Raw genomic sequence first — 72,089 nt, 5'->3', positions numbered from 1 at the left:
CTTTTCCCTTTGCCTGTGTTTGCCTACGTGGCCATTGCTAGCATTATGAATGTTTGCCGATAACCTTTAGGAATCCCTGAACAGTGTAAGCTACAAATTCCCTCTCATTATGTTGGAAAAAGAGGGACTCAATTTATAGCCATGCGGACACCTTCAGCACATGGAGAGGCAGTCTGTTTCATACAGCTCTCGCACATCATTTGAATATCTAGTCTGATGTACATGGTGTATAACGAAGCAGTGTCTACAAGGGATGGTAAGCCCATTCATGTCATCTAGGATATTTATGGAAATTTCAGATTTTTGATGTGGTGGCTAGAGTGAAATATTAATGGACATCTTTCTTTGGGATATGAGGGTTTACGCTGCGATGATGGTAATTGTTATTGGTGAGTAATACCTATAACAGCCTCATAACAGTATGGAACACTTGCCATGCACGCTGAAGTGAAAGATATTAGCCTCACAATTCACAAGGTTTTAAGGTATTGAACAGAACAAAAACAAATTTTCATGTTTGAATAAAGCTCTTTCTGATTTTACACTATTATCACAAAACTTTAATTAAATAGCAATAATGTAACATTACAGAATGGCTTTACTGTTTCAGAGGCAAAGGAAACAATAAATGCAAAGAAATTAATCAATGAAACAGAATAAACAGGAATAGTATACAGGTCTTATAACTGTACAAAGCTCCAAACCTGTGTGATGTATTGTCAGTATTGTCATGTTTGATTGTAAACCCTCAAAAATTAATTGAGTCTACCTCTTTGCAATAGTTCACTAATTATCTGAGGAGTACTCTTGTTTCACTTCATTTTATGTTTGTGTTCCCAATATTTTATATGACATTTGTGGTTTTTGCAACAGCTAAGTGTGACATGGTAATAACCCAAGTACGCCAAAAACCTGAAAATATTTCAGAATGTAATTAAACTGACAATTAAAATTCATCCTTACTAATACCCACTCGCTTCCAGTGAAAGAAACAAAGTCTCCTCCATCTTAGTTCATTTTGTCGGCTTGATTTTTGATTAAGCCTAAAATTTTCTATGGTAATCATCACAGTCTGGTATTAAGCAGTATATTACAGTTCTCTAACGCTTGTGTTAGACATCATATTCTTTTGGGCAGAGGAGCTGACTTGACCAATGACTAAAGCAATTAACAAATACATGGCAGTTTACCACTCCTTATTGATTCCTGCTACATTCCTCTAAACGCAATATACTTGTAGATATCCCTTTGCTTGAAATATTGGTCACAGAGTGTGAGCAATAAGTAATGAAGAAGACTAGAAGACCCACATCTCATTTGATTTGCCTGCTTGCATTGCTGAACAGTAAAATTAATAAATGATGTCTGACACCTAGAGCACTGGGTCTATTTTACATCTATTATACAATGTAAACATTGTTTCCCCAACAGGCTCCTAGTTATAATCATTATGTGAGCATTGTAATAAGTCTTATTTTGTTGAACTGAGAGGAATTGTATTAATCATGGCTGCATGTGCATTTCTGTAGACTTCATTTGATTGCTGCCCTATCACTGTGACAGTTCTTCAAATTCTTGCGTACCCGAATGTGTTTGTGTGAGCAAATATTATTGGTGTATTTCTCTCTTTGACAAGTTCAAACAAATTCAAATGAATTTTTCTTCAATGTATTTCCATTTCCTTTCTGAAGTTGTCTTCTCTTCTGACTGTTTCTGGACAATATATTATAAAAATGGAGGAAGCTGTGAGGGCAACCAGACATTTTTGAAAAGCTTCATTTTGTCAACCATGAATCCTGTAGTTCATTAGTGAGAACTAATGGTTACCAATAATCTCCTTGCCGTAAAAATGAGCAAAAACGAAGTTGTTTATCAGTTGACAAGCTGGCTCTTCTTCAGTTGTTTCAAAGGAAAACCTCATTCACTCCAACCAGGCTATGAGATTTTATGAGCTTTATTACATTGATTTTACAAACCACTGTAGATCATTTAGTATGAGCTACTAACAGAAAAGCAAATTAGAAGAATACCTTGTTCTAATCAGTCCTCAGAGTGTTATTAAAAAGCAACATTGGCTGTGCCATCTGAAAACCACAGTGGTGTTTGTTGCTTTATCACCAATAAGCTGTTTCCCAACAGGGTTGAATGTTGCTTATATCATGTTCATTATGGAATGTGTCTGAATATGAGAATATCATAAAGATAATCACTGGCAGTCCTCTTGGTAAATGGCAGTTTAATCACAATTAGTAACGCAGGAGAAATATTCACATCCTGAACATATGCTTCGCATGGTTTGGGATTGTTTCACTGATATGTGTAGTGACATGTACAAAAGCTGTATGTCAGTAAAGTAAAAATAACACATAAATGGGCCACATTCATCTCTGGAAAGCACTGCTATGCACCACACATACATTGTATATACAGTATATTCCATTAGTCATGTGACTGCTTGCCAATGGATCACTGTGAGTTCTCATTTCTATTTGAGCATTTGCATGAGATGTTGAGGCAGTTCAAGGGTGAAACTGGCTTTTCCCCTGAGAACTGAGGTAATTGTCTTGAGACACTTACAGAAGCCAGAGGGACTCACTTTGATGGTATTGTGTTTGTGAGCAAAGTAGGTTAAGGAGACACAAGTCGTGCAACTAACTTTGATTGCAAAAGTTGGGTCTACTGCTCCCTCTGCTTGGCACAAAATTTATATCATGATATTCATTCTCTGACCTCAAGTGTAAAGTTTTTTTGTAACTTTTTCACCCTGGAGAAATCTTTCCTAACTAAAAATGTGTTACTGAATAATGCTGACTGGGAAAAACGCCATTTATATATAAAAAACGAACTAGCTGTAGCATTCTCAAGAGTGTTTGCAGTCAGTGGTTTAAAGCACAGTAGTTTTTCAGTAATTAATTAGCAATTAGACCCGAGGGTGTGATATACATAACACATGTGCCTCATTTCTTATCCACCTAAAGGGGCACCAAACTCCAAAAGAGTCTTCCCTAAAAGTATATCATTTATCAAATATTCAGAGTTGACATATGGAAATCAGATAGATCTGCATAAGCAGGAGCATTTTGGAGATTAGACTTGAGGCCAGACAAAGAAATGGGATTACAGTCATTTGGCTAAGTGCAAGTGATGTCATTTATTGTAGTATATTCATTTTGTTAATCTCATTAAGAGAGTGATGGGATAGAAAGTTCTTATTTTTCTACATAATCTGGAAACAGTTTCAGGTCACCTGCCAAATGCAGATGGATGGCACTCTGGGATTAGCCTGGCAGTAAACCATGCATAGCTGCAGTAAGTCCATTGTCAGTCCTCCATAGCAAGATTGGTTCAGCACTGTTCCTTAGTGTGTACATATTGTATGTATGTGTTTGTGTGTGTGTGTGTGTGTGTGTGTGTGTACTGCTACCTTTGGACATCACAGATTTGTCAATCAAAGCAAAAAAGGAAAGCGTAACATCTATTTTTTCCTAAAGCAAGTTTCAAAAACTTTGATTTGTGAACAGCTTGTGGCATAAGCTTGTGATATTTATTTTAATGAGAACATAATTTCAGCTTGCTCAGAGATGTGTCAAATCGTACAGAAAAGGCTCTGAGGTTCGATGCTTTGTTTAAAGTCTTCCCTTTGGAAACCATCTACCAGCTGTCCAAGAGCATCTCCAGCAGAGCTGTTTGGCTGAGAAGAAAACACAGTAGAGCCAAAGGAATTTATTAAAAATGACCTTTGGCAAGGACTAGTCTTACTTTACAACCTTAAGCAATTTATTCACAGAGAGAAATCACCCCATGCGGAGAAAGGGTCATATTTTTTTAAATCACAGTGTGTGAAAACTGCTGCTTTACAGTGACCATTTCAGTTCATTTTGTACTCACTGTGTTTCTTTGAATGTGCTTTCTATGAGTCAGCTTCATCAAAGAAAGCGTGTATTTATTCTCTGGTTTTGCTCCTACTTTATTTACTAAGTAACTAAGAAACTAACTAACTAACTAACTAAATTAACTGATTAATAATAAAACTAGATGTGAATTCTTAGTCTTCGCTTTATATTCATTCTCTATACATCAGTTGTCCCAACTAACTCTTGAAATGGGATGGAACAAGCTTGTTTTGTCAACAGATATGAATGCAGTATATTACCGAATTCGAGTGGATTAATACAGAATTACTCATTCACACCAACAGAAAACCTAATAATTAGCCCAACATGTAATGTCACATTTAAAGCAGCAATGATTTTGGCGTCATGTGGAGCCTTTGAAAAGCTGTCAGCTTCTGTCACATACACGAACACCTAACATTTACAACTTCTATTGGGTGGGGAAAAAAAAACAAGTCAAAGTGACATTTGTGTTCAGGAAATTTCCTGAATGAAAAGGTTTTAGACTTGAATGGTGTGGTTGGTTCTTCAAGCAGTTTTATTGTATTTTAGGTAAGCTTTTGTAAACTGTGAATGTTGACGTATGCTAATATTAGGAGAACCTTTTGACCTTGATTTTGAAGGTTCAAAGAATGTTTGTCTCTGTGTTATAATTGATATTTTTCATAAGCTGACAGACAGGTATTTTGATTTTCTTTATCCCTGGTTGTGCATCTGTGTATTTAGAGGGAGATAAACACTAGGCAATACGTACTGATGGTCCAGATTATTACATCATGCTAGTCAATGTTGATAACATCACTGATATCACAATGCCAATTATTGGGCACCTGTATTATTTTTGTCTTCTTAGTCAGGTGTGTTGTGATAGAGAAATCCTATTAAGTATGTATCAACACAGTCTTGACCCAAGCTGCAGCTTACTGACAAATCCACTTTAATAGTCCTCCCTGATAGAAGCTCCCTGAAAGCTTCTGTCTTCTGACCATGCCTTTTGTTATAACAAAAGATTATAGTATATTAATGTATATGTGTGCATTCTGGTGTATTGCTTGTGTATGCTGATAACAGAGGTCATGATATCGTGAGCAGTCCTCTTCTTCCTTATCACCATGTAATATGGTACTACATTTCTGCACAGTTATGGCATTTAGTGAAAACTTCTCTTCTAAGGATACTGCATTGGTCCTCAAGGGATGACACTTTGTAAAGCAGTATATTTTAGAGGGTAAGTGGGAGGATGAAACAGATTCAGGAGCTGATTTGGAATTAAATTTCAGTAGGAACTTTAAGACTTGTCATGTCCGTTACAAACTTTGCTTGGGGTGCTGTGAACCCCAGTACAGAGAGGATGTCAGAAATTCAAATACAGTGATATGAATCTCTTCCTCACAAAGACATGACACCATGTTGTACTTTTCAAATTTTTTTTATCAATGCATTTTTGTATTAAATTGTGCTGATATCATCAAAACATTGTGGATTTAATGCTTATGAGCATCTTAGATGCAATGGAAACACACTCCTCTGGGATTTATTACTGATTTTGTCAGGGCATCATGAAAGTCATTCATATTTTCATGAGACATTATAAGCAGTATGCAATGGGAAAATAATACGATTTTGATAGATATCCATTCCAAGCACATAATGTATGATCTCTCAACAACAATGGGTTTGGATACACCGTCAACTTGGCAATGACAATATCTATATAAATGTACATTAATTTACATTTTTCATTTCCTTTTTCAAAAAAAAAAGCCGTCAGGTATTTTTCAGTATTAAACCCTAAACAAATATGTGATTATATGTGAATATAAATATATTTTTAAAACATTGTGGATATTTGAACAAGGAAAACCACAGCCTGACTTTGGCCATGTTCATCAGTCCCATGCCATTATCAGAGTAAATAGGCATGAATCTCTGAAAACTGCAATGAAAATCAATTTCTCTTTCTCTCTCTCTCTCTCTCTCTCTCTCTCTCTCTCTCTCTCTCTCTCTGTCTCTCTCTCTCTAATACACACACACACACACACACACACACCACCTCTTACAAGAAAAACTAAAGAAAGCAGTGAACTCTGAAAACCGGCTTGAGTTCAAAAACAGGTGGTATGACAAGTTTAATGTTTGTTCTTTTAAAAATGAAATTTGATCGATAAGAGCCCATAGTTATTCATTCCAGTTGAGAGGACTGAAGGCTGCCACATCATTCAAACAATCTATGTTGCCACATTGTCATACTGTCACATCCTATTCAAACAGACACACAAAACCTATCTGGTGCCCTCACATTTAATTTGAAAACAGGACTTGCCTGACTGATTTTTATTGTATGTCCTTAGTGTGAAATAGTCAGCTATAGTATCCCATCTTGGAAACATTTTTGAAAATCTTCCCTCTGTACTAAATCTATTGTACATTTAGGCTTCAATTTAAGCACTGTCCATCCTAGCATTATACACTTCCAATAGTCAACAGCATTGAAATTACTAACTGGAACCAGTATGTTTCATTAGCATTTTTATTCCTGTTTGCGGATCTAAAGACTGCTAGAAATGTCAGTCAAATGGCTGAAGAGGAAGTAGAATGCATTTTTGATTCAAAGCTATGTTTGATAATAAACATTTACGTCTTGAAGCCGTGCTTCATTTTTTGAAGATCTTTGGACCAAGTTTATCATTCCTCAGTTGCCTCAGTCTTATTACTGCAGGAGTGGAGCTCCACACCAGGACCTGATCCGAATCCCAGATAGGAAAGACATGAATGTTGACTAACAACTGAAAGACTGAAGGCAGGTGCTTCTAATATCTCTGCCCTTCCTCTGTCTGCAGCTGTTCTTTTTCTGAGTACAGTCTTCAACCTTCGAGTCTTGTACCAGAGCAGCCTTATCTTTCCATCCCCTATTCCCATCACCTTAGTCTGGTGGCCTAGAAAAAGGTCAAATGTGTTCACTGGCCCAACTGTGATAAAATAAAACAAAACTTTGAATATTCATCTCACAAAGGCAGTTTGTTTACATATCAAAATAATCCAGACATGTTATAAGTAAGAAAGTGCAAACAGTGCTTGTAAGAGATATACCAATTTTATCTGTCACCCAGTCCAAGCTCTTAATCAAAGTAAAATAATAAAATTCAATGACTACCTAGCTACTGTCATGGGTACATATATGTCTAATAAAATAACCGTTTTAATATATGCCGTTTAATAACATAATGGGATTTTTTTACACAGAGATAAAACTACCATGTACAGTCTCTCCAGTGGATTACTGACATAGTCATGTCCATGGGCTAGATTTAACTAGTAGTAGGTTACTACGCTGATACATCACTACCTGTTAAATGAAATGCAGTTTTGGATTATAGAGGTAGCCTGAGTAAAAAAAAAAAAAAAGAAACTATCCATAAGGAAGACAGTCAGGAAACATTATTACTGGACTGTGCTGACTTTTTCACTCAAGTTTTCTGTCTGACTATGTAGCTAATTTCAAAATACTGCATCATAGCATACGCTTTGTGCTAACTCCATTCTAACACAGCTGAATCTGATAGCCAGAAGGGCTTTGATTTGCTGAATAAAATGTGTAGAGTTGTATATAGTATGACCCATAAGGAATGAGCCCGCCCAATGCTGCTCAAGTTATTATTTTCCCTCCTCTTGAACTCTCTGGAAGTCTCAATGTTGCTCATATATGAACTTATGTCATATACTTAGCACTGACCTTAAAGGACAAAATTGAAGATGGTGGCACAGATGTTTTAACATTGTCCTCATTTCTGTGTCTTACAATTTTGTTTAATCTATGTTTTGAAAATGGCTTCTCCACCAAAATTTGTTCAGTGCTACTAGCAACTGGCAGATGATAGCCTGATGAAATACAGTATTAGCAAAAAACTGATTTACATTGGATTACAGAGGGGCATCTTACTGGGCTGTATGAGTGAGAAGGCCTGCACCTTATCACATACAGCGGCGGACAGGGATGGTGAGTTTGTCCAAGTTTGTCTTGTCGGTTGCTTGCAGACACAGATGGCAAAATGGGCCAGCAAAGAAAGTCTGGATGATTCTCCTGCTTCTTCTATCAGGTAACATCTACCCCAACCCAGACCCTGAGCTGACACAGCTTGAAAATCCGGACGACCTCAAGAACAGCAATGGATTAGGTCTTATTCACTTATGTACTCAATTTAATAAACACAATAGACACAATTCCTCTCTGGGCAAAGTTAACTGACTGCAACATTATTGTTCTGTCAGAAACGTGCCTAAACTTACAAGCAATATGATGCACATTGATGGATACAATGTCTACAGGTCAGATCGTGTAAACAAAGGAGGGGGGGTTGCCATTTTACAGACGAGGTCCAAGTCACTAAGGCATTAAGAAACAAATGCACTAAATTGACAAAACATGCAAAAAGTGACTACTGCCTTAACTTAATAAATGAGAACCTTAATGATCCCAGTAAATTTTAAAAATTAGTTAAATCATCATCAGGGTCTATGACAGCCTCAACTCTTCCTGATCTTTCAAAGGTAAACCAAAGTGAAATTGAGGGTAAACATATCATAGCAGATGCTTTTAATAAGCATTTTATCAATGCAGGTTTAACCACTCTCTCTCTAGTCTCTCTGTAGATATTAAAGACAGTGTAGCCACCACCTGCAAAGTTGCCCTGGATATAGTTTTAATTTTTTCTCCATTTCTCCCACTTAAGTTTACAAAGCTCTATCAAGTCTCGACTGCAAAAAGTCTGCTGGTGCTGACCAAGCTGAGCCTTATTTTTTAAAAACAGCTTCAGATCTGATTGTGAGACCCATTGCCTCCATTTTTAATCTCAGTCGAAGCTTTGGCTTGATCCCCAGCTCTTTGACGTCAGTGTTTGTCCTTCCTTTATTAAAAGTTAGGGATCTCTCTGTTCTGGATAATTATTGCCCTATTTCCAGACTGTCCATTACAGCTAAAGTGTTTGAATCTCTTGTAAACGAACAGCTAAATCACTTTTTGTCTGATAATAATATTTTAGATCAAACTCCATCAGGTTGTAGACAAGAACATAGTACAATAACTGCAGCCATATCAGTCTCAAATTATATTATTACTGCTCTGGATGATAAAAAATCATGTGCTGCACTTTTTACTCAGTTTTTGATTCAGTGGGCCATGGTCTTCCCCTGTAAAGACTCAAACATATAGGCTAGGCTTTAGGGACCCTGTGCTGAATTGGTTTTCAAACTATTTGAGTGGGAGAACTCAGTGTGTGTCCATTAACAATTATAACTCTGCTCCTCTAATAGTAAAGACGGGGGTTCCTCAAGGATGTATCTTGGGACCAATTTATATAAATGATGGTCTTGGTGTAGGGTTAAATCTAGCAAAGGTACACCACTATGCAGATGACACTATCATTTATACCGTGGCACCATCTTTAAAAGATGTCTCTTGTTCAATTAAAATTGTTATTAAACTAAAAAAAGACCATATTTATGACTTTTACGTGTTCCCATTCATCACCCACTGACTGTACGGCCCTAACACTAGATGGCACTCATCCAAGGAGGCTTGCCTCTTATAAATATCTTGGCATCTGGCTTGATGACAAGTAGACCTTTGGTGTCCATATTGATAGTCTCCTAAAAAAACTCAGACCAAGGTTAGATTTTTGTTTTTGTTTAACAAAATGTTTCCCTTTTCACTGGGTGAAAAGTGATGTATCTGGAAATATCTGGACAAGGTAAACTTCCGCCAAACCTGCTGAACTTTGTTATGAAGACCTACAAACTCCTGCAAATGTCTGAGTGCAGCTGTTAGACAGAGGTTTTCAGGAATCCACCTGACCACAGTCATTTGCTGATGGCTTGGCCTTTCAAATGCTAATGACAGTCCATGGTCCGGGTGGGGCTGGGTACTGTAGCCTGCCCCCCTTCCTCGCTGTAATTTTCTATCAGATAGCCTATATGTAATATATAGCCTATATCTTGATAACCACACAAACTTGTTAGTTGTTGCACGGCGTATAATACGACAGTGGTAGGCCCATAGCCTAAAATGTCATTGCACTATCGTACAACTAAATTAAGATGGACTCTTCAAATGGAGCATACAAAAATCCATAGGCTTGAAAACATAATAAAAGAAAGTCTAAATGAAAGGCTCATTAATTACATATTTGATGGTTATGCAACTGTCCTTTACTTGGGTTCAAAATATGGGGTGACCAGATGCAAAAAGGTCAAATGTGGGACAAGGAGTAAGTTTGTGTGGGACAATGTGGGACATGTTACCAACACTACAAAAAGATTAGTACAAAGTACCTTTTTGTCAGTACTAGACTATAGTGATGAAATTTACATGCATGCATCTTCATCTCTTTTGAAAAAAACTGGATGTAGTCTATCATGATGCTTTGCGGTTTGTAGCTGGCACAAGCGGCCGTACACATCATTGAACTTATATAAATGGTTCAATGGACTTCACTGTGTCTAAGGAGAAAAACCCATGTGTTAATTTTTATTGCAAAAGCTTTACTGGGTAAATTACCACAGTACATATCTATTTTGCTGATATATTGCCGCAGTAGCTGTAACACTAGATCATCAGAGAACATTCTCCTCATGGTCCCAACCACCCGAACAGAGCTGGGTAAATCTGCCTTTTCCTTTCATGCGCTGCAAGCTTGGAATGAGCAGTAAGGCATACTTAACTTGGAATCTTTAACCTCTCTTGACATGCTTAAAAATATTTTAACATCAGTTTTCACAGGTCAGTGTCATTCCTTTTAACATGTGCCATTATTTTCCATGATTCCTTTTAGGCCCGATCGCTGTATGTTTTGTGTCTGTTTGTTGTGTTTTTGATATGTTTTTGTGGTGCTATCTGTCCCCATTTGTACCTTTATTTGTAACCTTTTTTTCTCTCATTTTGCTGCCCATCTTGACCAGAACTCCCTGGCAGAAGAGATAATGTATCTCAATGGGACGTTCCTGGTTAAATAAAGGATAAATAATATAAAATAAAAAACCCCAAATGAACTTTTTTATTGTGCAATTACATTGAGTATTGGGACCTATGTTAATCTGATCATATGTTATTCTCACTGTTCAGGATGTCACTGTTTGTCATCATTGTCATTTTCCAAAAAGGCAGTCTTCTGATCTCTGTCCACAAACAAATTTCGTAGTATTTACTTGTCCTGGTATGTCTGAACAAGAATGTTTATTTTTGGGTAAAACACTTATTACGGAGACTCAGTGTGTTACAGTCATTCATAAGTAATGTTAGAATAAGGATGTAAAAATGATGCATAATTCAGATGTGAGAGGGCAATTTGGCTGGTCGGTAGGTGGTTTTGAGTTCAAGGGAGGCTTAATGAAGAGTTCATATCATGTTAGACACTCTTATTAAATATTGATGCCCAGTGTAAAAATTGCGATGAGCTTACGCTTTGTATTGACATAAATGTGATGGTGCATCACAGCATGGAGGTCTTAATGGAACGTATAGAATATAAAAGTCATGTATCAGACTTTCTCGTGCTGCGTGATGAGTGGAGGCAGGTGATAATGCTCACACACTTGGAGGTTAGAGTTGACCTTTCTGCACCGTAGAGGCCTGGTGCTTGACACCTCCGTGCATAACCTCGTGTCAGTAGGCGTTTTGGTAAAGTGTCAAACGAGGGTGGTGGAGACACTATGTCACGGTAGGGTTTGAATTTCAAATGACTGGCACGCAGAATCGCTACGGCAGCTTGGTATATGTTCTTCAAACAGTGACTCTTCTGGAGGTTATAGCGTGTGAATCGAATAGGTCTAACCCCCAGGGAAAGCAAAAACAAACATGTTAGTCTGTCAGTCAGTGACAGCTTTCGGGGGGAGTGGTGGGGGTTCCTAGATGGTAAACTGGGAGGTTTGGATTTGTTCTTTAGGTGTGAGATAAAATAGGGTCACATGCCTCAGGCACTGAAGGGTGTTTGCCTCTCTCATCTTTTTAGCAGCACACATGCTTTCTCTTTGGGATATCGGTGAATGATAGTGAAAAGGGTGAGTAGTATTTTTTGAAGATGAGGAAGTTAGAAAAAATATGCGTGACAATGTCTGAGGTAGGTAGATTTTATTCAGATTTACATTTTTGCTGTAGACACAAGCAGATGAACATTCAAAAGAAGCATAACCTTACATTATTTATCTCGGACAATTATATGGGAATTTTTTATTTTGCATTTCTTTGTATGTATCACCAGAGACATTTTTCAAATAATCAATTTTGCATTTCAGCATATTTAAATAATTAAAATGTAAACACAACTCTACAATGTTGCTTTTACCTCAAAGGTCTGGATTTGGATATGCATATACATGAAAAAAACAGAAAGTTTCCATACACATGAATACTATTTCTACACTGCAATAAAAAGAGTAAATAAGAGTTGGCATGTGGTTTTGTTTATCTTCTAAAGTGAAGAATTGGGAGCCTGGCAAGACAATTCCTCTATTTAATCTTTACTCCACTGATAGAACGCATATTGTGATGTTGAACTGAAAAAAAAACAAAAACAAAAAAAACATTGTGCTAGTACAATAATATTAGTGACTGAATACTGATATTATTGAATACTGAATACTAACATGACTATAATTGAATACTGGTGCTGCTGCCTTTCATTCTCAGGAATCTTTATGAGTGGTTGTTATAACATTTCCCAATAAAACCAACAATGACTCTTGGCACATGCCTATCCTATCAAATTCAGTTTTCTCTGTGAGAAGTCTTGACATGAGAAAAGGCAAGGCTCCTCACTGTGCACTTTGATGGAAGCCCCATCAAATATTCATTTCAGCACAGCTGTCTGGGCCGTGTCGTTATTTGACGTGCTCGTGCAGTTGTCGTTCTTTTAATAATCTCCCCGTGTTTTGTCTCATTTGTGTGTCTCCCTTCGAGGTGTCTTTGATCTCTTTCATTATTAATCTGTCTGAGCAGAAATGTCACTGTGCCAGCCTTTCCTCGTGAGTTTCATTTGCTTCTTGTTTACAGCTAGTTCTCTGTGGATTCCAGTAAAGTCATAGTCTGGATTCTCCCCAAAGACTCCTGCTTTCCTGCCATCACCCTGCAAAGCCTTAGCATAGAAATCCCGTACCTCCCACGTTTCAGATCAGTGAAGTGATGGGATGGATCAAAAACAACTACAGTTTGTTTGGTGTGTTTATTTCTGAGAGTGCAACACCTCCATTGTTGTATAAATGTAGGGCAACCCCCACAACTTCACACACAGGTTGATAGCAAATACTCTCCCAACAGCTCTCATCTCTCCTCTTTGACATGCCAGCAGCATCATCCTCCCCCCCCTGAACCCCCCCCCCCCCCCCCCAGGTCTACACAGATCCTTTGGACCAGGTCCTTTTTCGACATGCGCCCCCCCCCCCCCCCCCGCACACACACACACACACACACACACACACACACACACACACACACACACTTTGTCTAGTTTTGAACATGCGCCCCTCCCCCCTCCTTTTTCATTGTACTTGCCAGTTTGCACCTAAAAATCTCCTAATCTTGTGCCCCCTTGACAGGTGCTCACCCCCCACCCTCCGGTGGGACGGGCCCCAAAGGTTGAAAACCCTGTTTTCGACCACATGTGGATGTAAATAGAATAAACCAGCTAATTGATATTGGGCACGTACTCATATGGGTTTCAAGGCAGGACATATGGGTATTTAAATAGTTGTGGAAATGTGTGTCCTACCTCTGGGTAAATGAAAGTGTTGTGTTCCGAGGTTAGGTTTATAAGTCAGCAAGTGTTACATCATTATGCAAATGCAGCATTAGTAAGGAGTGAGTCATCTTAACGCTGATATTCACTTTGGGCTCTTGGATTAAGGCTTTGAAAGAGCAAAATTCTATGTCCTCACTGGGAAAGAAAAAACTTTTTGCTTGAGGGTTTATAAACCAAATTCAGTCACAGAATGCAGACAACATTCATAGGATAAACGCAACTTTCTTTATAGAATCCCAGTATTCACAGCAGTGCCTATATTCTATAGGAGCTCTTCACTCTCTCTGTGCACTTAAACCCCCCAGCCATTAACTCTCACAGGCAGCTGTGAGACATATAGATATTGATTAACAAATGTGGTTTCATTCAAAACCAAAGAGTATAAGCACATCTAAGCTCGATGTGTCAACAATGATACCAAATGACAATGGAAAACACCATGTAAGTAGTGATGAGGGACAGGATTCTCCCTGCACTGAAATGTATGTTTAAGTGATGCATTGGCAGTGGCATTACAATATGAAAGTTCCATCACAACACCATTATCCCATTAACAACCCCATTGAACTGGGTTTGCTAGCTGCAAATGAAAGAGAAATATTCAAAAAAACCTTGCAAATGCATCTGCCAGCACTTTAAGTGACTGCCATCCAACTGAGGGTACATCTCTAAATGAAGAATAAGGTAGAACAATGAGACATGGCGAATAATGAATCTATTCAGAGCCTGACAAGACGTGTTATCATCTGCAGTCAGTGGAGGAACCCTGAGCAGGAGTGTGAGAAGCACTCGTCTGTGATACCAATGCTTTGACTTATTTAATCCAAATTGAAATGAGAAGAAAAGGCTTTCACATTTGTCAACAATGGATCACCTCTTTTTTCATGGTTATTTGAGAGAATTCTTTATTTTAAAAGGCAGAAGAATGAAAAAGAATGTATTTAAATTCATCTTCAGTGAACTATTGCCCTTCACTAGAAATAGCACTTATTGCAAAACATTGAAGTCTTCAGAAGTTTTTCTGGTAAAAATCTATAAAGAGTGAATCAAAGTTAAGTTGGTCTTTCTTGTATTTTGACATGTTTCCTGGATTATTAATCTAGCTGTTATTCATCAACTCAAGATATCAAACAACCTTAAAGCAAGAATGATGGTTCACTTTGCCTAAATGCAAACATCACAACAAATTTGCTCTGGAGTGACTGTAGATAGAAGCTTGGGTAACATCCAGCTTGACAATCATTCAGTCTGAGTATTTTTTTTTTCCTGAGACTGGACCCAGAGGAGGTTTCGTAAAGCATCCACTCCTGGATGAGTTTGAGTTTGATTGAAATTTTTCATTCACATGGCACAAAGCCTTCAAGTAAGGGCCCAATGTTGATATTGCTGAAGCTCACACACAGATGGCCCGGTGCTCTCAAATCTCTTTGAAGCCACAGAGGAAAAAAAAACAAAAAAAAAACAAGACCTGCAGCAAATGAAAATGAATGGCCGGCTCTGCTTGCCTTGATTGATCTACTGCGCTTTCATCAATAGCGCAAACACGAGAGCCCAAAAGCTGACGTGAAAGGCCTTCATTAGGCTTTATTGCCCAACAGGACTTTATGAGGAATCCAAACATAAACTGACTCAATGATCACCCTCAGACCTGCAGTCATTCCTGATTCAGAGCTGCTACTGGAAATCTTTATGAGTGATAAGTCACCTTAATGAAACAACAATACAATTCACATACTGACACAACTGGAAATGAAACATTTCTCTAATATATATGTGTGCTCATTGATGTGAATCCCTTTATTTGTCACTGTTCGGTTGAAACCTTGGAAATACATGAACGAATGATATATGAAACACAATAATGAAGAGTAAACGTTATTTTAGTATTAGTGTAGCTCTGCTAAGTGCAGTTTGACAGCTGTCTGCTTTTTGCAAAATAACTGAAATTGAAAATTGGAGTGATGGGAGATAAATATGAGAACATCATGTTACCCTCTCAGCTGAAAGACTCTGAAAGAATCTGAATTCATAACAGCATTTAATACACACCTGTTTTAGAGCTTTTCACTGTTCTGTAATATTGCTTCTGTCTGGAAGCAAGGGGTAGCAGATGCTAACAATGTTGTGCTGTGATTCATCCTAATTTTGAGAAATGAATAAGACTTCAATGAATCTTACTTAGAGGGGCCACTTGAAAACAAAGCAATGAGTCATTCACTCACTCAGTCACTCACTTCAAATTAATCAATATGAGATTTACAGAGAGAGGAGGAGCATGAGTCACCATGAATACATTTCATACTACATTACAAGGTTGTATGTGCAGTGCACTTGGTCATTTTTGTTCATTAAATGGTCATTTCAACTGATCTCTCAATGCAAAGTGAAATATAGGAAGAATTTAGAGGTGGCCATTATATTATCATTAGAGATAGTATTACTGGGAGGCTATTTCACTGTGCTGAAGGCATTCCTTCATACAGAAGAAACGGCACTGCACTGGAGTTTGTGGCAGGTTCAGTAATTCCGATTTTTTCAGTGGTACTGAATTATGATGTGTGTGTTTACTTGACAACAGTCTTTGAGTAGGAGTCTTGTTGGGGTTGATTCCTAAAACTACTCGATGCAAATCACAGCATTGACAACCTCATATGAGAAGGAAGACTGTGGAAAGGCAATGGAGGAGAAACATAGTGAAGTTTTGCAAAGATCAGTCTATCTATCTATCTATCTATCTATCTATCTATCTATCTATCTATCTATCTATCTATCTATCTATCTATCTATCTATCTATTTTATCTGAAAGCAGTTTTGTTTGCTCTTTCAAGCACCAGGGCAAATTTTAGTTTTCTCATATCTGAGTCTATTTGTAATATGTCCGCTGCTCACTGGTACACATTCTCATGTATGTTTTCATGAAAGAACGAGCATTACTATTAATAGCCTGACAAAAAAAGACAACCCACCACAGAAAGACTTGGACCCACATTCTAGTCCCAGTTTAAATGTACAATCTAAATGCAAATGTCACATTATCATCAATTCTTGTTCTTCTACTTTGCTTGGACCCCATTGCTTTAGCATAATAGGGTGCAGGCTGTCATTAGACTCTGGGAATCGAGTAATGATGAACCATGATCAAATATTTTAAAATGCATTACTACAAAGCTTTACCACTTTCGGTAAAGCTGCTGCCCTCCAGGTAAGAACATCCTGGCAGCCTCTGCAGATGTCACTGAGAGATCTGAATACCAAGCATGTGTGTGTGTGTGTGTGTGTGTGTGTGTGTGTGTGTGTGTGTGTGTTTGTGTGTGTGTGCGGGTGCTCAGTTGGCTACTACTGTTTCGGGAATATGATTGTAAAGACAAATCTCCACTGGCTGTTCTTCATATGAGTAAAATCAGGCTGACTATTATGTCTGTGAAATCAAGCACCGATCCACTGTCATGGTCGATGAGTACGATTCCAGCACCTGAGATTGTAAAGCTGAGCATGGATCATATTACCAGATAGGTGCTCTGATCTGGCAAGCACACATGGATGCAAGCTTCATCCAACAGCAAGCAATTTGATCTGAAACTTTTGAAGGGGAAAAAGCATTTACCAAAGGTGGAAACATCAGCTACCACCAATAAAAATGTAGGTGCTAGATTCACAAGATATATGAGAAGATGAATGAAAGATTGCATGATGTCCTAGTGTAAATAAAAACTCAAAACAAACCTCGATGTATGACTGTTCAACTGAAGGCCATTGGTAAACAAAACAAAAGCAAATAATTCACTAGATAACAAATAAACACCAAATCCAGCCCATATTCCAACCATTCCACACACTATTCTTTAGCTCTCATACATTATAAGAAGGGTCATAGGACAAGTGTGAAGGCAAGTCCATTTCAAAACTTCACGCATTTATGCCCTCTCAAGGCTTCATACTCCCACGCTCAAGGTTTCATACTCAAGAGAATACTTGTAAGCATGCACTCTCAAATACACAAAGGCAAGGCATGTAAACCCACAATACTGGAAACAGTATTGTGTCATCAAAAATATTTCATCTGTTAGCTGCACTATCTTTGACACATATTATATATCTGGATGTAACTGTCGTCTGTACATGGTTATCAAGCTGGCGAGATTGGTTATCGTGCCTTGGTGATAAATAAGTATGACTTGCTCTTCATATTGAACAGCTTTTTGGGTAATTGACGATTTAAAGTTTGGAATGCCCAACCCAGTAGTGCATGACAGATGATATTTTGTGGCCATTAGATCATGATCAATATTAATCTGAAAAAAAGCATGAGAAATTGTTTAAGGAGTCATATGCAATAGCCTACACTGCACCATGTGCATCCAGATGATAACTAAGATGGAAATGATTCATGGGTGGGTCACTTGTGAAAGTGTTGTTGAAATGGCTAAACTGTCATTACCTAATCAGATATGAGGCATGTCAAGGTATAATGTGTTCCTCTTGTGGCGTTCCTCTGGTTAAACGTATTACACTGATTCATATCAGGGTGTGTTGTATTCAGTAACTCTTGTTTTGAAATGTTTTTCTTCAGGTCAGTGAAAAGTTCACGGTTATTTTCCTTCTGTGTTCGCAAACCGTAGTGCAGATACAAATGCAAGTAAGTGCAAAATAATACAAGAGAGACGAAGGCAACAATTTAGTCAGAGATTTGTGTGTTAGAATGTCCATACAAATGTCACAATACACTGACATAAAATGTCTTTGCTAACTGTCATTATTTATTTCATGACTTAGCATTATTTTGCCACATTGTAATCTTGGGACTAGAAAAGCATTTAATTGAGAGGTTTACCTGTTTTCAAATAGAGAACCATTGTAACACTTAACTGGATATTGGCCAGCACTTTAGATAGCTTTTCGATCATTTTAAACACTTGCTTTTTAAAATAATTTCACTTTTTTCTGTTCTGCATGGTCCTTTCCTTATCTAAAATTAAATCAAAGAGCCAAAGGGGTTTCAGATAAAATAAAATACTTATTTCTGCAAAACAGTGTTTTGTACATTGTATCTAATTTGGGTGATACTGTCCTAATTTAAGACAGGATGTAAAGCTATTTTTGTTCAGTCAGACTGCTGAAGTTTTACATTTGTAAACACAGTGGAATTCAAACTGTTGTCAAAAAAATTGTGAATATCTGTCTCCTAAAATAATGCATTAGAGAAACTGAGATGATAATGTCATTGGAATTAGATAAATGTTCGAATGCTGCAAATGTAAAAAACAAAACAAAACAAAAAAAACTTCCCCTTTAAGTGTCAGTCTCTTAGATGGGTTTCATGAGTCCTCTAGAGTCACTCTCTTAACAAAGTTGCATTATTTTAAATGTATTATTCCAGACATGTCTGGACCCCCTAAAAGCAATCAAGGTGACAAACAACCCCAATGTCAATGACAGCAAATGATAATCTTCTGCATAAACCTACCAGAAATCAGGCATAAGAACAAATATTACCACAGAAGAGAAGACTGAATGTATTGTTGATGAAAAGCATTAGGGTCACCATCTCTTTCTGGTAAAGGAATACTCTAAATCAAAAGCCTAGAGGAGACCGAGACCAGGATCATATGTAAATATATAAGCACCCGAATCATCAGTGTTCCCTTAGGGAAAACTATGTGGCATTCAGGTTTGTTGCTCATAGTGGAAGAGTCATATGGAGAAACGGGGAGGCGGCGGGAAGTGGGGGGCAAATGAGTTGGAGTTAAACTGTGAAGGGGTAGGTAAAATGAGAGCAGCGCCCCCCCCCCCCCCCCCCCCCCCCCAAAATCAGAAGTGCATTGTGTCGAGCATAAGGAGATGCAGGCACAGAGGAGGACCTTTGAATATTCCCTAAGTGTCTATTGCTTTCTAAGAGGAATGTTTTATTCATCTTCAATGAGTTTTTTAGAATTGAAACCGAGATGAAAACCTCTCTTGAGAAATCAAACTGTAAAACTGTCCCAATCACTGTTGCACATACAGCAGCTACTGTATCAAAACTTGAATAATGTAAAATTTTCCAGAGCTGGAGCACTAATTCTATTTTCACTTCCAGAGGGATTCCAAAATGAAAGCAAAATGCTCGCAAGACTATTTGCATACCACTTGGGTCCAGAAATCACAGAAAACGCTGTTCACTGAGTATGCCTTTTTAATCAACTTGGTACCAAAAGCCAGTGGGATTCAACATGTCAACCCCAGTTTCAGAGCCTTTCATAATGGCACCCACCTATCAGTCATCCAGTTCAGTTCAGAGAAGAAAAAAGTACTTTCATGTGCTTCAGTGCACCGCAATTCAGGTATTAAATCTCTTTGAAAGATTCTTCTTTTTTCCACTCAAAAGATTTTCAGTACACTCTATTGATGCCTCAGAATGAATGTATTTCATTTTGGGAGATGATAGCTTTATGTCAAGACAAAATCATGGTGGAATTGGAAACATCTTCAAAGCATCTAAGAATTGAGTATTGTTACTGTCTCTGGTGCCTTCAAAACGTCCTTTAAAACATTAAAAAAATACACTGTGAATACATTACTTCGATGACAGGACAATGTCATCAATGTCTCTGCGTAGCTAAATGACTGTATGAATAATATGAATTGGAACAACAACCATTGAATCCTACAGGTAGAATGGGATAAGCAGGAGAAAGAAAACAAAACAGGGGTAGGGTTCAGCCAAATTTGACAAGATTATGTACTTATCTTTGAAAGGCATTTTTTGCTAACCCACTATAGTATTCTGATGCCATGAAAATGTTACCTCACTTCGTAGTGAGATTCTCATGATATACTAAGATAAACAACAGGACAAAAATCAAATTGTTATTAATGATTATTATTGTATGTGCCCTTGCAAAAGATCATTGCATGAAGTTTTGTGGGAACGTCTAACAGATTTATGTTTTCCTCACCAAGAGGCTACAGACAACTCAAACACAAGACATACAACCCTTTACAAAGAGAACACTGCCTGTGTTCCTTAGAAGAGCTTTTGTTCTTAATGATCTGTTTGTGTACTTTTGAATGCTACTCATTAGAGTATTTCTACAGCAATGCACCAGTTAATTACCTCCCTAAATCAATACAAACAGTTGACCTCACCTGACTTCTAGAGTTGTTGTTTTCCTCATAGCTGAAACCCATGGCAATGCTGGCTCATATCAGAGGCAATGCAATCACTTTTTTAATTAAATAAAGTAAATGCTTTACAGCCATTATCAAGATGATGCAGCCATAGATCAGTCACACATTCCAAACTGTACGCATTTACTCAACACTACCAGAAAAAAATATACTTAATATTCAACTTGTGAAAGACAGATGAACAACCTTTTAAGGCCACAATTTCAGTGTTGCTTTTTGAGTGATATGTTACTTCTCAATCTTAAATCAGTATCTAATTGTCAGTGTTAGAGGAAAAAAAACAAATAAAGAAACAAAAACAACAAACTAACAACAGCAACAACAGTTTTTTTGTTGTTTTTTGTTTTTTTAATTTTGGGATTTGTTGTTGACTATGATGACTAACATTCACTGGTTACAAATCAAAGAGGGCAGAGCTAAATTGATTTTTCTGATTGTTTTATAGGATTTTTGATCAATGTGAACACACAGTTCTTGGTCATAAACAACAAAGAGTACTTATTGGTAATGTAAATGAGGCAACTGTTCCAGTAGATCAAAAACCTATACATCAAGGTCTTTCATGAAGGCACAAACATGCATGTAAACAGTCGGTCAACATGACCTAGATTAGAGTGTTCTGTCAAGGAATTTCTTCAACCCTCCCAACAACTCCCTTTAGAAATAATTAGCCTGGGTTAAAATACCAGGATTGACTTGTCGGTTAAATTATTGAAGTTGGGGTGCGTTTTTTTCAAAACATGGAATATTTTTCAGAGTTGTTTTGCCAGAGTCTTTCACACATGTGGAGTAATATGTTGTCATTATTTTTTTGAGGAGTGCTGTAAACAGAGTGGATTATAATTTAAAAGGAAAGTTTTTCTTTCACACAAATACATGAAAGGTGGAGTTCTGCAATGCAATGGGTCTTATATAGCGACTATATTTAACTGCCTTTGCAGTTTGAACCGTTTGTTGACTTTGGCATTGTGAGGAAGTCATTGCTTACAGTCATGCAATGTAGCCACAATTAAAAATAAATAATTGAGATGTGTTCAACGCACTCTTGAGGCCAATTTTAAAACCCCCACCATATAAAAAATAGTTATTATGAATAGAGAGAGATATAATCAATCTACTATTAGAATATGGTTTGTTTGCACAGCACCTCAGAATTAATTGGACCAATGCCATGAGACAGTATATTTCACGGTAAATATTTCACAGCTTCAAATTTTATTGTGATCATTAAACAGATATATTGTCATGAGGACAGATCATTAACAAATATTTGCAAGTCCAATTTCACTTGAACTGTTGCATCATTAGGCAAAATATTCCGCCTCAGAGCCACCGACGTTGCAGCTAGCAACACAAAGAGGAAAGAGTGCTTTGGTAACCAAGACATACAACTGCTTAAAGCTACAGAAATTTTAATCTAATGAGCTACAGTACAGTCACACTTTCCCACCATATCAATCCTCTTGTACAACAATTCATGAGTCCCCTCTTGATTGCAATACTGGTATCTGTCAAAGCAGAAAAGTAGAAAATTCCAAAAAAAGACAACAAAGAGGTCCCTAATTTCATTTCTCTAAAAGTCTTAACAAATCTCATAGAAGGCACAGTACATTTCTCCCATGATGATCTACATTCCCTAATGTTTTTTTGGTTTTAGAAGTTATCTGAAAATTTCTGAAATTCTTTTTCCATCTTAACCTCACTGGTCCATAAAACCCTTCATCCTCTCCAGGGTTAAGGCTTACAGTTATTTCTTAGAAAGAAAAATAAAGAAAAGTATTTTTCTTCTAGGTTTAAAAAAAAATGTAAGAAAGCTTTCAAGAAATATCTCTGGAGCCCAAGTCTGATGTTTAATGCTGAAGGGCATACACCATTGATTATCATAACATTGGGCATGGGAAGGTTTATAGAGTCTCTCATATTTATATATGAGAAGAGCATATTCAAGATATGACTATCAGTTTAAAGTGGGGTTTTTTTCTGCAGAAAACAAAATCTGTCAGGAAGGTGGATGCACAATGAGAGAATGAAAATGACATTACCTTACTCATAAATTTAAAGTTTATAATGAAAACCAAACCTGAATACTCTCTTCCTAAGACATTATAGACTCTATAAACATTTTATAGCTTTAGAGTGTTATAATGCCATGAATGAAATGCTCATCGGAAAACTGGGGTTTTAGAGATATCGGTCGGGCTACAGTTCAGATGGTGGGGAGGATTAATATAGCGTTAATTTGCATTAATATAGCATAAATATACAGCAAATGAGAACAGAAAGAATCTGAAAATTTCTCTCCATACTCCATATATAAATGATGTACTGAATAATGTCTTTGTATGAACTAAAGAAATAGCGGGCTTTTAAAATCTACACAAACTAAACTTTTTTTTTTTCTATTTTTATTTCAGCTGTTTTAATGTTGAATCAATAAATCATAAATCATTAAGACATGCAGGCAAGTGAGTGATATTGAGCATAAGAACTGCTTTACTCAGTACTCACACATATTATATTTCCCTCCACAATAAGCAAAGTACAGCAGGATATCTGTTCCTTACATTAAAATACAATCCAGGAGATGTTCATTTGTTCATATAAACATTCATTTTCCTCCATGTGGTCCATCCAAGCTGTTGCCACAAGCAAGACACCTCACACAAATAGCATGCTCCCCAGTGATCTGACTATGTGACCATGGTTTTTCATTTTATGTTTAGCCAACAACTTGCAAATCCCCAAAGAAACTAAGAAACCAAGGGCTTCTAGCAAATGCCTTAACATTACAACAGTGCTTGACACTCTCTGTCATGTCAGCGCTAAATCAAAAGGGAATATCAAGAAATAAGGAACTGAACAGGAGAACCTGAGAACAACCTCAGATTTCTCCAGGGGGAACTGAATGAGAAAATGGGAGGTGGTCCAATCCAGAACACTGAAGCGGAACCAGACCTAATATTGCAGTACCAAACTGACATTACGAGATTTTCTTGGATAAATCTAATGTCACAAAAGAGAAAACAACCACATGTGTAAACTGTAATGGAGAGAAACAATTGATGATTTCTCCAGAGATGTTGCCACAAGCACAGAACAAACCATAATACAAAAATTGCTTTGTTGCAAAGAGTTATTTTGTCAAGACTTTCAGATTAACCATGATGAGAGCTTTGGAAAAGTGAGATAGGTTTATCTGTGGTAGTGTGCAGGATATGGTTAAACAAACTGAGATGTTATCAGAGACAAAAACTGAGTAAATACTATATATATATATATATATATATATATATATGATTTCATTTTCTGGGGAAAACAGTACAGATTGACCTGCCTAGTAAACAGAAGCACTCATTAGAAGTTATAGTTTCTATTTAAAAAGTTTTAACTTAGATCTTGACATTTGAAGAATGGGTCAGGAAATGAGTGTGGGTCGAGGAGAATTCAAAACAGTTCCTGATTCACATAGACTTAAATCTTCATTTCGGGTCTGACTTAATACTCTTGATAAATGTTGCTAATATAGGAAAAGTGAATTAAGCTCGGAAACAGGAACAAACTTGGATTCATTTTGTAGTAATAAACAAATCTAAGCTGCAAAATAGTACAACACTGAAAATACCGTCTAACGGATCTTTTGAACCTCTGAGTGATAGGATTGACTTTCCAGAGAGAACATGTTGTATATTTAACAATGGCATGACATTTGTATCAGTTTGCATCAAAGTATCAAACCCAACTGATGATGTGTTTTCACATAAGGGAACTTTTAACACATACTGAAAGGCAGAGCCATTGAGACAATTCAACATCCGGCAGTGCAGTAATATTATGTCTAATATTCAATATCGCTGACCACTGAAGTGACATTACAACTCAACTCAAAAACATTTAATATAGTTGTGAAGCAGTTACTTTTTCTCAGACTACTTATTTATCAACCATTACATGTAATAAAGACTTTGTGAGTGCTGAGAGGCTGTCAGCTGAGATTACAATTACTTTGAAATGAGAAAACATTCGAGATAATTGTAAGAAATCACAATAAACCACTCCTCCAGACTCTTTTTCTCTGTTGTAATGATACAAAGAGAGTGTCTCCTACAGAGTTATATTAAATTAACCATCATTTATGAGGGATTAAGTGCCAATCCACTGTGGCACAGCTAATGTCCAATAAAGGAGCAAAGCTTCATCTAAAATCAGAAATTATTACTGAGCAGGAACATTTTGATAGCATTGGTAAAATTCAGCTGTGTGGTTACGGAGACAAGTGAAATGAAATCATTTCTCTTTCTGATTCATCCTATCATAGAATTCATTATATATTATTACAGAACCTGCCATGTACATTTCCGCTGCTTCTGTATTATCCTCACATTAACATGGATGACTGTGTGAATAAAAGCTTACTTTATTAAAACCAGCTGTCCATCTATCCATGTCCAGACAGAGGAGACAAAGACTCCCAGTGAAATGAATAAGTGAGCAAGATAACAGATGTCATAAAGATTTTCATTGTTAAAGCTGCTTTTGAGATTCCAACAGCTGCCATTTTGCCAACCTCTTTCCCTGGGGTGTAAATATAATATGGGAGGGGGGACGTTTGAGGGTTTGCCATCTATTTCAGGTCTGTTGTTGCAGCATGTTCCATAATCAAAGCAGAATTAAGGGAACAGCTCTCAAGACAGTCACAAAGAACTCATTCAGGGACCTAAGAATTAAGATTGATCATGTACATAGGACAACTTGTGGTACAACTCTTGCAACACGACCAGTTGTAGCCCTATTTGTTTCATAATACATTCAAACAAGTTTTGCTGTAGAAAAGATCAGCATATCTTCTATGCATCACATTTAAGGAAAGTTTTTTTTCTTATATGGACTGCAGATATTGGTGAAATTCATCTGCACATGTAGCATTTATAGATTATTTATTACTCAATAAGCACTTCTCCAGGTGACACAGATTTGTTTACAGATCAGCAGCCACACAGTGCCCAAAAAGACTGACAGATTCATTTAGCTGTGTCCCAAACATTGTCTTTTTCTCAAGAATCACAGAATCCATAACATTGCTACATAAGTATAATGAACTTAAACTCCTTAAGGTGAATTATTGGGGTATTGCATGGGGGTGGTAAGTAAGGTGAGAATATTGCTGTATTATAGCCTACCTGAGTTAAAGTAAAGATGCTGCCATAAAACAGGGACTCTAACAGTGCAAGTCACCTATCAAAAAACAGCTTGAGTCAAGGTATTAGAGGTATTAAAGGTATTAAATTTTCAAAAGTACGTAATGGAAAAAACATAGGCCAAGTGTAATAAATGAAACACAACCATTTGCGTGCTTGTACTCTACAACTTATCATTACTGTAAAAGGCTGAAATCAACCAAACTGTTGCTCATCTTAGTGCTTGATATTTTAAGGGTGAGCAACAGCAAAGCAAGAAGCAAAAGTGATAAATCAATTAACTGTGCAGTAAAGAGCAATCACAAACTTATAGTCATTTATTTTAGTCAATTATTCAGACTATTTTAGGAATACTTAACTTATCTTATGAAAACCTCCATTCACAAACATTTTCATGGTAGACTGGGTTGCTGCAAACTAATGTTAGCTCCACCACTTTGAAATCTTCCAGCTGATGCACTGCCAGTGGCGATGATGAGTGCATGTTAGGGCAAGTACTGATGTTGGGCCTATGAGCTAGGCTAACAAATAAGCACAATCTCACACCTGTTTGTGTGTATCCGCGTTTTTGGACTCAAATGTGATCACATTGTTTGAAAATCTAGATGAGCAATACAGTAACTGTGATTCATTATCTTCGGTGTCTATAATATTTTCAGAAAAGTACTCTAATTCCTTTTGTATTATCAGTCTTTGATGTAGCCCAGACCTTCTGTACTGAGAACTAGTGTTCAATAATGATTCGGGTCAGTAGGGGGTGCTTTGACACACTATGTATGTTGTCACCAGATCTTCATAATCCATGGACTAGGACCTTGACAACTGGTGTACTGATGAACTGGTGAACTAGTGCACTGATAGGCTGACAAGCTGATGTACTAAGGTACTGATGAACTGATTAAATTATGAACAGATGAACTGGTGTACTGATGAACTGGTGTGCTGGTGACAAGGTCACAGTTCCTAAACTCATATAATCAACACAGCAAGTGAATCTTCTCAACAAACCATTGTACTGAGGACTTGTCAACAATTATGCTGATTCATGTACTGTTGTCACTGGTCACAATAGTTAGTGATATCACTCAGCCACTGTGATGAGATGGCTATAACAGTGAGATGAGATAGCGATTCAGTACGCTCAGTACACTTCAAGAATTTGTTCAATTAGATTCGTTCATTCACAGACTGCACCTCAGCAGCACATATGCTTGCCATAACCTGTAAGTAGTCAGTTACCACTAGTAAAGCAGGAATTAAAAAGAAAAAAAAATTGTGTCAAATTGTGTTAAACCAAATTGTGTTAATTGTGTTAAACCAAAAAAGTGATGACAGTCATCAACAGAACTGTACTGCAGTAAAAAGTATGTGATTTCCTTAGAGACGTAGTCAGGTAGAAAGTGAAGCACACAATGTCAAACTTAAATAAAAGGCAAGTTCTTTAACTCTTTTTCATTAGCAGGCCAATGGTGAACAATCAACAATGCACGGCACTTCCTAACTATCAGACAGCCGTAAATGTCAGCCTTGATAATCAAATTTTTTTATTTCGAAGCGGCCATCTTCTATACATATTAATGAAATGAGGATCAAAGCCATGAGAAACCGTTTCAATATCTTGAAATTGCCCATAGAAATAGAGTGCAACAATGAATATGGCGGCACTTAATTCGAGTTTGATTTGGTGGAACATTAAGAAAATTACCCTGACATGTTATTTTATGTCTTTCCTCTAATGTCTGTGGCACTTCTCAAGGTCTCTTTAAAAATGATCTGAAGCGGCCTTAAAAATTAAGTTTTTATTATGTAGCACACTAAGTTTTAAATTACACTTTCATTGTGATCCTCTCTTTAACTTTACTGAATAATTTGTTTCACCCAGGGCTTATGTGAGAGAGAACTGACCTGGGTCTTGATCAAACCCACTCTGTGGCTGGAACAGGCCTATGGTTGATTTGAGGTGCTATCGCAATTTGCATGAATGGGAATAACACATTAGTTGATATGACCTTTTATTTTGGATACACCAACTTAAAGCAATTTTTTGGGAAAATAATATTTATTACCATCTGGGGTAGTTTAGGGCATTAACCTAAAGCATTTTTTTTTTTTTTTGCATTTATAGATTTGACTGTAATTTGAGTGTATTGGCGTGTCCAGGAGTCAGTACACATACTGAATAGATGCTATCCACAAGATACAACTTCAAATACTTTAATTCAGTCAGGGGACATGGAGTAATTTACTATACTGAGCTCCAGACACACTGAAAGTTTCAAGGTGCAAGAGATGATGTAACAGTCCTACTGTGATGACCGGTTTTGGTTGGCAGCTGTGCATAAGAGAGAGGCTCCATCCCAAAGCATATCAGCAGGTCATGCTGTCTCTTCCTGTGTGCCTACATTTCTGTTTAAAATAAGCTCTCTCTCACAGGTCTTAACTTCAAAGATATTCCATAAACCTTTCCTGCTCCCTTATCTAGTGAAGAAATGTGTTTTTCCCACCTACATGAGCTGTCAAGACTGAGGATTTGGTATCCCCACAGATCAAAGATCAGTATGGGTACCAAAAAAAATCCTGTTAGGGACTGAATGGTCTTTTCTATTAATTTCACACCACAAGAGATACTCATACATGCCTGACAACATGTCATTTAGGTTTCAGTGTGTTGATCTGGGATCGGTTTTTCTGTAGTATAATCTTGACCATATTCATTTCAAGTTAAATCAACCACTGACTTTGGTTCACATATAAAAGGGTCATAACCATAATGGATGGTGGAATACCCAAGAGTCTGTGTTATAATTACACAAATGCATGGGGTTTGCAGAATGGATACATCAAATAATAGTTAAAAACTTATCGGAAGGTAGATGGCCATTTAGCTTCAGAACAGCTTCTGTTGTTCTTGGCACACTGTTTTACATGTTTTGAACAGTTTCTAGTAAGATATTAGACGATTCTTCAAGAAGGAGAGCCACAGGTTCATTGAGAGATGAATGGGCCAAAAGTCTACACCTTATATCTTGCAATAGTAGTATATAATAGTAATAATAGTCCCATGAAGGTCTGGTGATGTTTATAAGTGATTGGGGAGGAAACAGCTGTTCAGGAAGCTTGCACCTGGTATTCGTCTTACATATGGGTTTTCTTGTTTGGTATATGCTCCAATGACATTCATTCACATACCTAAACAGAAGTACTTTGAAAGCTTGGTTAATAAAGAACTTGCAATGCTGTGTAATTGTACTGAACTGTAATGCGTGCACACTGATATTAGGACACCTTATAGTAACAATACCTTAAAATGAGACCTGGTGATGCTCTCAGAGACAATTTGTCACCACAAACACTTTGTCAGAGAAACAAAATGCATAAACTGGCTATATATCATGCATTCTCAGAGTTACGAAACATGTTAATGATGCATGTTAATGATATGCACTGATGTATGGCTTATTACAGTGACAGTCAATTCCTGTGGTATGCAATCTTTCGTCATTTTTTGTAGTAGAGGTTTAAATGCTGTCCATCACAGGCAACCAGATTTCAATTAAAGTACAAGATCTTTATCGCCATGGGAACTACAGCGAACCGTTGCCCCAGAGCCCTGAGGCTCTAACTGCACTCCTCATTTGATTAAGTCTCTCTGTCATGCATGGATTTTCCTTCGCTTGTCCCTCACAGCTATTCCACATTCAATTCACTCAATTTTGTACTTATATGCTGGGAGTAAGAGGGAAAATCAATGGCACTCTATAAAAGGGATTTAAGCATTAACTGACACATGACTGCTAAGTGAAACATTTGGATTGCCTGCTGTAAAGTTCTGGAAAATGAACTGATACCTGTTCACTCCTCTGAATTACCCTAATATTGGGTGTAGCTTGAAATGGGCTTTTCCATGGGTTTATTTCAGACATCACATTAAGTACAAGAGTGGATGATGAACTCCTTTAAACCTGGAGTTATACTAAACACGCAATTAAACTAATATGTCAAATATGCAAGGAAACACATTGATGTCAACAAGTATTACAGTAACTGATGAGTGTATTTTTATGATTCCTCTGTGAAAGAGCCCACTTTTATTGTTTTGAATGAATTGTTTCCCTTTTCTCCTCATTGAATTTGACTAAAGCTTGAAATAAAAGATAACACATCGACAGAATTCACCAAAGATCTTTTTTTCCCCACTGAAGATGACTTTACCAAACGATCGATCTGATGATGTCATCAAGGCTTTAATTTGTGAAGAGAAGCTTAAGTTGCAACAATAAAGAGTAAAAGGATAAGAGTGTCTGTGAGTCAGAACTCATACAGAGGACAAAACAGCCAGAATAACTACAGTGCATAGTAGGTTTTGGGATGGCAGAGATGAAGTCACTTTGTGTGTGTGTGTGTGTGTGTGTGTGTGTGTGTGTGTGTGTGTGTGTGTGTGAGTGTGTGTGTGTGACTGTGCATGTGTGAGTGTATGTGTGTGTGTGTGACTGTGCATGTGTGAGTGTATGTGTGTGTGTGTGACTGTGCATGTGTGAGTGTATGTGTGGGCATGTGTGCTTTCCTGCATGAAAACACTTTATTGGAGCTCATGGCTGTAACCAGCTTTTACCCAAGATTCTACGCTTTTCTGGTACCTTGACTTTCTTCTTAGTATTGTGGATTTCATCTCTAAAGTAGCTTTGAGTTTCTTGAAAGGCTCACATCATATAAAATGTAATGCTATCAAAATTATCATTTTTTGGATTAAGAACAGCAGTAGTTTTCAGGGATATATAAACAGTTCTCTTGATCTCCTGCTGACTGTTTGACCTGTTCTTGCCTTTAAGCAGTCAGAAATGAGTAAGTTGCCTTTGCTTAGGACATCGTAAAATGTACTTCGGACAATGTACATGAGTTGATATGGCACGATCCACAAAGACATGAAAACCTAACATTAAAAGATTCTTCCGTTTACCATACTGCAGTGTTATAAAGTAACAAAATGGAAAAATGTTTTTCATATTTCACTTGAGTAGTACTGTGCTTTATTTGTAGTGATCTGAAATTATAATACCCTTATTTAAACTTGTAATGATTTTGGGGAGGCAGAATTCTTACTTGCTGCATCTTTTAACACCATTCAACACTAATTGTATCTCACTTAAGGGGCTACAGCCCTCAAAGAATACATTCGAATAGGGAGGATGCAAAAGATGCCCAAAAACAGTCAAAATGTCCACTAGTGCAGCAGAAGAGGATGCTACATTTAAATCTACATTACAGTTTTTAAATATGGAAATACATTTATCTGAACTCTTTTAACTCACTCAGGGCAATATGAAGGCTGAGTGTTATATAATACATTTTTATCTTTAAGTGGAACAGAGGATAACAATGGTTGCTGGCATAGCCAGTGGGAACATGTGACTTTATTACTGCAGCCTTGTAACTGTACAGTACCAATAACAGTAATTTTAGTGAGTTAAATCCAGTTTCTATGGTTGACTATGAAATTTTTTTCACATGCCATAAAAAAGTGCACACAAACATTTAAGTGTGCTTTCAGTGTAGTCTACACACACTCTTCATCAGGTTAATTCCAAGATGTACATAGTTACTACTGCTCAAAACAGTTATCTGTGAAATAACAATAGTTCTGCATGAGAAAGTCCTACTGTGCATTTTCTACTCTCCCTGATATGATGTGGAGCTCTGAATCAGAAGACTGAAAATGAATAACATGAGCTTAGTAACTCATGAGAGAAATATTATTTTATCATATCTGAGTATGGATAAAACCTCAAGACTATAATAATTACAGCATTCTCTTTTTACCTTTTTATGAATTAATGCACTGTAACTGGGTTGATAGAGGTTATGAGAGCAAGGCTGATGCAAAAAACAGATAACACAACCCTTTTGTGGAGTCTTTCATTTGTTGCATCTAATGATCACTCAGCTGTCACACTACAGAGGGATAAGTGTGATTTTATCCCTGTTGAAAATGGTTCCAAGGGAAGGAAGTGGCTGTTTGTGTAAAATGCGCTGTTCAGCCTGGCAGGCACAGAGACGGTTGATTCAGCCCAGAACTCATGCCAATGTGACCATGTGGCCTGTGGTTTCCCTGCCAATCTGGCCTGGAGATGAACAGTACGACTGGCCAGAGTCAGGTCTAGGGAAAATAAGATTGGCTGAACAGATTTTCCATTGCTTTTTGGGATTGCATGTTTTTAGTGAAATTTAGAACACCTTTGGGGCTTTGAACGTTTTGCCTGACCATTTGCCTTTTTTCCAGGCTACAAACCAGACGGACCCTGCTGTCTGTCTGTCAGGAGAGGAAACCACACTGGTATACAGTTAGATAGCCTGTAACGTGTTTATTATTCTGTAAGGTTCAGGGGGTCACCACAAAAAGGCTGCAGGGCTTCCCATAAAAATACCACTATGGTATCCTATCCTGACATAAAAATAGTAATGCTGTAGTTTTCATACCGAGCTATGTGATACAATATGGAGCTGATATGTGCAAATTGCTTTCTCTGAAATACCCTTGTTTAAACTGCCATCTGATACAAGTACACACTGTGGTTATGAAGGAAGGAAAAAATGACCAGAATCTCTTACTCTTCTCTAAGTCTTGCACTGAAATTAGGACACGCTATCTCCACCTTCAAGCGAGCATAAATAATGATAACGATGCTCAAGCCTTGAGGAAGATCAAAATGTGATTTCTATGGTGAAATTAGTTACAGCATATCTTTAAAGCTGAAAAACTGTTTTGAGAAACATGGACCCTGAGGTGGTTTTTATATGCCTTGAAAAAGTGTGTCTCTGAAAAAGTGTGTCTAATAAGATCACGTGGTCAGCTACATTTCCCCGGATCATATACAACACTGCTTCCCCCTGACAAAGCCTTCAAACCTTTTAAAATCATTTTTGCAAATGGAAGTACCTTGTCATTTTTCAACAATATATTTTCAGATTCCTCAGTAAGTCCAAGTTTATTCACAGATTTGTAGGTGACATTGTATGCTCCTCTGGTGACTTTTCTATCATGGCTTACAACCCCAAATTCTGATGGACTGTTTCCAATTCACCGAGCAAAAAGATCATTCAAGGGTTAATTCATCAAGTGGATAAAATCCTATGTTTTCCCATTGTCTTTTCTTCATCATATTCACAAAAACACTCAGCCAGAAAAATCTTAGTTGACTGTGAATATTCTCCATCACGGATGTCTTTTTGTCCTTATTACACTGAAAACAAACATTCACAGCAATCCATCATTTTGAAGACAGCTGTCAGATTAAGTAGAAAACAATTAAAAATCTCCAAATGCAGGTCTAGCGAAATGGATAGTCAATGAGGTAACCTTTGTGAGTGTCTGTGTGGATGAGCGATTGTTTAATTAAGACATGCCTGAGGGAGGACACATGAAGGACCCACAGAAAAATACCTGAATAACATAAGATACAATTACAAAAGCAACATGAGGCCAAGAGACACACAGTAGTGGTGGATCTTTTGGGTAGAAACAGGAAAGGAAGCAATTTGTGCCAAGGGAAAATACAACTTCTCTACATCATTTGATTACCTTGAATGGAGAGCTATTGGAAACGCAGCATAAACAAGAAAGTCTTTGCTGTTAATACCCAGCACATACACATTTTGTGTACTGGAATGGTGAGAAAATAAAGGAAATAAATTTGTGAAAATTTTGACCTTATCTTAATTTTTGGGATTGAAATGAGTAGCTTGGTAGGCTTGGTATGCAAGTGGCTAAGGACTGTGTGAGAAAGCTCATGGTGGACCATCAAATGAGAAGAGTCATCCTGGGAGCACATTTCGATGTGATCTACATCACACATACCGACACTGACACTCAATGCAGAACCTCACAGCAACTCCCAGTGGCTTATTAGTATCTACTGACAGAGAAAGACAGGACTTCGATTTCACATAAATCACTCAGGTCTCAAAGGGGAGTTCACCTGCTCTCTACAAACTTGTTTTCTACAGCTGGAATTGTACAAATGAGTTCTCTCTGCTCTTGCTCTCTCTCTCTCTCTCTCTCTCTCTCTCTCTCTCTCTCTTTCTGCAGCACTACAGCACTTCAAATTCAGATAGTGCTAATCTATCCGCATTACATTAAATCAGTCCTCAATGACAAAACACAAGTGGCTATCATTACAATAGTAGAGTAATAGTGTTTTGTTGTTGTTGTTGTTGTTTTTGTTATTGTTTTTAACAAATTAAGTTCTTGTGTTACAGCCAATCAGAGAAACATTCCCTGCTCAGTTAATTATGAAATATTTAAAATGACAAAAAATGGTTTAAAACAATTCGTTCAGAGGCATAACTGTATCGAGTAAATCATAGCAATACATTTTACATGGGACAACTACATGACTGAAAACGAAACCAGAGGGATTTTGCTCTTTAGCAACATAAAGGACAAGATGTGTATTGGGTCCAATATGGTGACAAGGTCACTTTGTCACAAGGAACTGAGTACGCAGTCCCTTTACACAGTCCATGTCTCAACAACCCCATAGCCAAATTCACCAGATGTCTGTCTGTGGCTTTACCAGTCACACATAAACTGAACAGCTACTGAAATAAAGGTTACAGCCAGGCCTGTAAAAAAAAAAAGAAAAAAGAAATAGGCAAATACACAAATGTCTGTCTCTTCAGACCGACCAAATGGGTACCAGAATACCAGAATGTTTCTTGGAAGCAAAACAGACAGAATTCCTGAATCATGGTTAGTTTTAATAAATTATCATAAGCAAGTGATGCATATGCACACACAGGCACACACGCACGCATGCACACATGCGCACATACGCACACATGCATATACAAACAAACACACAGGCACACATAATCAAACGTATGTACAAATTTCTTACATATACACTCACTCGTTCTTTCCATTTTATGACATTTATGTTATTAAGTGGGTTATGTCGATAGACAGTTTGGATCATGACATTAATCTAGGAGGCAAAACTGTGCAGATGTGATCTGATATCATGATTTGTGACAAAATGATCTTATTTAGTTGAAGTGAGTACTACGATCGTTTAAAAAATGTGATGTTAATGGTAAAATAATCTGATGTATAATAATCTGATCTGATCTGATGTTTGTATCTGAATCATCTCCACTGGAGCAGATGCTTGAAACCATAAATATTGATATAGCGATAATTGTTTCAGATATGGTTCTATAATATTTAGTTTAATTCACTCATAATTCCCTTTTCCCTTTAAATTTGCTTACTTGAAACAACACATGCATTATACAGTATTAAGATCCTCCTGCTTCACACATGATTTGAAGCAGAATTTAAATATTTCATGAATAACTGAGGAATTATGTTCATATGGAGATTATAATGTAGTTATCATGAAACAGTTAAATGAATAACTCATAACTGGTAGAGGTCAAAAAAGGTATAGTTCGGCTAGTAATTTATTTTGAGAAATAAAAACAATAACAAGTCTATACACACACATATACTTATACAGTCTATACACATGATTAGTCTATGCATATACTTATACAGTCTATATACATGATTAGAGCAACAGCAATAAACATACACCACAAAGAAATACATGAAACCTACTGCAACATTCATCTTTGCTATACCTCTCTGTTCACATGATTACATTTAATCGTCCTCTCTTCAGAATGAGTGGTTTTTACACATCAGCTTTCTCTTGAAAACAGTCCAAAGATCTCAGACAAAAACATCAGGTCTGTGTTCTCTCCCTACATCTGATGAAAGTGGCTTAATGTTACTGCTGGAGACAGAACACTCGACTGAGCTGAGGACACTTAATTAAACTACTCGTTCAGAGATTTTGATTTCATAGTATAAACACATATATGGTATTACCAAAATCAGTTCTATCTTGTTTAACATTCAGAATTATTTGAAGCCTGGCTGTTTGATTTATTCTTAGTAAGTAGTTGAAAGCACTAAAATGCAACAGTTGTACATGAAGCACAAATGTGAAAGCAACACAAAAACAAAATGTGAATATGAGTTACAGTTAAAGGCCATGGTTATCTTAGCACTATTATAACACTGAAATTCCCAGATGAATCATTCTTTGAGATGTGATCTATAAGGTGATGTTTAGTCAGAGTTGAAATCAGATGTGCCCATCCAGTCAAAGTCAAAAAATGAAAATTTCTGAAGTTTCTTGATGATAAAATCACAAACTATTTCACTGCATATGCTTTGCACTTCCTGTGTATTAGACCTTGGTTTTCTCGATGGTGGGAGGTTGGGGTTGAAAGAATAAGACAGTCAGTCAAGTTCGTTTATCAGAACTTTTTTAATTAAACCGATTCAGTGCATTTCTACATTTTACTGAGAGATATCGAACAAGAAGACAAAAATGACCTCTCTTGCTATACTGGTCAGTAGCTATTGTTTATCGGTTTCCATTGTCATCATTCTCACTCCAACTGCATTTTTACTGACACATACAGCTTTGGTAATAGGTGTGTTTGAGGAAGGCAGAATGATGGTGCTTTTTATCATTGTGTGGCTGCTTTCTGCCATCATCACACTGTTTTTTCCAGTTTTGGCCTCTGGCATGTTCCAGTCAATAACAGGTAAGGGCACACCTTCGCTGATACAAATACAGGTTGTGATCCCTTGCTGGACAGCACAGCCAGAGCTGCTCAAAATCCTGGGACGATCTAAAATCAAAAGAAAATGTGTTAATTTTGTAGATTTAATGCATGTACTGGGATATTACTTGAGAAAAAGAAGTCAGTCACGTTAAGTGCTTCCAAAGTGGAGGTTAACACTGAGTAAGTGTAAAATGTGACATTTTACTCCCTTGTGAAAGAAGATGTGGGCAGGAATTATAAAGTAATAATTAGCAATTATTCCTTAAAAAAAAAAAAAACATGTCGGAGCAGCATAAGACTTTGTACACCCACTTAAGCTAAAGCGGACTCTTGTGGTTACTTTGTGATTACACAGAAAAAAATGAAAGCTAGGGAAAAATGGCTGAGCTTCACAGGCAGAGCTTTAAATATATACTCACAATTCACTGTCAAAGTCCTTGTTATCTCTGTTGTGACATTTCCCTTAAAGAGCACTCTGCAGGTGACACTGGTATTATGATGTTTAGCTTTGGGGATGAATAGCATCTCAGAGAAGTAAGTAACTTCTCCAGTGCTTGTCATGATATTTCCTGGTGTTGCTCTCTGTGGGAGACCATTCAATTCCCATGTTATGTCTGGTGTTGCTCCAGAGCACCTGCCAGGGGCCTCACAACTCAGGGTAACGGGCTGTCCCACCATGAGACGTGGAATATGCAGTGAAGGCTTCTTGGAAAGAGCTTGAGATAAAGCAAAGAGATTGTATCATCATGCAACAACAATATTTCAACAAAGGAAAAAAGACGTATAGCATTTAGACAAAATTTTAACAGTGGAATGAACCATTTTTTCCTTTTCCTGGATTAAAGACACCAGATGTAAACATTCTCTTGCACTGTAGAGGTGCTCATGTGTGCAAAGCTGGAATTAAGGGCTGGATTGCAACCATGGCATATTTGCTATGTATGGTCAGCCTTCACAAGGAGTGCAACTGGTCTGTTATCTTAGGTGATCGTCACGATTAGACACACTCTCTTTTCCATTACTACACAATATGATGTCCTTTGGCCAACACATGAATGACATATCTCATTGTGAACACAGGAATAGCTTTTATTTGTACTTCCTAGTGTGCCAATTCCTTTGTTAATTTACTGGACACTACATGTGGTTCAAAGCCACAGTATGTTAAACTGCTTAAATGCTTAAAAAAGCTGCTTAGGGAGCAAAGTTGTTAAGGTTGTCAACAGCAAAAAAGCAAAACCAGAACATTCTACGTACCAGTGACGCTGACTCTCACTCTTTCTGGGAAAATATAGGTCTGGTGAGCTCCCCACTCAAGTTTGAAGCCATACTCTCCATCATTTTCTCCCTCAACCAGGTCATTGATGACAATGCTACAGGATCTTTCATTTGGTTGTAAAGCAATTTCTCCTGGTTCAGAGTAGGGTATTTCAACAGTTGGGTTGAGTGGATCCCCTTTGAACCACACTCTTTTGTAGGGATCTTGGACCAAACTGTGTGGATAAGTGAATGCACACGGAATAACGGCACAAAGTCCAGCCTCCACAACTTTATTTCTTGCGACTCTTATTGAGAATTCTGCTGCACGACCTGTGGGTTCTATGTAAAGCAAGATAAAACAAATTCAGATAACCCTGTTAAATCTCAAAGAAACTGCCAAAATAAAGGAAACAACTGGATAAGTGAGGGGGAAATGTATATTGACTGCAGCTCCTTCAACACAGCTGTGATTTCTGAATTATTTTAATGGGATAATATCCCATTATACTGAGGGATAAGCATGAAAAAGGTGAACAGGCCCTGTTGCCCATTATTTGAATGACTATGGCTAGAGGAAGAGATAAGAGTTACTTTGGTAGAGATTTAGAAGGCTGAGAGAAAGATATTAGAACCAGGGCTAACTGTAGTAAAAAGACAAAAAAGTGGATAGTCCCCAACCATAAGTGATTTGAGATGCAAGGAAACACAGATGAAAAAGTGTGTAAAATTACAAGATCCTACAGACCCAGGTGCTTGTTTCTCATTGTGAACTGTTTTGATAGGCGTGGTGTGGTATTGTCTTTATTTGTCACCACTCAGCTACTTATAAGGAAAGCTGAATGCCAATACATATAGTTATTCTGATTGACAGTGCTGGTCCTATGGATCCTTTGTTGGAGTACTTTTATACTGACAAGAGTCTATGATAGAAATCCGCCATCCAAAGCACACAATTGGCCACCGAACGATTTAATGAGCCTAAATCTTAGTCATCAGATCTCAGTCTAGCTGAAAATTCCTGGGAGATTCTGTAGCATCACCTGATGTAGTGTTCTCCAACACCATCAACCAAACATTGAAGGATGGGATTTCATGCTAAAATAGGGTGGTGAATCACTTCAGTAGAGTTCTAAACATTTGCAGAATCTACAAGAGCCACTGAAGCCTGGCTTATGTTTGCTCAATGACCTATTAAGACACTTTATGTTGGTGTTTCCTCATTTTGGCAGTTCATTTTACTTATCTGACCCTGAGAGATCTGCAACATCAACAGTCCTACTGTTTTATTATTGTTATTTTTTTCTTACTTTTGAAAACCATGCCTTTACACACTGTTTAAAAGATCATTGAACACTATCATTGTTATAGCCTTAGCAGCAGAAATTCACACTTGAACACCACTGGCTGATTTAAACATTGTTAAGACCAGTGACCCAGCAACCCGGTGAATGCATTGCATTGTTTATAAATGCAATAACAATTTAACTATATATGCTAACAAAGCATTGGATTCAAAGTCTTGCCTGCAATGTAGCATCCGTCTGTAGACAGAACCCCAATGGCAGCGAAGTATATGATGACAAACATCTTGTTCATATAGAGGACAATGAGGAAACTAACAAAACAAACAAACAAACAAAAACCTCCATTAAACAGTGTAAGTATGCATTCACCATGTTACAATGGAACTGTAAATAATGTCGTCGAATAAAACTAACAAATATATTGGTCCTCATAACTAAAAACTAAAATGCTACATGAAGCGAGAGAAAAGACTAATATTTCTATGAGTAATATTTCTATTTCACCATCCAAATTATTTTGAAGACGAGTTTTAAGTTGAACATATTTTTGAAATGTATTTAAATTAAGAAGAAGAAGAAGAACAACAACAACAACAAAATCCTTACTTGTCTTTCTGATGCTTCTGGAGATTTCTAGAGATTCTCTCTGGTCTTCCTGTGTGTGTTATGCAGTCTTATACCCACCAACTGTGAACCGAAACTAGAGGAGTGGAAGTCTACATAGCCAGTTCTCATTTTCAGAAACTGTTATGTAAACGTCATTCTTGGGATCTTTGTCAGGTCACATACAGCACAAAACACTCACCACATGTAATTCTTTCTTTTTGTTAGAACTGCAGGGCCAAGGCAGTGGATGGGTGAATGCACATGCAGCCTAAAGCTAAAAAAAAACCAAACAAAAAAAAAACAAAGTTTGTTTCCAGCAATAAAAGGTTCTGACAGCTCTGCAATAGCATTTGGCACGATTTCCTGACGTGCTTTGGGTGCACTCGTTCCCTCACGAGGCAAAGTCAGTGTTAATCTTCACTTACTGATTCTGGGTCATCACCTTCATTACTTATTGCAGGACTTGTTTCTTACTTGAACAGCTTCCAGGATCACACTGACTGTGTTTATTTCAAATATTTTTTATGCCAAAGAAAATTCATTGAATTAAAGGTGCAGACAATTATTGATCAAGACAGATATCAGTAAAGTTAGAAAATGTTAATGCTTGGCATAACTGTGCAACATTTTGGTTGGTTAAATGTATGAGGATAATGAAAGGTGAAATGTATTTAGCAATCGAGTAATGACGTGACAAATAAATAGGGAATATGTAGAGAACTGAAACAGGAACAACCATTCCACAGACACTTCTTCATCCTAACTACAATCATCCTTAGTTTCAAGGCAGCAAAGGTTATGAAACACGCTACATATTATGCAACACTATATTCTGACAAAGGACTGTAAAACGCTGTAACTGAATGACAACTTAGTCAGCAAACAGAGATCAGTTTCAAGAAAATGTATTGTTTTCACTATGCTTTCTTCTTATAGTTGTAAAAAGAAGTGCTGCCTTACCCATCAAGTCATTATTACTCTGTGAAACGTGACAAGGTTTAGAATGGACGGACAAGAGAAATGCTTAAAGATTGTCAGTACACATACCTCAGAGTACAACACACCACTCAGCAATCTGGCTTTGCTTTGGAAAAGATGAAATGAAGAGGATGCATTGATAAGAGCACCTACCTAAGGGAATGTAGCTACTATAGAACAAGTGAACTAAACTATGACTAAATGTGCAGTGACTTTTGGTGGGGTTGCATATTTCAACCCTGCTTTGGTCCAATTCAACAGACCCATATTTACTGGAAATACACTCATTATCTGAAAACTACTGTGGATTTGGTACTTATATAAATTTAACTCATGTCAAACAATTATACTTTGAGTGTGAACATTGCAGTAGTAAACACAGAATCACAGAATCTTAATCTCTACCTGCGTGATGATTTTTGGCAGAATAATGTGGTAGCAGCAGGCACTCATATTTCTCTTTTTTTCACACAGATATACTCTATCATACTAATTGACATGCTCACTTTGTATTCATCCATGGAGGAATAGCAGACATTGGTCACAGAGAGAGCAGGGGAGAATGTGATCATCTAGCATGGATCAAATCAAATCCATAATAAGAAATAAAGGCTCATTAATCACACAAGTAATCTTTTGGTTTATTTACTATTGCTTTTTTCCCCAAACACAATAAAATTGGGAGCACATATTGAATTATGGAAAATACTGTCTCATGGCAACAACAGCCCATTGATTTCACCCAGTGGTCTTTAGCCTGAAGGCACTGGGACTGGTGAAATGAGCAAGCACTCCATAAGCAAAAAAGGTCAGTTGAAATGATTGATACCCTTTTTACGTTGGTTGACACAGAGCATCAGTTCATTGTTTTGTATGATGAATCAGACTGACATTTCCAGCAATGAAGTCATGAAACTCAAGGGTTAAATTTGTCTGGTCTTTGTCACGTATTCGATTGTGTCCAACATGTAGTCGTTGAAGATACTTCAGTATCAAATTGAAACAAACAGTTCCCTCAAAAACGGGGAAATTAATGGCTTCATGACAACAATAAAGCATAGAAGAAAATGAATGTTGTGAGCTAAACTGTTGCTAACAAGAAGTCCCTTGCAATTGATTATTTGTCTAAACATTACTCCTCATAGAATGTTTGTGAGCAATGTGTAATTAACCTAACTCACATCTGCTCTTTCAACAATACATTGTAAAGAACTCACACATGGATGAAAACAAAACCCACAGCAATAACCATTGCTCTGTGATGAATGTGGGGGAGAATAGATCAGTTTTTCCTCTGAAAGAGTGAAAAATACAAAGCTTGTTATTGGTGTTGTTTTCATCCACACAAAGGACAGAGATGAAGACAGTAATGAGCAGATTCTGAGGCCCTGTAAACTATAGCAGAAGCCTCTCTGATCAGTCTCCTTCATTTCAGGGCTGGCTGTCTAACCAGATCATCTTCAGAGGTGCCTTCCACCTTTTAATGACCGTTCTAACTGTCCTCAAAGCAATGCTCAAGTTTTTCATATCTAACCAGTGATCTGATTCCTATCTGTTACCACAGGTTGGTTTGAACTGTGCTCATGGCTAAACCTTTATTTATTTCTTTTTTCTTTTTAAACGTACAACCCACGAGAGGGAATTCATTCTGAAATATGTGAATCATTAGAGCTTAATACAGGTGATTTTTAAGATGACTGATAACATCCAAATTCGTTCAGAAGTGCTCTTATGCAAGTAGAGTAACACTGCTCTTTCCATGCTGTCTTGGTTCATCATTTTAATGATTTTTCCAAATGCTTTTCAGTGTTTTAAACAATGAAACGGAATTAAATTATTTTCAGGTTATTAAAACATCAAAAGGTAAAAATTCTTTTTCTTTTTTTTTTTAAAAAAAGGGGGAATTAGACTTCTCTATAGGTCACAGGTGTTGCTTTTCAATCCTACAACATACAATCACATGTGGATTTCTACTTGTGAAATAAGTGTATAAATTCCTCAGTCAATCAGACACGTGCAGTGGTTGGTAGAAACAAAATCCACAAGGATCCATAAAGTCAAGGGCATGAGCTACACATCCTTGTTGTGGATATAAGATACCATCGGTAAAAGTGTTTTGCCTCAGAAATTGCACTTTTTTTTTAAAGTCTACTGAATGTTCTCACATAGTAAGATGATCATAGACTCATGCAACATTAGTGAATTATTGGTTTCAAATAATTTGCATATGCTTATTTCCCTCTCTTGCTTGCCACAGCAGATTTCCACCCTGATATGCCACAGGACGAAGCACACATAGGCATTGAGCAAAATAATTTACATTAATTGTTTGAGTCTTGACATATCAGCATAATTACACCTGTCTCAGGCAGTTGGGCAAATGTATTATTGATCAAAATGTTCTAACTTCAAAAATCAGCCCTCCTCTGCCAGGAGCATGAATATGAGTGTTTGAGAGAGAGAGACAGAGAGTCAGAGAGTAAGAGAGAGAGAGAGAGAGAGAGAGAGAGAGAGAGAGAAAGAAAGAATGAAAGAGATCAGTCAGAGACAAAACAAATTTCTACTTCTGTATGCACTGTGACTGACTTCTCTCTCCACCTCCTCTCCCTCCAGTTTGTCACTTTCTTCCGCTCACAAAGTGACAAGGAGGCTAATAGAGGGTCCTCACATACATCAAACATTGTCAACAGGACCTGTATGTTAAATTAACTTCACTTTTCCTCATGTCCCTCAGAAAGGGGATGCACACAGGCACTCAGTTATTAACCAAACGCCACTTGTTTGATTTGTCTATATCTGTCAGCAGTTCTAAGGCTCACTCACTCTCACTCATTATCTAAGCTGCTTATCCTGATTAGGGTCACGGGGGTGCTGGAGCCTATCCCAGCGCTCATAGGGCAAAAGGCAGGGAAACATGAGGATTAAGTCAGGGGGTGCCGTCATATTTTGATTTGACTGTTGTGGCCTGTAAAGCCCCTTGAGACTGTAAACAGTGATATTGGGCTCTAAATAAACTTGAACTTGAACTTGAACTTGAAACACCCTGGACAGGTCGCCAGTCCATTTTAGGGCAGACACACAGACAAACACACATTCATACCTAGGGGCGATTTAGTGTCTCCAATTCACTTAACCTGCATGTCTTTGGACTGTGGGAGGAAACCGGAGCTCCTGGAGGAAACCCACGCAGACACGGGGAGAACATGCAAACCCCACACAGAAAGGACCCCGGCCGCCCGGCCAGGAATCGAACCCGAGACATTCTTGCTGTGCGGCGACAGCGCCACCGTGCCGCCCAGTTCTAAGGCTAACATACAGAAATGACTTTAAATCAACACCTTTCTTTTCTCAACATGGAAAAAAAAAGGGTTTTTTTCTTTTATGGGTAGATGATCTAAGCATACCATGACCTCAGGTCATTTAGGGCGGATTCATCGTGACAGGACCACCAAAGCTTTTTTTACTCAGTGATACAGCTGAAAAGGAAATGAAAAATGAAGGTGCATGGATGTGTCGAAATATTTATGCAAGCACAGTTATTTGGAGTCAGTATACCCATGGACAGAGAAAATAAAACAATTTCTTTAGAATATACTCATTTTGGTCTCATTCTCACCTGCCATCCATGGTTTATGTGCTCAGACATGTAACATAAACCACTACCATTGCAGTACTGTAATACTGCATACTGAAACACAGAAACATGGACTCCATTCCAATTCACATGTCTCTATATTGCAGAATTTGCTGACTGAGTAGAAGTGAACAATGTCCTAACGTTTGTTCTGTATTCTAAAAAGTTTTTAAAATATCGGTTTAAACAATGAAACCACCCTCTATGGAAATACCAGGAAGTGACTGTCTGCAGATTTCTTGGTACACAAGATACATATCATAGATATACATCACATTGTGAAGGAGCCGGTGTAGAAGTACTTATTTTTTTTCTTTTTAATCTAATTAATTTCAAGAAGGCACAAAAACAATATCAGTGAGGACATAGATGTTCTGAGAAACCCAGAGAACACACTCCACAAGACTTGAGACACACAGGCCAAATAAATAAAAACATGAAGTGAAAAACAGTACAACACCAAAAAATTGCCTGAGCAGCCCTTTTGACCATTTTAGTTTCCTGACACGACTCACCCATCTATTTCTTTATCTCTTCAATGCCAGTGAGTGTGTTAGGCCATTTACCCCCCATTGACTTTATTTATGTCTCTGCTTTAAAGTGCCATCAAGCACAGGGAAGGAGGTGAGCAATAACATGAATAACCCATAGGAGATCTTACATCTCCAGGTACAAATTAGTATTTCACTCATCAACACTTCATTCCAAAATGAAAGTTTTTCTTTCTTTTGTTGTTGTTGTTGTTGTATGGCGAAGGAGGCAAGGCATTCATCTTCCTGAATGCTTTTGCTGCAAGGTATTCAAATGATCTCAGTTTAGCCTTCCTATGCCTCCACATAATCACTTCAGAGGAGAAACCAAGTCAACCCTTGGCATTTTCCACCTTTCTTACTATTGCAGCTCTAGGCACTTGGCGCTTGTGTTTCCTCTTTAAGGCTGCGGGGTTATTAAATGAATGCAAAGGCAGTAATTACACCCTAAGCTAAGTATAATGGAAAGCCTCCAATGGTATTCTGGGATATATCATATTCATAGGCCTTTAGGTTGGAAACATTCTCCAAAAGTAGCCGTCGTTTTAATTTTCTGCGCTCATCTCAGCCAAATGTGCCTCTCTTCGTGTTATGTCTCCCGTTACTTTCAGTCCTTTATTACATTTTAATCCACAAAAAATTAAGAGAAGTCAAAAATTAAAGTTAAATAACTGTTAAATAACATCAAATAACTCTACTTTCTATTCTCACATTGCTGATGTTTAATAAAGAAAGGGTCTATACATAACTACGTTTAGATTATGCACGACAACTTCAGTACCAGAAATTTGGATATATTGTACTTTATCCAGTCCTTAATAGCAGTAAGGGTCAAATTATGCAATACTGTGCTATGGCTAGACAGCAATGCCATTCGAACACCCGCTTAACCCAAATCACCCAAAACAATACTAACCACAATTATAGTATTTGTTTTCTGGCACAGGATTGTCTTGCAAAGCTTGCTGGGTGCACAATTACTCAGAGCATCAGCATAGGACCCATCTCTTCAAGACAGGTTGCTTTACAGACATGGTATCCTCCCAAAAACCTGTGAAAGCAAGCCAAGGGTGTATCTCCTTAATCATCATCTCTGTATTTTATCAATGTAGCAAATATGTCATTAAGACACTACGTTACAATTTCAGTTATGTACATTTTTCCCCCCTTTTGTACAATGCCACTAGGTCTTTCTTCATTATATTTAAACAAGCATACTATTGGTCATTTAAAATAATTTATTTCAGTAAACTGATCGCAGTGTTACTGCTTAGATGTTTTAGAGACATTAGGTTTGCAAAGAGCATTCGACTACATTTCAACATCAACACTGGTTCCGTTTTCTCTACTTTTGAACTGTGATACTTTTTGAGGGTTTTTTTTGCAGAAGTTACAAAACGAAGAAAAAAAAAGCACAAAAGTAAGGAGTGTACAATTTATTATAAAAATATACTGCATAATTTCTTACAGTCACATTCAGTGAATGACAAATGAGACATTTATTTATAGCACTGACTTTAAGGAAGTGGATTTGAGGTTCTACATTCTCTTTCAAAAGACTTACATGTGATCAGTAAGAGTTTTGAATGTTAGTGGCATGTGAAGAACAATAGCCCTGGTATCTGTAAGGCTGAGGTCAAAACATACAACAGTACATGTATACAGCTCACATACAGCATTCATTAAATAGACACATGGTGAACAACTGCTGTGTGTAGCACTTGAGAGTTTAACAGGCTGTTTGTGAGAAACTGGGAATTTTTACTAACAGACTATAAATCATAATAGAGAGGGATAAATAAAATCTGCTTGGCTGTTGCTTACCATTTATGACTCTGTGTTTCTCAGATATTTTCTGAGGACTTACTGTTACTGTTCTCAGTTTATAACGTAATCACAGCAGGTAGTGCAAAATCCGTTTTTTGGCAGTAAAAACACAGATTCACTTATACAGACAGAGCTTTTGTTAAATCTCTTTACAAAGACATACCTCTGCCTCTAATAGTTTATTGTACTCTTGTGTATCATCACGTTTCTCATACATTCAGTGTTTTATATTAGTGAAAAATATGACAACTCCATAATTATAGTATGTTAGAAAAGTGCTTCAGTACAGAGTTGGCAGCAGCCACACATTCGTCAATTAGATGACATTTCCTGGGCAAATATGTCCAAACATGGCAAAATAACGCAAGCTTATCAACAACTCTGTGTGCTAGGTTAGTGGAATATCTAGCACAATACAATTTGAGGAATATAACCTGTATTTAACAAACGATATACTTTTAAATGTAATTACTCAATAGAGTACTCATTAAGAGTATGTTTTATTATTGCTTGAAAGTGATAGTTGTTTTTCATAAAGCCCTTAATGTACTTTGCTGTGATCACTGGTTCACATGTCTTTAAATAATGACAATGAATTAAACTAGATCAATTAGTAACATGTCCAGCACTTAAAATTCTATCTGCCATTAAGTCAGCGAAGAGTGGAAGTGAACAAACTTGCATTGTTTGATTGTTTAAACATCTGGCCCAGAGGTCTATCATCTAACACTAAGATTCCCAGCCATGGCTCGGAGGATATTTCTCTAAACTGCACTTTACTCATCAGTTTAGTGCACTGAGATGAACCATTTGCCAAAAAAAAAAATGTCTGACCTAAACCGACAAAAAGAACTAAATTATACTTGAGAGAATTATGAATGATGTCATAATTGGCTTTAAGACATTTTTTTTACATATATATATATGTGTGTGTGTGTGTGTGTGTATCTGGTCACACAATACATTACCTCCAATCTTGGCTAAATCATACCCCCAACTAATACTTATAATACTAAAACAGTATAGTACATTCTTACAAAGTTCAAAAGCTGGATATGGAGACCTTAAAAATACAACTGCAAACAGTTTAGCACTGCAGCACACAATAAGTACAGAATGTGGGATAAACCATAGACTGAAATATCTTCTATTACTGCAAACTGGACAGTCGACTTCACGAGAAAGTGACATGGAAGAAACACAAAATTCACCGAAAAACTGTTGCAATAATTTGGAATGATCACTCACAAGCTAAAACCCTATTATCACTGTTTTTAAAGAACTGCACGATAATCGTAGACAGAAAAGAACATATCTGAATTTAGTGAAAATCAAAGAAAAGGAAAATAAAGGAAATGTAGATTAATTAGAGACAGATATATCGCTGTTATATGTACCTCTTTACATCGTCATCAATAAATGACCACAGCATCCAACACGTATAATGTAAACTATGAATTCATTAACAGCAGACATGGCTTTTCCTCATCTTTATCATCTCAGAGTTGCTCAACTGCTGTAAAATTTCAATTTCATACCTGTTTAGGAAATTAAACAATTTGCAGCCCTTAACTGTGGCCTCTGTCTTTAAAAAAACTGAATATGAGCAATTTTCTGCACTAGAATTGCATGATCTGATTGTCACATTTTGATGATCTGTATACGATTATCACCCTAGAGAAATTACACAGCGATGTGTTATCAGAGCTTTCAAACTCATCCAAAAGTAATAATTAAAGCTACTTCATTTCCAGAGAAGGGCAAATTTATTGGGATTTGTTGAGCTTTTAGCTCACAAAGTGGAAATGGACACGATGGCCCAGCTAAACAGTCCTCAAGTGTGGAGGTACAATACGCCTGTTTTCCATTTTGACTTCGTGCGCCATCTACCTACAAAAATAACTTACCACGCACTGCGACAAAGAATTCTAAATGGACGGGCATGTTATTCACACAAATCATGTTCCACGAGGAATCTCCTTCTGGAGGTCACTGATGCTCTTTTGTAGTCTCTTGGTGAACAGGTGGCTGACCCTTCCACAGTACGTATGCCTGGTGCCTTTGAGCTTCTCCTCCAGGGGGAACAATAAACCGGAGACCATATCTCCCTCAAACTGGTACTGAAAACAAATGAGAGCTTCAGTTGATTTTTCCAGAACAGTTCATAACCTTCATCTACTTCAAAAACGAAAAAAGAAAAAAGAAAAAAAACCCTCATTAAACAATAGACTAAATAAGGAGAGATCCTTTTCATGACTTGTTAGTGAAATTTTCATTTTTTTTTTTTTTGTTGTGGTTGTTGCTCTAATCAGTTTTTGGCAAAACACAATGGAACATTCATGGCAAGTTGTTAAAACTACTACTTAACACTAAATAAACTGGGCATACCATTGTATATCATAAATAACAATTAATCCTATACTGTCAGTCAGGACCTTGTTTAATAGTACCCAAAACTGGTTATTAAAATGTAGCTGATAGCCCCCTCATTCATTCATTTTCTAAGCCACTTATCCTGATTAGGGTCGCAGGGGGTGCTGGAGCCTATCCCAGCATTCATTGGGTGAGAGACAGGGAAATACCCTTGACAGGCTGTCAGTCTATCGCAGGTGATAGCCCCTCAGTATCTACATATTCATTTGAAAAGATTTCGTCAATTTTATAAAGTCAGTCACAAAGGGAATGAGAAGCGTTGAATTGCAAACACGTATAAAAGAGTCAACATTACTAAATCTCCCACAACTCTCTGGCTCAGTTCACTCATATACCTGCATACAGAGGGTGACTTGATCATATTCTGGGGGGGGGGGGGTGCACAACTGTGCTTTTTACAACCCACATAGTAAATAAGGCAAAATTACTTTTTTATGGAGCCTCATTTGACTCATGTTTGGAATTAGGTCACTAAAAGTGCATTTGCTTTATTATCATTCATACAATACGCATCAGGCAACGATAAAGCTCCATTTACTGTCTCCTATTGATTTTTATGCAGAGGACGGCGTGTCGGCCACGTTGCATCCCGGAGTCCCAGTGTAACATCGGCACTAAAAATTTTACGGCTCTTTCGTGGGACTAGGCTCAGTAATGGCAAGGCCCTTTTACTGCTGCCCGGACAGCAGTCTCCGGTTGTGTATCTTACAGGAATATGTGCTACAGTAGAAGCTCTTTATGTTTGACAACGGGTGTACTCCATGCAGTTACTGACATGGGTCCAAGGCCTGTTGTGCTTAAAGGACACTGGGAGGAGAGAGAGTGAAAAACGTAGATGCAGAGGGGGGCACAAATAAACAGGCAACAATATAAAGAGAGAGACATGTATTCATAAAATTAGAGGCGGACAAAGGACTGACAACTTCAAAAACCGTGTAGGCTGGTGAGATAACTTTTCTGCTTTTCTGATGAAAGTGTAAACATTTTTCTAGAAGCATTAAGGGACAAACATCAGATGTCCTGAACAAGTCAAGCTTTTTTCCTGCCTGTATGTTTACTGCTTATTTTGATGGCTTGTTATGGTGAAGTCTCGTTATACCCAATAGTGTGGGTGTATGTGTTGTCTTCTGCACAGAAAAGCACAGTGTGTTGAACCACAGGCTTTCACACTAATGATATCATTTAGCTAATGGCTGAGAATGTGTCCTAAGTTACCAGCGGGCAAAGGGTCCAGTCTGGCCATAATGGCCAGAGACACATTCTCTCCCTCCCTCCAACAGCTGAAATAAATGAGGGATCGACCACCCTGCATGAGCCAGAAAGAGAGAGAGGAGGAGAGACTGGGGCATTCCCCAGGGCAACAGTGCTTTCCAAACACCTCTGTTCTGATGAACGAAGGCAGGGAGAAGGAAAGAGAGAAGAGTGTTTGGCTCTAAAGATTAGCGCATTAAGAGCAATTGGGCATGCCAGAGAAGCCAGACCGGGATTAAGTCAGGTACATGAAAAACAATGGCAGGCTGACAGGAAAGTTAGCGGCGTCATTGATTTTGTTTACTTATTTATTTATTCCCCCACCCCTCACCTGATCGGCCGCAACTTCTGCCTCTAATGAGAAAGCGATGGGCCTGAGCATGCCAACGATGCCACTGAGGCAGTCTCATTAAAAGAACTGTCAGTAAGAGGAGGGGGGGGGCAGATAATATGGACCACACTACGTGCAGATGTGAGCTAAGTTACGTGAAGCTGATTTTAAAGTCAAAATAACGTTCTCTCAGCGTAACACACAGCTTCCACTAAGTGAGCATGACAACTATCTCTCTTGTGTCTGCCCAAAGAGGTCTATGCAATTCCTTCCCCAAGAACAAAATACTAGTCCACACAATTTCGGAGGGCAGACTTAAGAGATTAAATCTCTCAGCTTTTTTTCTAACAAAATTAATCCAAGACCTCTAAATGAAGACAACTTCATAAGTAAACATGAAAGAATACATAAAAATAATGATTAGTTTTATATTCTCTTTAAAAATAAAGGACAGAAAAATGCAACATTAAAAAGTCAAGTAAATTTGGCCCTCTAATCAAATAACCCCAGTTCTTCAAAATGACTGGTTGTTCATTCAATGAGAATAAGATAAACAAGCATACAACTTTACAGAGTATTCACTGCAGAGTTTCTGTCAAAAAAAAGTGCCTCAACAGAAAAGAAATGTTAAAGGAATGAGTGTTACAAGTCATCAGACCACAGATAAATTCAGTATCGCTCATTTTCAGCGAAAGTTCCAGAAGTGAAAACCCACACAAGTTCAACTGCTTCAAAAGAAAAAAAATAAAACAAACAAACAAACCAAAAAAACAAAATCAAGTTTAACACGTCATCATTCCTTTCTGAACAGATGAAGTCATTGTCTGCAGTCACCACACAACACTGCAACCGAGGGACATTTACTACACTTCTTTTTTTTTTTTTAATTTTAAGGAAGTTCTTACCTTTTGAATGGCTTGGTAGATGGCTCTGAAGGCAGGCTGCTTATCATCGTGGTAAACTCCTCTGTTACCATGGAGAATGTAGACCCCGTGGTCCTCGGCAGCAGCACAGTTGCTGCCATAGATACAATGGTCTGGACGGTAATTCCACTGGCATGGGAACACAAATAAGCTTTCTGTGGGCAGAGGGGAAAAAAGTCAACAGTGCAACAAGGTCTTAACCAGTGAATCTACAGTACAACTACAGGACTTGAACAGTATTTGAGAGGCTCAATTCAAGACGTTTCAACATCAGTCCTGAGCTGTTGTTTAGCTAATTCAACTAATTAAGGACTCCTTGATTTGTTGAATCAGTTGCATGGGTCCAGGGCTACAATAAAGCCATGCTGAACAGTGAATATCCAATGCCAAGATCAGTGACAGTACAGTAAAACACACAAAAAAAACACATTCAGTTACTAATGAAGGGCTAAGCATTTACAAATGTACAAAAACATTATAAGAACAGTGGTCAAACGCGTGACTCTCACCTGAGAGACACTTGGTGGGATTAACATGATACACTCCAAACTACATATGCTTCATTTGACCATCAGACCAGCATTTCTGACTACACAAGCCAAAGTTACTGCACCAAGAAAAAGACATTGCCACATTAAAAGGCAGCGATACAAAACTGAAAGAATGCTCAAAACTTGTTTGGCTTTTTTCAGATGCCAGGGCAAGATTAATATTTAAGTGAGCTTCACTTAAAGAATCTAAGACGGAGAAACACTGCAGTTCGCTATCTGTCATTTAGATTGGCTAGAAAAACCACCCAGTGGGAGAGCAAATCAGAATAGCTTTATCCCTAGAGCGAGAAGAAGACATTCAGTATAATTTAAGTGAAGCACAGAAAGTTATAACAACGCTAAAGAAATAATGCGAAAGAGGGCTGTACTGTTTCTTTGGGAAAAGAAGGGCTTTACCCTAGCTCTGTGTAGAGGTGGAATCTGAAACACCGAGATGCTATCATTAGCACACTCTCTCTCTCATTGGACTAGTTAGATGGGTCACCTACAGGGAGTGTGAGTCAGAATGGTAAATTTCTTCTGTTGTTGTTGTGCAGTCATTTAGTGCCCCTGCAGTATAATAATAAAATATCATTTCAGCCTTAACTTTACCTTCCCACCCCAACCTTATGGAGGGATTTTCCTTTTCTAATTAAGCAGATTAACCTCACCTGGTCTGTTTGATGAGTCAAAGTGTCATATCCAAACTCATCATTTAAATCATCATTTTACAATTAGCTGTTTAAAGCTATATTTTTCTTCCACATTTAGACTGCTCTTACTAGAACACCTGATATTTTGCTTTTTCTGCACAACCAAATCAGTTGCACTCTTAGTAAATCTGGCCCGTAGCGTAATAAACCAAATTCTGCAGAAGACACCACTGTCCATATCCACTAAGGATACACAGAGCTATCAGCGCACGTGTTTAATACCTGGATTGTGGTGGAATATGATGTTGAGGAGATCTTGGTCACCCCAAGTGATGTTTAACTTGTACTTCTGCAGTAGAGGCATAAGCAGCTCTTCCCACTGGAGGGCAACAGTGGTCATGTCATTCTGTTAATGTAGAACAAACAGAGCATTCATCAGTTCATTGAATTTTCAGCTCAAATTCACATTCAGACATGCAGTCGTGAGGTTCAAGCCAAAAGAAGATGCAGAGGTGGGTTTGGTTCATTTACATGCTGGAGGTCTCTCAGCCTCACGTTGATATGCCTGCATGCCTAAAATAAATATTTCTCCCTCTCTCGCATTTGGGATGAGAATATGATGAAATTTTTTCTTTAGCCTGGTAATCTGAGCAGAAAAAATGTCAACAGTGACCTCTCCTGGTACATAATGGTAAAACAAGATAAAGAGAGTGAAGGTTTGGTGAAGCAAGGAGCATGTTCGAGAAGAGACCTTTTCATTTTGTGACATAACTTAAGACTAAAAGAGAAAAAAGGAGAGAGGGATGGAGAAAGACAGAGAGTAAGCGTGAGAGTGTGTGGAGGGGTGTGTGTGTGTGTGTGTGTGTGTGTGTGTGATGGGCTACAACAAGTTTGCTTCTGATGTAAGAGATAACACACCAGCATTCAGAGAAACAAATGCGCACAAACACACGCACACTCAGTACCTTAAAGTATTTAGCTCTGATGCGGGTCATGTTCATAAGCATGACTCCAGAGTTGACGCCCGTTTTGCCGTAATAGGGATGACGGGCAAAGCGATTGTACCAAGCAATGCGTGGCTCTTCATGCTCTGGTGCCATTGCTGCCACTTGGCTGGAGTTAAACTGCGAGAGAAATTTCCAGATTTCCTCTACTGGCTGTAGGAAAAGGATGTCCGTGTCCACGTACAGTAGAGAGTCCACATCTCTCAAGATAAGCTGACAGATAAAGGGTACATTAGGTCAGACATGACATGAAGAAGTGTACCGAAGGAAAAAAGGACAAATTAAAACATTTTTCACATTTATCACTTCACTGAGTACTGACAGGCAAGAAGAGTCTCTGGGAGGCACATGGTTTGAAGAGTCTCTTCCACTCATTGGCATTCTCACTGGGAAAGGTGATGGGGTACAAGGTGTAACTAAACTTCGAGCGGACGCTCAAAGGCCAAGATTCCAACTAAACAGAAAAAAAGAAGAGACAGTCATGTTATGATACACCAGTACCTTCACAAAATAGCTCACTGTGATCCTAACTACAGCACATTTTTCTTGGGGCAGGGACAAATCCGCCAAAAAAGAAAAAAATGTGATCACATCACCCTCACATGTACACCACAGGATCTGAGTTTCAAATTATTTTATGGAATATTATCAACTATTAACTGTACCGATTCAAGTTCGGCCTCCACTGTTACTGTTGTATAAAACATTAATTAAAGCTTAATTCAATTTCAACTTAATTAAAACTTTCACAAAAACATTGCTACACTGTCCTTGACAATACAACACCATCTTAAGTATGAAGGCATAGAGCTTTAGGGTGAAATCACTGGGTCTGTTGTTGGTTTAGCATGTGATTCATACTGTCACATGCCTACCAGCCTAAGGGACCACAATGACAGAACTTGATGAGAATTACATTTAAATGGCAAAATTCTAAGAAAGTTTTAGGGCATTTCCCAGATTTTCTTCTTGGTACAGGACTTGAATATGATCCAAAGTCTCTTAGAGCTTAAGAGGGCTTTTAATTTAAAGAGCGCAAGTACTGTTAGCCTGACAACATGGCTGCTGTCAATTGAGTTTAAGCTTAAAGCACAACTAACACGGACTGTGAACCCTTATATCAGTATCAAACCACAATGAATTACCACAATGCTTAATTGAAATTTTAACAGATCTTAGCCACTGAGCACTGACAATAAATGACACAGAATGTCAGCCTCTCTCAATTAATTACAGGGTTGGGTATTGTTTGTGTTTTTTCCGAATGGTGCTGTGCCTAAATGGTGCATGAACCAATACTAAAAAAAAAAAAAAAAAAAAAAAAAAGCACAAAACATCAACATCATTAAAGAACAGCTTTTTTTATGGCATATCTGAACTTCAAATTGAACAATATACTAACTTAACACCTTAAATATATGAACATAAATTAATACAAAACATTTCGCAAATTTACATTCACATAATACATAAAACCTAACACAACTACAATAATTTAACACTAAATAACAGTTACAGTAATAATAACTGCAAAATTAATTTTGGGTTAGAATTCTTCGTATTCCACAAACTCCAGCTTCAAACTTCAGAAATTATTTTGCAGAAATGTGGGCATATTTGATCTCTCCAGCATGTTGTGTCACCTGACCTGAATACTGCACGCTGATTCGCTGAACAAATTTATCAGGTTGCGTTCAAGAACAGCACTGGCGGTTGACATTTTTAGCTGTAAAACATGAACTTGCAGTGCCTTGACAATGGACAATGACGGCTTTTGTGACGAAACATATTTAGGGTTCAGCATGTGCTATGTATTAAGAATAACTCATGACAGTCAGCTCATTTTTTTAAAGGATGGTGTTTATCGTTTTTTGCAAATGAACTCTTCAAATACTTCAATCAGCAGCTCAGGCATTTGAGTGGCACCGAAATGAGGAACCGAAATCTGCGTTGTGATTCGGTCCAGTACACACCGATCATATAGGAACCGGTGCCATATTGGCACCGGGTTTTGGTACCCAACCCTAAGTCATTATGACTGCGTTGTTTGTGTATCTGATCATGAGGGCAGCTACAGGCTACAACAATAAAAATATTACACATCACTCCCAATAAGCCATTATTCATATATTCAATGTATGGCTTGCTCCTGGTTCATTTAACCTAAATTACAGAATAAAATAAAAAGTCCTTAGACCTGCATGTAACTACCTGTATATAGCTAACTCTCTTATTGAGAGTTTCTCTACCCAAAACTTCATTTGTGAATGTGAACACATAATCCTTTACTGACCCTTCTCACAGGCAAACAAGCATGCTGTCAGAGGAAGTGTGTTTCGTGAGAAGTGGTGTGTGGTGAAATTTCATAACTGACGTTTTCAGTTGGTGAAAAGGAGTTGGGAAACAGTGCTACAAGCAAGTCTTTTTCTCACACACAAATGGACCATGCCATCAGTTGCTCCCTCTCTCAGTGATGCATTTGACATAACGGTAGTGATTAAATGAGAACATCTTATTTAGAAGTGGTGATGACTTAAACGCTTCACTGAGGCATTTAGCAGTTCCCTGGCATCTGCTGCTCTTAAATGGATTTGGATTAGGCTGTGTGCTTTCCTAAGAGCGCGTCTTTTCTCTCTTTACATGTTCCATTTTACTGTACCAAACATGGATCAGAGAAACTGGAATGCATTACCAAGTAAAGCACAGTGACCATTATAATCATCATTTAGGAGCATTCTCTGATAAGTTGTACGGAGGACCACAGAATTTAAGATCCTAAGAAAGTTCAAAGAGTTGCTCAGGAATTGTGCTACCTTAAAGCAAAACATAAATATTGGCAAATAATTTTATTTCTGCTTCCAAGAAGGCAAAACTCACTCCTACGAGTGTTTCGTAGTGTAGTACACCAAACATGAAGCACCTCATATTGTTCAAATATCACATTATTACACTGAAAATTCAGAATAACGTCCTTTCAGAACCAACATTTAGAATTTCCAATTTCCTACTCATAGAAACTTTCAGAATACTCAGTGCTTTTTGCCGAAACTGAAAGTTGCTGTCATGTTACAATTCCTGGCAAAAGGACAAAATATAGATCTACATGAGAAAAATTGTGAATCTCACCCTGATATTTTAACCTAGTATTAAAGTATTTGTTTGGAACAAGTCCAAAATATCAGTGCTGACAATTGTTTCACTGCTTCAAACGCTGTAAACTAAACCAAGAAACATCCTTAAATATCCTCTGTGTTTCCTGTCACAAGGTTGACTCAAGTCATTGCCACTCACTGTGTCTCTGAAGCCACTTTGGAGGTCATCTTCAGCGAAAATGTGGAAGTGCAGCTGTCTACGGCCAAAGAGGACAGCAGACTTCAGCATGGTGAGTGTCTCCTCGAGCCTAGCCCCACATGCCACCACTGCCAGGCGAACAGGTTCCTTATGTGTCACCTCACCAATCGAGGAGTCCAGTCTAACCTCTTTATCCCTAAGCATGTAACAAAAACACAGGACAGAAGTTAAAGGGAAGAAAGCACAGAGATAGGGTGCCACAGGGGAGTTCAGGTCACATTTCCTTGGAACTTGCTGCATGGGTTTGCGCTGAATTAATGTCATATTATGAGCCAGGGCAGGAAAAGAACTTAAGTGAGGGATAATTAAGGCCTCTACACTCACCTGATGCACAAAGCATTCCATACCTTTCCTAGAGACATCTAGTAAAATAAAAGAAAAATTCTAGATCTAGAGCTCTCAAGGCTAAAGTCAAGGTTTGCACGGCTGCTCACACACTTGTTTCAAGTTAACCCAGCGTACCTACTAGGGGATTCCATTAAGCAGTTCATTCCACAAACACCAGGTGGCAGTCTCCAATAGGGATTCCAGTGAGTGACAGAGACTGAATTCTTACACCTGACAGGACAAGAAAAACATGCTCTCCATAAAACACAACTTCATAATGAAACACGACTGTTTTGGCCAAGACAATTAAAACCTTTCCCAGAGACCAGCAAACACCTTATGAGGTAAAGAGAAACTCTGGAAGACTGTTCTAACTGTGGAGGCAGTGCTGTATAATCAAGGCCACACAGGACTGACCCCTCACACACAACTGTTATCTTGACCACAAAAACTTGATCATGAAGACGGTCCATTCTCCACACGCACATATGCATGATTAAAAGGCAATGAAATAACAATTAATAACAGTTAAATCAAGTTTTCAGACTACAGAGACCTTTAGCACGTTGCACCCTTTAGTAAGGGACCAAATACAGGCATCGTGTCTTTCGGCACGAAAGAACAGAACAGTTTATTCAGGGTGAGGTAGATTTGATGTTTCTGTAGGGAGTTCAAGCGTGCTGGGTGCACCACACACAAAAAGCGTCAGGGACAGAGTGAATGGTGCTTTTTGGAGTTTTATCTGCCTCATGACAATTCATCCAACTTCAATGATGACAGAGACAACCATCCTAGTCGACAGAAAGCTAAGATTTTTACCTCTGCCGAAGTAAAGTTACATTCATAATAAGGCCTGGTCAAGCAATGCAAAACGTATTTTCTAAAAACAGATACATACATACTGAAGTTAAGTATCATGATAGATGAGTATTCCCACTTGCTAGTTGACCTTAGTAAGCTAACGTTATTATAGCTACAAGCGTGTGCTGTGTTCTTTTTCTACTTAAACATCATGCGTAGAGGGAGTAAATGACTGGTCAGCTAGCCACTATTTGTTTAGCGGACGATATATTTGTGTGCTTCCTAACCTAAATCCGGACAAAAAGGCTACAATAAAACGTAAAGCCCGGCTACTTCCACAACCTTACTAGCTAGCTAGCGTTCCGTGAATTAAAGTTACTTTAAATCAGACATTTTTGTAAATTAGTACATTCGATATTGTCAAAAATTTAAAAATATTAAGTCGTGTTGTTGAATGAATATAGTCGGTCAATTATACCGTGGATTATTCGTAATTTCTAAATCTGCAATTTTTTTTTTACTTTGTTCTCCGTAGCTAGCAGCACAGCTCGCTACTAACCTGTCATTCTCATGCAGATACTGCAGGCCGTCTTTACCAGCCTGTTTCCTGCCCACACGAGAGGGGTAGCCCGATTGTACAGAGGCTTTGAATTGCGGCTTCGAGTCGGTCCATCCGCTTTGGGCTTCGAGAGAGGACGCTAGCTGGTTGAACACGTACAATACCGAAAAGAAAGCGAATATGATACAAAATAACAGCACACGAAAATATCGTTGCATTTTAACTTCCAAGCGTCATTGTGACTGGCGCTAGATCCATCAACTTCCCTACGGTTTATAAACTGGTTCTGCCCCATGCACACAGCACGGCAACCAACGCTGTCACGCAATATCCCAGCTGCTTTTGGCCCAATTTCTCAATCGCATGCACGAGTGCTCGCGAGGTGCGGGCTCCCAAGTTTCCCTACACACCCTTTGACGTGTGCGTAGGGACACATTTTTGGCACAAAAGATGTAACAAAGTGCCCAATGAAAAAATTGACTTCTCCACGTCACTTGCTCTGTGATCCAGTGGAAGTGTAAAACGAAAAAGCGAATTTTGATTTTGATCCATTATTCTGCTTCGAGAGATTAGTTGTGTGTAGTTATGTCATTCATGTCAACATCACATTTATTTATTCCCTGGGATAAAAGGGTGAAAGACTAGAAAACGGCAGTAAGAAAACTTGTAAAGTAAACAATTGAACTTCAGTGCTTACACTACCACAGACTTAACACTTCATAAAATCTGTGGTAACCGTGTTTGTTCAACCTTCAACAAATCAGAGGTCAATGCATGCACCTTTGAACTTTTGAATCAGCTCACCACTTTCAGAACGGGAAATGTATTTGTATTTGTCAGTCAACACAGTTTATATCGGGGGGCGGGGGGGTGACATATATCATAAACAGGTTAAACTTGCCATAATAATTCAAGTACCTTAATTAAGTGTGATTGTGTGTATGTGTGTGTGTGTGTGTGTGTGTGTGTAAAAGTGAAAGCTATGGATCATGCTGTAAGGGAACTAACAGCAGCCGAGAAAAGGTTGACGTGAGTCATCAGCAACAGCTAAAACTAATTTTATCAAAAGCTAGCTTTGTTTGAGTACATGAACAAGCAAACCAACAGAAACCATGACTGAAAAACTGACAACATAACGAACAATTGTTTTCTTGAGATCTCCACTTGTTTTGTCATCACAAAATAAAATTAATTATTCTAACATATATAGACTGAACAGTCTGTATATATAGACTTGTTTATGGTAACTTTTTGTTGAATTCACATTCTGAACTTTTAGCTAGAGCTCTATGAACCCATTAGAACAAAAATATCGCAAATACGTTCTCCACATACTACATATATCTGTTTCCCCCCCCCCCCATTTCAAGATAACCGTAGAAATATTTCTAGTAGGTAAATCAAAATTCATTGTATGGTTGTATGGTCACAGTTTTCAGAATACAGACTTTTGTTTTTTACATGTTTATTTATTTGTGATTTTCTCACATGGTTTGAAAATGGCCTGTGAGGCCAATATACTGACACTCTGTGCTTTATAGCATTAGTTTCATAACCTGATTGGTCCCTATCAAATCTGTATTGCATAAAATCCTTCTACTAATGCTGGTCCATTTTAACCTCCTTTTCTGCTGCTTCCCCGTAAGACTAGTTGCACTGCATTACCCCAGAGAGGTAAGAACATTACACTATCATCCACAATTCATATGATGTGTTAAATCAGTGTACTGTCACTCAGTATATACATGAGTAAATAAGATGAATTAATTAATGTATTAATATACCAAAGTTTTTGCATTGTAGTTGTAGGTGCACAAAAATTAGCCCAGAGAGACATGATGGGTGCAAATCAACTGCACTGACTTCCAACTTGGCGGCAATAATTGGTAGAGTGGTTGTGCAGTCAAGTATCATAAAGACTTGGAAAGTCTGTTTCAATTATACACCTGACAATCATACTGTCCAGTGAAACCAGATCTTGAAGGAAATTAGGGCACTTTTATAATTAGTTAAATGAATGTATAGCTTCCTGTTTTTAATCAGATGCTACTGACTCTTTTTTTTGGTACTTATAATACTTTCAGTTGTAAATATAGTAAATGCAATATGCAGTAAATTTTCACAAATTGAACCACTGTCTGCCACAAATCTTTGCATGTAAACTATTAATTAAAAATTGATGCATGTTATCAGAGAATAAGCTAAGTTTAGCTAACTGACTAAATTAACTTAGTGTAGGTGTTTGTGAAGCTGTAGGGTGAACTGTAGAGTCTATATCTGACTACAGATGCTAACGTTTCAATGACATTTAAAGGTGTCTAAATTATAATAATGACCATTGTGACAGGCACGAATGTATGACGGCATATAATTTTAGACAATGTAAATAAACTATAAACGTTTATGATTATTCAATTTGGTACAATTCATTAAAACATTAGATAAGCAAATGCATGCTTACCTGGTATGGATTCACAAATGAGATGTGTGAGGTGCCGTTGGTCTTCCACACAATGGTCTCCCGGTCAACTATAATTTGATGACTTCTCGATCATATTGGTCAACCATAAATCGATGGCTTTTCAATGTCATATCATCATTTCCCAGTCAACTATAAATCGATGACTTTTCAACATCATTGTAGTTACCTGGTCAACTACAAATCGATGCTCAATCATTCATAATAATGACAACTATAAATCAATGTTATTCCAACGTCACTGTCATCAAGATTACCATTCTGTTGGGTTTCATCGGTCTTGTAATGGTGATCCAACATATATAATGATGATTTTTGAGAGTTGATACCGTATCACAGAACACAACATTGCGATACTTGATATTATCAATGTTTTCTTATACCCCACTTCTGTTGTTGTGGCGCAGTAACCTTTTGTCCTTGTGATATTATAATAAAGCACTATTCTTGGATTAACTTGATGTGTTGGTTGCATTTCTTTCAGAGTTTTGAGATAAACCTGTTGACCTCCAAGAATCAAATAGAGGAGGCAGGGGAAAGCACATAAGAGAGAAACAGGTGACTGTTGAGGAAAACTTCTGTTTAAAGAACTGCCATGTTTCCTGTTCTGAAGTTTGATGCTTTTGCATTGCCTAGCTATAATTTCATAAGATATCTTTAAAAAAAATTATATTGTCAGTCACAGTTATTAAAAGTATTTTAATTTCACATAATTTTCTGGGGTATTATCTACTATCAACTGTGCTAAATGAAGGACAGCCTTCACTCTTAAACATGGCACTTACCTAAACCCCCACAATGCTATTGATACACTGTCCTTAACACAGGACAATGGCATGATTCAGAAAGCCTCTTAGAGCTTAAGAGGGCTTTTAATTTTAAGTGCACAGGCACTGTTAGCCTGACAACATGGCTGCTGTCGATTGAGTTTAAGCATAAAGTACAACTAACACTGATTGCAAACCCTTATATCAGTACCAAACCACAATGAATTACCACAATGCTTCTTAAATGGAATTCTAACGGATCTTTCTAACTGAACACTAACAATAAAACACAGAGACCATCAGCCTCTCTCCATTAATTATGACTGTGTTGTTTGTGTATCTGATCATGAGGGCAGGTACAGGCTATGACATAAAAAAAAAAAAAAAAATTACACATCACTCCCAACAAGCCATCATTCAGATATTCAGTGAATGGCTTGCTCCTTGTTCATTTAACCTAAATTATGGAATAAAATAATAGTTCTTATATCTTCATGTAATGAATCTTATTAAGCTAACTCTCTTACTGAGAGTTTCTCTATAATCCAAAACACAGCTTCTTTTGTGAATGTGAACAAGCATGCTGTCAGAGGAACTGTGCTTCGTGAGAATCAGTGTGTGGTGAAATTTCATAACTGAGGTTTTCAGTTGGTGAAAAGGAGTTGGGAAACAGTGCTATGACCAAGCCTTTTTCTCACACTCAAATGGGCAACACAATTAGTTGATTAAATGGGAACATCTTATTTAGAAGCGGTGATGCTAAATGCTAGAGATATCCAGCAGTTGTCTGCCATCTGCTGCTCTTAAATGGATTTGGATTAGGCTGTGAACACAAGTCTCAGGATTTGTAAAAGATCAAAGAGTTACTCTTAGGAACTCTTGTACCTCAGGTTATTATACAAGAAATATTCACAACTCCAGAGAGGAGCAAATTTCATCTCTAAGAGTGTTCCTTAGAGTCATTTATCATATTTGAAGCACCTGATATTGTCCAAATATCATGCTATCACATTGAAAAGTCTGAATTAGATTAAAAATCATTCTAAATTTAGATATCCATTTTGTGCCATTACCAGCACAACAGTAACTTCCAGCTCAGGAGACAAGGTCAAATCTCTAGATGTGGTAGAGGCAATGAACTGCATGCCCTCTCTGTGAAAGGTGTCCCTTTGCAACATGGCCGCATCACTGTACAACAGAGGAACAGCCTTCCTTACATGAAAAGTTCATGTACAGTACATCAGATACTTTCTTACTGTCGCTATGCCAATTATTAAGTGCTTAGGTCCAGTTACAAGTATATCTGAGCTGTGTGAATGTTTGTAGATAGGTTTCATTTCCCAGTAATAAAATCCTATTCAAAACCTATTTCCCACTTTACAAATAGTATCCTTGAAACTGAAAGTTGATGTCATGTTCCAGTTCTTGGCAATGAGACAAAAAAGAAATCTAAATGAGACTAATCATTAATATCATTCACAGTTTTGCTGTAATATCAAAGTAGTCATGTGAACTGATTGAAAGAAGTCAACAAATATTTCACTGCCTCAAATACTGTAAACTAAACTGAGAAACACCCATTCACATCCCCTGTGTTTCCTGTCACAAGGTTGACTGCGGTCATTGCCACCCACTGTGTCTCTAAAGCTCTAAAGCAGGGCTTCAAACCAGATTATTTTTTTTCAGTCAGTTTGTTATGAGCAGAAGCGGTATTTTAACGTTTCTGGTTTTGCGTTCCACCTTGAAATTATTGTTCCCGAACCAGATGGAACCAAATGAAATACTGGTTAATAACATTCCATGTTGGGCTGTATGACATGACAACAAATATCTTTCGGACATTACAAAAATGTCTATTGGTAGATATTTTACTCTATAGTCTCCATCGCTAATGTCACAAAACATTAAGCTTGCAAAAAACGCATTGCATCACTAATTAGGAGCGGTGTAGTACAATCTGTCCTCGGGCCTGAATCCACTGTGGCTTCCCAGCCATGAGAAACTATGTGTCTAAGACCAACATTTTATAAGGTGCATAGCATAATATTTACCTCCTCTGGTTGCAAATGGGGAGACCACATTTCACTTTCACGCGATACCACCGCCTGCCGCCGGTAAATTTATGTCCACTACCCGAAGACATGAGTGACATTCAGAGGAAGACAGGAAGTAAACTCCATACAAAGTCATTGCAAGCAGAAAATATTTTAATTTGTTGTAATACCATTATTTCAAATAAATGTTTCTGTTCCAGAACATTAAAAAATATAGGGTAAAGTTTCTGGTTTTGTTTTTGTTTTTGTTCCCAGCGAAATGTCAATTGTTTCTGGTTTTCGTTTTCGTTCCCTGAACCTGTTCAAAGCCTCGCTCTAAAGCACTGTGGAGATGCTCTTAAGCAAAAATTTGGAAGTCCACTTGTGTGTGGCTAAAGATGACAGCAGACTTCAGTATGGTGAGCATTACTTCAAGTCTGGCCACACAGGCCACCACTGGCAGGTGAAAAAAATTTTCCTTTCATCTCACCTCACCATCTGAGGAGCCTGGTTTAACCTTTTCATCCCTAAGTACAGACAAAAATACACCACAGAACTCAAAGAGGTAGAAGCACAGGAGTAGATTGCTGTGGGGGGTTTAAGCTCACACTTCCTTGTGACTCACCACTTGAGCACGTACTGAATTCATGTCCTCTTTCATTCACTTTCTGTTCAATTCTGTGATATTTATGTATTTCTAATTAAGTTAGGGTGGGGAAAGGACTGTAGAAAGAAACATTGAGGCCTTTACACTCACCCAATGCACAAAGCATTCCACATGTTTCCTAGAGGTGTCTAGCAAGGAAAATGGTCTAGATCAAGAGTGCTAATGGCTGAAGTCAAGGTCTGCACAGCTGCTCAGGATAAAACCAAAACCCTTTATCTTCACGATAGCATTATGCCGAACAAGATTACTCTTGTGGTCAAACAGCACAAGCACCATTCAGTTATCATTTAAATTGACCTGCTTGTCTTCACCCACAAAACAAACTGAACAAAAACAGTGCTATGACCTAACATAATCACTAGTGTTCTCCCGCTAATTTCAGCACTGAAATATCTAGATAATCACTGCTATATCAAGAAATAATTTACACATGCTGGCCACAAGTGAACTACATTGTGTATGCTACAACTAGCTAACCAGCCAAGCCAAATATTTCAAGGCCAGTAATACTGTAGGAGAAACCATGTTGGACATCACTAAAAAGCTTGAAAAAGGTAAAACTGAAAAAGAATGTCAATAATAACAAGATGAATGTCATTATTTACTTTTTTGGCCTTGAAAAGTTATGTAAGAATGCCTGTACTGAGTTCTCCCTCTGGCATGTCAGTAAAACTTCACTCACTTCAGAGCATAACTGAAGTACCTGCAGCTGTGGTTAATCGTGCCTCCTCCTGACACATTAACATCATATACCGTAGACAGTGAGGCTCACTTTTGTCCTTTTAGTTTGCATTAACTAGATAATGCTGTGTACCATCTAATTTTTATGCCACAACCCCTCTGATTCAGCAGTTGCACTGAATTATGTAATGATATGATTTTTTTAAATACCAATAAACATGGGCATTTCTCCAATTCAAGTTTAAGGTAGTTCATTTCTTAGGATACTGAATGTTGTGATTCAGGACCTTCATCAGTTAGGGGAATGAAACTGAAAACTTTTATCATGTTTATAAATATAATTACAATATATGTACATGGCTATATACGTACATAGATACGTACATCCATCCATCCATACACACACACACACACACACACATGTTCATAAGCCACATGTTCAGACTGCTGAGCTATATATAAAGTACTTCAGGTTAACTGTGGTTGGATTTTGTCAAATGAGTTTGTGGTTATAGCTATGCAATAGGCCTATATTAGTTTTTGGGCAAATTTACTCTCCGAACTGTTAGTTGGAACTTTATGAACTTTTTTTGTCACATGGATGTCAATCTATAAAAATAATAGATTGAAACTTTCAGTGGTGTAGCATCAGTTTCACAACCTGATTGGTCCCCATAACAACACTCTCCTGTCGAGAAGCAGTGCTGCAGAACTTGGTGATGGACCCAGATGTGCCCTTCTACTACTTCTGGACTACTTCTGGTCCATTTTTAACTGCTTTTTCTGCTGCTGTCCCTTGGGACTATTTGTAGTATATTTCTCTAAAAAGGTAGGAATACTGTTCTATGACTTACAGTTAATATGATTGTGTTTAATTAATACACTGCCACACACTATGTACACAAGTAAAGATGCTGAATGAAGTGGTCAAACAGCACAAGCACCATTCAGTTATCATTTAAATTGACCTTTTTGTCTTCACCCACAAAACAAACTGAACAAAAACAAGTGCTATGACCTAACATAATCACTAGTGTTCTCCCGTTAATTTCAGCACTGAAATATCTAGATAATCACTGCTATATCAAGAAATAATTTACACATGCTAGCCATAAGTGAACTACATTGTGTATGCTACAACTAGCTAACCAGCCAAGCCAAATATTTCAAGGCCAGTAATAATGTAGGAGAAACCATGTTGGGCATCACTAAAAAGCTTGAAAAAGGTAAAACTGAAAAAGAATGTCAATAATAACAAGATGAATGTCATTATTTATTTTTTTGGCCTTGAAAAGTTATGTAAGAATGCCTGTACTGAGTTCTCCCTCTGGCATGTCAGTAAAACTTCACTCACTTCAGAGCATAACTGAAGTACCTGCAGCTGTGGTTAATCGTGCCTCCTCCTGACACATTAACATCATATACCGTAGACAGTGAGGCTCACTTTTGTCCTTTTAGTTTGCATTAACTAGATAATGCTGTGTACCATCTAATTTTTATGCCACAACCCCTCTGATTCAGCAGTTGCACTGAATTATGTAATGATATGATTTTCTAAATACCAATAAACATGGGCATTTCTCCAATTCAAGTTTAAGGTAGTTCATTTCTTAGGATACTGAATGTTGTGATTCAGGACCTTCATCAGTTAGGGGAATGAAACTGAAAACTTTTATCATGTTTATAAATATAATTACAATATATGTACATGGCTATATACGTACATAGATACGTACATCCATCCATCCATACACACACACACACACACACACATGTTCATAAGCCACATGTTCAGACTGCTGAGCTATATATAAAGTACTTCAGGTTAACTGTGGTTGGATTTTGTCAAATGAGTTTGTGGTTATAGCTATGCAATAGGCCTATATTAGTTTTTGGGCAAATTTACTCTCCGAACTGTTAGTTGGAACTTTATGAACTTTTTTTGTCACATGGATGTCAATCTATAAAAATAATAGATTGAAACTTTCAGTGGTGTAGCATCAGTTTCACAACCTGATTGGTCCCCATAACAACACCCTCCTGTCGAGAAGCAGTGCTGCAGAACTTGGTGATGGACCCAGATGTGCCCTTCTACTACTTCTGGACTACTTCTGGTCCATTTTTAACTGCTTTTTCTGCTGCTGTCCCTTGGGACTATTTGCAGTATATTTCTTTAAAAAGGTAGGAATACTGTTCTATGACTTACAGTTAATATGATTGTGTTTAATGTTACGTCCCCGGTGTAGTGTGGTGTCTAGAGGTATGTAGGGGGACATAGCATAAGGCTCAAAAGACTGGTCAGAGGGGCAACTACAGTAAAGTAGAGCAAAACATAAGTAAAACAAAGCATAAAAATACTCTTCTCAACACAGTAAGCACTTGGTTTACAACGAGATGTCACCAACTTTCCTACAGTAGACAAGCACGAAGCGAGAGAAGGATCGGCACATTGGGTTGCTATAAACTGCTGACGGGCGACCGGCAGTTTAAACTTTGCCTCCTTCCTCTCTTCAGACACAGTATTGTCTTTAGGACCTTTCATTACAAAGTCAGAGGCCAGAAATGAACCAGTCAGATCGGCAGCATCTCTGTATTTACGGGACCGAACACGAGTCGTTTCACAAGCAGAAAACACGGAAGGAAAGTCACGAGCAAGCCCATCAGCCTGAGGCTGCTCCATGGGCAAAGCACTCACCTCTGGCAGGGGCAACACCTTCCCACCCACCAGATCATTCCCCAAGATTAATGCGACCCCTTTTACTGGTAGCGAGGGTCCTACTCCTATTTTAACAAAACCATTCACAAGATCTGACTGCAAGTGAATTGTATGTAGGGGAACCCTCACACAGCCCATCTCAATACCCTGTGCCAAGACATAAGACCCAACAAATGTGTCATCGGTAAAATCTAGCGTGTCAGAGCAGATAAACAACTGTGCAGCACCGGTATCACGCAACATGACCATGGGTGTCTGCTCCTCTGATTTAGCGGACTTTGACACCAACCCTTTCAACAGAAAAGGAGTGTAACTAGGGTCAGGAGTGGGTTTAACACTGTCTGGGTTTTTAGAGGGCTCCAAGACTGTTTTAACGAGTTGACTGGTCCGACTGTTGTCGCGGTATTCTTTAAACTCGGCAATTATGTGACCTACTCTGTGACAATAAAAACATTTCCAGTCAGCTCTCGAACGGGACGAAGTAGAGCTAAACTGCTTCCCGTTCGGAGCTTTGGTGGCTGGGAGTGGTTTCTCATCATTCTGGGTCGGGACACGATCAGACACCAACACAGTCTTGTGTGTCAGACTAAACTCGTCTGCCAGCACCGCTGCCTGAGACAACGACTGCACTTTCTGTTCATTTAAATATAAAGCCATCGCTCAGGCAAGCAATTTTTAAACTCCTCCAACAAAACCAGCTCACGAAGAGTTGCAAAATCAGTCGCTTTGCTCGATGCACACCACTTATCAAAAAGAATCCACTTCTCTCGCGCAAACACCACAAATGTTTGACTTGCTGACTTTCTGTGGTTTCAAAAAAGCTGCCGATAAGCCTCGGGCACCAGTTCATAGGCGCGTAGTTACAGTTGCCTTGACAGTGTCGTACTGCAAACTGTCGACCAGCGACAATGCAGAACAGACCTCTTGTGCCTTTCCTACTAACTTACATTGCAGTAATAAAGGCCAAACCTCTTTAGGCCATTGCAATGATGCTGCAATGCGTTCAAAAGCACCGAAGTAGGAGTCGACCTCAGACTCACGGAAGGGTGGCACCAAACTAATATGCTTGCTGACATCGAAGCCAGGCAGAGCCTGTTGAGCTACTGGGGCAGAGTCCACGGCGGGAGATGGAGAGGCAGCAGGCGTAGACTGTGCGACAGGAGCCACAGCAATCTTCATTGCCTCTAACTCGAGCTGCCTTATTTTAATTTCCTTCTCCACCTCCAACTCCATCCAGCGAACCTCTAGCCGCCAGTTAAGCTTGGCTTGGAGCACATGTTTCTTTTCTTCAGACTTGAGCTGCAGGCGCGATAAACGCATTCTCAGACGAGGATCAAAACCACTGGACCAGGAGCCCCCACTCTCAGTCACAGTCGACACAAAGGGTGGTAGCGTGACTTTGGCCTCCGCCTCTGCATCAGCCTCAGTCTGTGCTGGCTCCCGAGCCTCGGACTGCTCAGCTGCAGGAACGTCTCCCCCAGCTTGCGCAGACGCACCCAGCGCGAACACACCCCGCTCCACCAAACCTTCAAACACCGCCAGCTTAATAACTTTCTTCAAAGTCTGCCTCCCAACCACAATGTCAAAATGATTGGCCAACAATTAGAGGTCATCCTTACGGCACGAATCCAGCCGGTCCACCGTGGGGTTCCTGAGGAACTCCTCCACACTAAATTGAGCCATTGCTCAAACCACAACACCGTCCACTAGGCGCAAATGCGCAAAATGCGCAGATCCGAAAAAAAAGGAAAATGTGCACACACAAAAATCCAGACAAGGGGTGGGGGAAAAAAAAGAAAAAAAAACTGGGAAAACTATCTCGGATGAGCCCCCAATTTATGTTACGTGCCCGGTGGAGTGTGGTGTCTAGGGGTATGTAGGGGGGACATAGCATAAAGGAACCCACCACCTGTGCTGGTTTTGGGATGGTGTGATGGGGGAGAAAAACACGGACACAGGGATTTAGTGTAAAAGAAAGTGCACAATATATATCTGGGAATATTTACAAAGTGCTATATACAGAATATTTACAGAGATATTTACAAGGACACACAGAAAACACAGAGGGCAGAGGGTATTGCCAGCCCGCCACGGCTGGGTACCTATGGAGAGAGAGAGAGAGAGACGCGAATGAAACAAGACGCACAAATAAAACACACAGTGCACAGCACGTAACATTAATTAATACACTGCCACACACTATGTACACAAGTAAACATGCTGAATTAAGTGATGTATCCATACACTGGAGTATCCAATGTTTTGCTTTGTCATTCTAGGTGAACAAAAAAATGGCTTAGGGAGACACCATCGGTGCAAATGCAGCATCTACCACTGCAATGATTTTAAACATAATGGCATTAGTTGGTGGACTGATTATATTGTCACTGACAATCCTGTACTTCAGTTCTTACAGAAATTAAAAACAAATGTGTCCATGTCTTGAAAAAAATAAAACACATATATCCAAAGGGCTTTCACTTGCTATTATAACTACATAACTGAATCTATAGGTTCTTGGTTTTATCAGATAATGTTGACTCTTTTCTTTCACAGTGGTAAATATAATAAATGCAGCAAATATTCACATAATTTTACAAAGATTTGAAGCACATAACTGAGTACTTTCAGAGGTATTCTTGATGGTTGTTCCTGAGTGTATTGTTGGATAAATTAACCTACTGGTGTGCGCAGATTTGCAAATCTTAAACTGGTGGCTTCTGTAGATTGTAGATTTTTACACAAGCACCAGAATCAAAAGAAATGCCATTGTTATCCATGGATACTTCTGTTTTGGTGCAGTCACCGATCGTGCCGTGATGTAAAGATATGCGACAATTTTTGTTTTAAGATAAACCTACTGACTTGTTGAAGGACTCTCACGTTTTGATAAACCAGATGTGCCCCTTCCATTCTGTTTTATCTGAGTCAAAATGTCACATCCAAACTCTTCACTCAGTTTCTCTGTGGCTGTAATCCATTTTTACATAATCCCAAATTGATCACCAAGAAAAAAGAAACTGGTAGTGCTTTACATAAAAATAACACACATTGATGTTTATAGTTCATAGTATATAGTTCATTATATGCCCATATCATGCTTCATATGATATGCAACGCCAATAAACTAAAATACACATCTTATATTTTCAGGGAGCAAATGCACCACAAAGTACACAGAAATCAAATGATATCCATATTACAGTCAGTATTGTTCTCCTTTGCTCATGATGAATTGATGATTAATACAAGAGCTTTGCAAACAAATGCCATTTCAAAATCCTATACATTACATGGAGCCATGCATAAGAGTTTCATAAAATACTTTCTAGTATTTTGTAAGGTTATCATTTTGGTTTTATGATATATATCATACACTAATAAATAGGAGCAATCATATATTCACTCTCTTATCTGTTTTCATTGTAGTTTTAAAGAGATACTTCATAACTCATGTGGCTTGCACCCAAATGCTCCTAGCTCAGTCTCCCCAAATACTCCAAGACGAGTCAATAACCTTAGCTCTTGAAGTATCTGCTAGTGATTGGGCAAGAAGAAGAAAGACAATTTCCAATGCCTTCAAAACAGCTCACTGACTGCCCATGATGGAGTTTTGAATATGTTATAGTGATTATGTGAAAAGCATTTTTAATTCATTATTTGTCACAAGGTTTTTTGAAATATTCAGTAAAGCTTTATTTATTAATTTGATATAGTTATTTGATATAGTAATTTGTAAAGTTATCACTATTGAACAAACAG

The 72,089-nt window shown here is 38.0% G+C and overlaps 2 protein-coding genes across 4 annotated transcripts; both read right to left on the bottom strand.

Annotated features, from left to right (window-relative positions):
* Positions 1–36,365: 36,365 nt before the first annotated feature.
* On the bottom strand, positions 36,366–39,529 carry LOC115812421 (sialic acid-binding Ig-like lectin 14). Its single transcript, XM_030774899.1, has 4 exons — positions 39,466–39,529; positions 37,940–38,281; positions 37,102–37,398; positions 36,366–36,748 (listed from the first exon to the last, which is right to left on the bottom strand). Exons 1-4 carry the CDS (start codon positions 39,527–39,529, stop codon positions 36,471–36,473), a joined length of 981 nt encoding a protein of 326 aa, XP_030630759.1. The 3' UTR covers positions 36,366–36,470.
* An 8,233-nt stretch (positions 39,530–47,762) lies between these two features.
* gxylt1a (glucoside xylosyltransferase 1a) lies at positions 47,763–59,308 on the bottom strand. 3 transcript variants are annotated; one of them, XM_030775272.1, is made up of 9 exons: positions 58,985–59,308; positions 57,760–57,855; positions 57,238–57,433; positions 54,269–54,400; positions 53,908–54,159; positions 53,225–53,348; positions 51,742–51,914; positions 48,815–48,941; positions 47,763–48,709 (listed from the first exon to the last, which is right to left on the bottom strand). In XM_030775272.1, the coding sequence occupies exons 1-9, from the start codon at positions 59,200–59,202 to the stop codon at positions 48,645–48,647; spliced, it is 1,383 nt and encodes a 460-aa protein (XP_030631132.1). In that variant the 5' UTR covers positions 59,203–59,308; the 3' UTR covers positions 47,763–48,644. The 3 variants fall into 3 exon arrangements, with proteins under 3 accessions (XP_030631132.1, XP_030631134.1, XP_030631133.1); XM_030775274.1 differs by having other exon boundaries at positions 48,623–48,941; positions 57,751–57,855; XM_030775273.1 differs by having other exon boundaries at positions 48,623–48,941.
* Between the last annotated feature and the right edge of the window lie 12,781 nt (positions 59,309–72,089).

This window comes from Chanos chanos, chromosome 5, assembly GCF_902362185.1.
Source record: "Chanos chanos chromosome 5, fChaCha1.1, whole genome shotgun sequence".
Taxonomy (NCBI): domain Eukaryota; kingdom Metazoa; phylum Chordata; class Actinopteri; order Gonorynchiformes; family Chanidae; genus Chanos; species Chanos chanos.
The sequence above is the reverse complement of the archived record's forward strand: the minus strand, read 5'-3'. Positions and strand labels throughout refer to the sequence as shown.

Excerpts from the sequence above, each read along its gene's own strand:
- LOC115812421 (XM_030774899.1), bottom strand. The coding sequence starts at position 39,529 with ATGTTTGTCATCATATACTTCGCTGCCATTGGGGTTCTGTCTACAGAC. Across the intron at positions 37,399-37,939 it reads AGTGAGAGTCAGCGTCACTG|CTCTTTCCAAGAAGCCTTCA; the intron begins GTACGTAGAATG and ends CTTTATCTCAAG. Across the intron at positions 36,749-37,101 it reads AAGGACTTTGACAGTGAATT|ATCGTCCCAGGATTTTGAGC; the intron begins GTGAGTATATAT and ends TTTTGATTTTAG.
- gxylt1a (XM_030775272.1), bottom strand. The coding sequence starts at position 59,202 with ATGCAACGATATTTTCGTGTGCTGTTATTTTGTATCATATTCGCTTTC. Across the intron at positions 57,434-57,759 it reads TTAATGGAATCCCCTAGTAG|GGATAAAGAGGTTAGACTGG; the intron begins GTACGCTGGGTT and ends TTACATGCTTAG. Across the intron at positions 48,942-51,741 it reads TCTACCAAGCCATTCAAAAG|TACCAGTTTGAGGGAGATAT; the intron begins GTAAGAACTTCC and ends ATTTGTTTTCAG.